Source organism: Dasypus novemcinctus, chromosome 17 (genome assembly GCF_030445035.2).
Source record: "Dasypus novemcinctus isolate mDasNov1 chromosome 17, mDasNov1.1.hap2, whole genome shotgun sequence".
NCBI classification, from domain to species: Eukaryota; Metazoa; Chordata; class Mammalia; order Cingulata; family Dasypodidae; genus Dasypus; species Dasypus novemcinctus.
Window position 1 is genome coordinate 8,503,341 of NC_080689.1, and position 64,722 is coordinate 8,568,062.

A 64,722-nucleotide genomic window follows, 5' to 3' on the forward strand; every position below is an offset into this window, starting at 1 on the left:
GGAGAGATGGAGAGAGATATTTGGTTGGCTGTCAAAAAGGGATGTTGTGGGTAAAGGATTTTAAAAGGGAGTTTTTAGAGTATTTGACCAAATGCTACTCAATGGCTCTTCTTCCTCCCTCCCTCCCTCTTCTTCCTCTTTCCCTTCCTTCTTCCCCTCTTTGTTTTTTCTTTTTTCTTTTCTGTTTCACTGTGATTCCTCCTTGTTTCCTCATTTCATCTGATCCTAGTTACTTATTTCTACTCAGGCTTCTCCACTCTGTGATGGACTCTTAAGGACAGGAACACTGTGTCACTTATTTTGTGTGCCCTAAACCTCATGAAAGGCCTGATGAGGTATGGCTGTTGTAGGGGAATTTTTAGCCAAAGTTCAGGGGAAACTACCTTATTCCTATAAACCTCAAAGGCAGTCGGAGGTTCCTTTTTATGTTAGTATGAAAATAATGATAATTATTCAGACTCCAAGTGGCACAGAAAAATAGATCTATAGCCTGGTGCTTTAATTTTCTGCTTAAAACAAAGTTAAAGATAAACAAATATTAACCCCCAGTATCCTCATCACCCCTTTTGAGGGGTTCCATACAACCAGCTGGGCAATAGCCCTGGGTGCATTCTCAGTCCCTCATCCTCTCTTTATATTTCAGACTCAGTAGTGATGCTCACTGACAACCTTCCTTTTCTTCTCTGGGGCATGGAGGGACAGGCTTCGTTTATTCTCTAATAGCTATTACAAAAGTATGAATGCAGACAATCTTCAATTTTATACATCTACATTATAGTACATATTTTTTCTAGCTTCCCACCTGAGGAATATCTGACAAGTTCCATCACCTTAGGTCACCCATGATTTAAAGTACCCAACACACGGGGGCATGTGGAGCCCACTTAGATAGGACCTGCCCTCTCAAAGCTTCCCGTGTGACTTGCATTTGATCAGTGGTTCCTATTTCTCCGTTTCCCATTTCTTGATTTACAGAAATGAAAAGGATTCTCAAGGTAGAGCTCTGAACGACAACATCCTCTACTCCTGCAGCAGAACTGATTTGCTGAAGTGGTGAAAGGACAGAGGGAGAACAATGCTTTGTTTGGGCTGGATATTTCTCTGGCTTGTCTCAGGAGAGAAAATTATAGGATTCAATATTTCAGGTAGGGGTTTTCACTTTTCATGTTGAACTGGGTCTTGTGGTCAAAGTTTGAAGTGTCAGGTCATCTGATATGGCAGCAGTATAACATACTAACACACAGCATTTCCTTCCTGCTGTGAAAAAGGTAGTGGGGAGAGAAATTATTGGGGTGAATAGCTTTCAGCTGATACCAAGGACTGATGGCCATTCTGGTTATCATAGCTGGAAGCAGCTGGAGAAGAACTAACAGTGGGTCAGTCATCTTCAGAAGGACATCTCTGGTGGCACTGTCAATGCTGTAGACACCTGTAAGTTGGTTGGTACATGATCTCCTTTCATCCTACTGAATGGAAGAAGAAAGAAGGACATACCAGACAGCCTTACTGCTTGTTAAACTGAGTACTCTTTTAGAGATGTTAGTTTCATGTTCTAATGTATTTCTTTGTTGCTTGGTTTTTTTGTGGTTTTCAGATTGTGCCAGCAAAAAACACATTTGGACATACCATACAGGGAGAGAGGAGAAGTTTTTCTTGTTCTGTGATTTGCCAGAGCCATCAAAATCCCATTTCTCCCATGGAAGTCGACTTTTGGCAACACACGTACCTCCACACGTGCCGTGCAGTGGTGGTGAGGACCTCTCTGATGTTCAGTGGTACCTACAATCTCCAAACAGAGACCCACAGGGAGAAATTGCCAGCAACTATCCTCACATCATCCAGGACAAGACTGCCCTCCAGTTTACCACCATAGGGGTGAACGATACTGGGTCATATATTTGTAGACCCAGGATTAGGTAGGTTATGAATTCTTTCCCATCTGAAAACATTTCCCAATCCCATATGGTCTGGATGCAATATCTATGTTCACTGGACCTTATTAACTCTCCTAGGAATCCCCAGGATGAGGCCTGTTGTATCAAGATTGTCTTAGAGGTCAAACCCCAGAAAAATATATCCTGTGTGGGCCCCATATCACATAAACAGTACCTTCTTCTCGGTAGCATTGCTTCAATTTATTGTCCCAGTCTCAGCTGTCAGCATGGTGTGCAAAGTCAAGAGGTGACCTGGTACCGGGTAAGTCTGACTTCTCTGAAATTGATCCAAGAGGATAGTTTTTATGGTCACATGTCAGTTGTCAGAGTGGTATGCAAAGTCTGGAGGTGACCTGGGACCAGGTAAGAATGAGTTCTCTGAAATTGATCCAAAAGTATTGTTCTTATGATAACATCTCTGTAGTTAGTTTGTAGCAATGTAGGTTTGAGATTGTGAGGTCTAGATTTCCCAAGGCTGGCTCTATAGTTGTGAAAGTCTGTTTCCGTATGGAGCCACAGAGATTGATATTCCAATAATAGAACCATCCTTTTGACCAATATGCCAGTTCCAGAAAATGTCTAAAGAATCAAGTGTATTACACATAAGGTAATACATAGTCTCAGTAACATCTTCTAATGAAGTTGGCCAGATTAATTCATTTAAATTGTTTTTGGAAAGCCATGAAAAACTGAGAGGAAGAGGGCAAAGAAGAAGGTAGTCGTGAAGGATCTGTGAAGGAAATAAAAGGAGGCTGGAATACTTTCCAAAGAGAGCACATCTGGGAGGAAAGTTATGGTAGATCCTAGGTGGCACTGGGTGATAGGTGTCTTTCTCAGGTGGGACAGGAGGGAGTGAGTACAGGGCTAGAGAGAAAAAGGGAAGAGGTCAAGAGAAAGCAAGTTTCATAACAACATTTCCACCACATACGATCAAGCTTTCATAACCAAACACCTCACATTTTCATCATATTTTGTAGTTTTTCTAAGTGCCACATTATGTCATTATTGTTTAAACATCTCCAAAGTAGCCCTGTGTCAGTTGACCCCTGGCTGGTAGAATCTGGAAATAGTTTAAATTGCCTCCTACAATTGCAGTAACTTTTTTTTTTTTAAGAATTGGTGAACTTTTTTTTAAAGTTTTTAGAAATTTATTTCTCTTCCCTTCCCCCGCCATTTGTCTGCTTTCTGTGTCCATTCACTGCATGTTATTCTGTGTCACGTGTATTGTCAGTGGCACCTGGAATCTGTGTCTCTTTTCATTGCGTCACCTTGCTGTGTCAGCTCTGTGTGTGTGTGTGTTGCCACTCCTGAACAGGCTGTACTTTTTTTGCGCCGGGTGGCTCTCCTTGTGCGGCGCACTCCTTGTGCATGGGGCTTCCCTATGCAGGGGACACCCCTGCGTGGCAGCGTACTCCTTGCGCATATCAGCACTGCGCGTGGGCCAGCTCATCACGTGGATCAGGAGGCCCAGGGTTTGAACCTTGGACCTCCCATGTGGTAGGCGGATGCCCTATCCATTGGGCCAAATCTGCTTCTCTGCAATAACTTTTGAAATCCAATATTTTGCCTCAAAGATTCAGGCAACATTTCAAATTTGACTTCATGATATATGTGCTTGTTAATATACAACATGAGCAAGTACCAGTTGTTGCTGAATAATGGAAGTTATTCTAAAGAATTAAATCAATGGAGGAAAACTATGTCAATAGGAATAAATTTTAAATCTCTCTGCAATCCCTTATAAAATATTTTACAATATTTTACTTTATTGATTTTTCATAGATTCCTTCATCTTGTATTAGAGAGCATTGCACACAAGCTGTTGAAAAGTCTCACTTTATTTTGTCCCCATGGATTTTCTTCTTTCTTGCTGCTACCTTATCACTGAATTTGCCATCACCTTGGTGAAAATATACCAATAGAGAATTCACCTTCACCCAACTCAGCTTTTGTTAAACTTATTTTTATGACAAATCCATTCCCTACTTTCACCCACCAAACCCAGAAAAACTCCATCTTTAAATTGGTTAACATATATGATATCATTTTTCATTCTGTGAACCACCTGATGAGGAAGGTAAACCAAATACTATTAGTTCCATTTTGCTTATGAGAAATTGATGTTCAGAGAGGTTAAATGACTCATTTAAGGTCACTAGTGAATGTCAAAGGAAACACTTGGAACAAATTTCTGATTCTAAGCCTTTCCACTATACCACACTGACTCTTTAATAATAAAATGGAGTAGGACCTGAGGGTTCTATTGCGGTAAGTTGCCACTGATTAAAGTCAAATATATGGGTCATATTTCTCCAGTGCTTTTACATACTCCAAGATGGAACAGAGACCCCTGGGTTTACAACTAGCTTCGTGTGAGATACCGTTTCTCACTTGATTAGATTCTCTTAAGACTCTGTGGTGATAGATGGACAGTACTATTACCTGCATTACGGAAATAGATATACAGAGAGGGTGAGCGATGTGCTTAAGGACTTGCATTTTTATTTTAAAGTGACATTGGCCTCAATAAAAAATAAGTTTTAAGACTTGTTAAGTTCGTAATCTCTAAAATGAGATAAGTGAGAATAGCCAATGGTTCTCTTTATTATTTTCAGTTCTGTCTTAAGAATAAAACTTCCCTTGGTTCAAAAGTATCTGTGATTTGGAACAATAGAACTCTCACTATGTCTTACTAGGTCCAGGTTGGCTGTTTCTAGGGCAGTAATGCAGATTTGACCCCAGTTATTTCAGATGAAAATGCTTTTGTATTTTCATTGGTTGCATACCTGAAATAAAAGCTCTTTTCTTTCACAAGTAAGTATAACTCACATAGAAGTGACCAGCCCTCTGCATATATTACTTGTGTGAGGTAAACCCTAAAGCTTTACAACATTCACAAAAGGAAGATTTGTTTCACTTCCCGGGGCCTCAGCTACAAATGTCTGGATGTGTTTAATGGCAAAAAAGAGCTGCCCCACAAGTAGGTAGCAATGGATGTTTTTAGACTTGTGCCTTCTCACACAGATTTGGACAAGTCATGCTTCAGGTTATGTTTCATAAATTGCATGTGTGTGTGCACATGTGCTTGCAAACACACACTAACCTAGAGGCTCCAGACCTCATGGAAGTAGTGTCTCACTAAAGGTGACGACATTAGGCAGGAAGTAACACCCAATGCCCCTTTCCTTTATGCTAAACCAACATGCGTGGTTGGGTGGGTCACCCTGAGTTATCTCACAACACATGAGGCTAAACCGGCTGATAGAATGAAAATAGGGTGTTACTGAATTCGAGTGAAACTTCTTGCCAGGGAGATAGCCACCAAATGAGCAGAAGGTCCAACTGAAATAAACTCATAGGCTTGGAGTCTATTGAGGATTTCCAAGTATTTTAAATAGACAAATCAAAAACCTTAGACTTGGATATCTTGATTAAAAGACTCAATAATTGAGAAGTCAGAATTAAAATAAGTTATCTCTTATTTATTCTAAGAATATTTTCTTAGAATCTCTAAAAAGGTAATGAAAAAATAGCTTTGGCATAAACAGACTCTGTTGTAAATAAATTATAATTGCATTTAATGGAATGTCATTTAATGATCTTTGCCTAAGCAAATCTTTAATATGAGGCAAAATTATAAGGGAGATCAGCAGAAGAAGGTCTTCTTGATTGACCTGGGCACAAAGATATGGGTGTCAGTGACACTGCTGTGACTTTCTGTTGGTATGACTTGTGCCTAAATAGCTTTTCCATTGGTGGTTTCAGACAATCCCACTCATATGCCACGTTCACTTGCCACAATGTAGACCTCATTGCTGGACTGTTTCTGAGTCCTGCATGCCATGGAAATTTCACACATAATGTCTGTCACTTCTCCTCTCATTTCTGCTTGGCCTAGATTTTATAGGATATGGAACCTCTTGGCGTTCTGTGAGCTCAGTGACATGGAGAACTAGTGAGCATGGCGAGATTAGCTAGACCCAAAGATTAAAGTGAACCAAATAAGGAAGAAGTAAAGATAATTCAGATTTGACTTTTGAAGCCTTTTGCCAAGGACAATGCCTTTGCCCATTCCATTGTCTTCCCTGTGAACACTTCAGCTGTCTTATAATCCTGGGCAACTTCCTAACATTTGTTGAACAGAATATTACACACGCTGTCTGAAAGCTAAGAAACAATTTCCTTCCTAGTATTGAACCGATTGTTAATGCAGTCGCAATATACAATTGTATTCTCTTTGGCACAGCCCCAGTACATGGTTGATTAATTCTGAGTTGGCATGTTAGTCTCTTTCACAAGAACTGCTAATAGGGCTGTTCTTCCTATTTTGAGCTCATTGAGTAGAATTTGTACTATGCTCAGGATTTTACAATTATTCCTGTTAAATTCTAATTTGGTGATTTTAGTTTACCATTGAACATGTCAGAGATTGGAATTCTGATTTGGAAATTCAACATTTTAGCCAACCCTGCCGGATTTAGGACTAGGATGAACATGCATGACCTATCTTCACTTAAGCTTCTGCTAAAAATACTGAACAGGTTCACACTGAGGATAGGGTTCCCAGATGTTAACTCTAGAATGATCTTTGTTGTTATGTTTCATTAATCCACACCTTGGAGAGTTTTCCCGCTCAATTAACTAAAAGGGTGACCAAGTGGCCTATCATTCAGCACAAGTTAATCTATTTGTTTAACAAGTTGATCATGAAAGTATTTTCCAAGCGACTCATTATAGGATATTCCTCTGCTGTAATCCTCTGCGCCTCAGGTCTAATCATTCTGTCATGGAAGGAAATGAGATGACCATGGTCTGATTGCTGTTAGTGAGTGCAAGTTGACTGATATAACCAACTCTTCCTCTTATGAGGGCTCACAAACCATCTGTTTAGTAATTGATTCAAAAGTTTGGGTATGGATTGACATCTAGCCCATAAATCTATAATTTCCACAATGTATTTTTCCCCTAAAAGATAAATATTAGTACCACATTCATAGGTAAATAGAATGTTGTCGGTTGATGACTGGCACAAAAGCCTCTGCTGCCACACTTAGCAGGAAGGAGCCATATGGGTCACAGAAACAGGAAAATGAAGGACATGTTCCAGGAATGGTGAGTGGTCCAGGAGGGCATGAACTAGAGTTCTTGAGTGAAGTAGTTAGAGTTAGAGCTGGAAATAAAGGATGTGGTTTGGTTATGGGGAAATTGGGATTCAGTTGATGTGTTTGAACTTTACAAGTGTGAGTCACAATCCAGTAAAATAACATGAAAACAGGAAGAAGGTAGCAGGGGCTAGTGATAATTTCAAGGAATAAAAGAAAATATTAAATGCTTTGACTGAGGGGTGTGAAAGGGATGTCTGTAATATTTTGGGTCTTTCTGGCTCAAAAGTTCTTTCTGACCAAGTAAGGGAAAGAAGACATTAAGTTCAAATAAGTATGGAAGGGAGGTGATGTGCAAATCTGGACATGCGTCCCTTATGAGGAACATTAAAATGGAGTGAAAATCTGGAGTCCGGGAGGGAGGATAGGGCTGGAAATGTACTTACTGGGGATCCTCCCAGACCTGGCAGTGAAGCCCAGGTAGCAGTGTTTCAACCTCCTTTAGATGGCTTCTTGATCTTTGAGATTAACTGAAAAGTATTTAACCTCATCTGTCCCCACCTCTTGGCCTTATTTTACTTCTGACCTACAGCCATCCTCTCTGAGCAGCTCTGCCCCTCCTCTTAGCCTCCTTGCCAACCTACAGGAAATTTTCTCTATGGCCAAAGGGACCAAACCAGACACTTGGAATGGAGGAGTCCCTAAGTCCATCAGACAGCAGGCAAAGTGAAAGAGGAAATTTTTCCATCTGAGCATGAAACACAGAGGCAGAAAAATTTAGTTTGATTTTAAGTCCTGTCACTTAAAACCTCTGTCATATGGGGCAAAACCCTTAAACTCCAGAGCCTCCATTTTCTCATCTATAAAAGGGAAGAAATAGAATTTGCCCAAACCAATTCTGAAAATTCTTTGGATGATCATATGAAATAATACATGAGAAATAATTTTGTAATCTATCTAGATAGCAAATGAATATTATTCTGTTATTTTTATTGTTTATCTCTTTTCTTTTGACCAGAATAGTGGGAGATATACTCCTCGTACCCACAGTGGAAATCGGGCTTTATTTGCCATAGAAACACTATTATTCCTGAAGGTTATGAGCTACTGGATTATTGGTTCAGGAATATTCACTCCTCTGCACATAGTTATTGAACCCCTACCAAGATCTAGTCCCGAGGGATACAAATGTGATTATGATGATTTTGATTAAATTGACAAGAGCTTCCATACTAGTTCCCAGGCATTTTTCTAAAAATGTCTGACCATGTGACTCTTACACTTTAAAAATTCTCTTTTGATTGTACATTCATTTTTTTCATTCATCATTTACAAAGATCTTAACCTTTGCTTGCTATGTTGTGGAGGCAAAAAGATCAAACACATAAAATAGGCATCTACTGTTTCACCTTGGCCTTCAGGATGAACCCCTCTTCTCTCCTCAGAATTCTTATTTCACTTGGTTCCTATATACACACTTTGCATCCAATGTTCCTGAAATGGTAGTTACTCCAGTTGATGGATTCCTACATGTTCCTTGAGTCTCTGCTTAGACTCGAGGGCTCATCCCTGCTTCCCATGAGCTGCAGTCTAACCAAGCACTCCTTGCACACTGTCCCAGCACCACGGTCTTGCTCACCACTCAGGGCACGTTTTCTCTACCTGGCTGAGAGCTCACTGAAAGAGGGAGCCACGATTATTCCTGTTAGTGTGCCTAGGACCAGACAGAGGACTTGGCACAAATGCTACTTCAACTACTACAGAGAAACTGATACTTAAAGACATAATTACTACAAAAGGGATACGTGCAAAAATGGAGGTCTATGCTAAGTGCTCTGAGAGCATGAAAAGACAGATACTGCTTGGGGAGTACCTGCAGACTTATTTCCATAAGAAGTACCTTATAAGTTGGAGGTGAAGTTTGAGCAGCAGTGTACCAAATCGGAAAAAGTGGTGGGAGACATGCACAAATGCACAGATGAGGAAATAACATGGTTATGTAGGAATGGCTAGAGGGCACAGGGCAGAAGCAGGAAATGAGATTGAGAAGCAATGGCAAGATTAGACCACAAAGAAATTTAGAGTTTATCCTAAAAGCTAAAGGGAATCATTGACTCTTAGTAAGGGTGAGACATGTATAATTGTATTTTAGTGACTATGGGTTCAGAATGAGTTAAATATTTGTTTGTCAATCTTGAGTTACTTTTTGTAATAATTATGTACCATCTGTTCAATTATTTACTGAACATATTAATTTAAATTTTACTTTTATTAGATTTAGCTTATTTAAAGAGGATATTTTGTATTATTATACAAAATGTCAGCTTCCAAAAAATATAAAAATAAATACTATATGTATATGTGTCTAAAATAAAGTCATTTAGGTGCCAGCTATTACTAAAAGTCTGAATTTTCTGGAACACCTGAGCCATTGGAAAATAGTGGGTTGAACAGAATTTTGTAGGCTGGTCAGCTTTGGTGTCCTGACCTACACAAAAAATAAAATTGTATTAGAAAATGCCTCTCATTTCAATTATGAATCTAAAAACAAAGTTTCCTGAACACAATCTCTTGACAGCTTGGGCCTTACCTCAGACTGGCCTCCCTCACTCATTCAAACGTATGAAGGTTTTCTATAAATGCAATGAATATTTAAAAAATTTCTCTGGATAAAATGTTATTTAATTTCCTTTTCTCTTGGATTAGAATGGAAAACTATTCTCTAATAAAACGAGCAACCCCATTCAATTGAATGAAATTTATATCTCTCACCAAGGCACGTATGTATGTGACTATACTCAGTCAGACAATGCAAGCTCGTGGACAGTCAGAGCTGTTGTTCAAGTGCAAACCATAGGTAAGTAATTACTCTCAGTCTGATTATACGAGTTCATAGACAGTCGTAGCTTTAATCAGTTGCAAACCATTGGTGTCCTTGAGATTTGAACCCCAATTAAAATGGTCTTCCTTCTGATTTAGTGGTTTTTTTTTTTTTTTCCATTTTAGGACAAATATTATAGACATACAAGAGTAGTCACATAGAGCCCTGAATAGAGATGAACATCACTTTCCCATCAACTCAGATTTCATCCCCAAGGAAGGCCAAGCACTAGAACATGTTCAAGTCATCATACCTTGGGTTTTCTATGCAAGGGTCCCTATCTGTTTAGGTAATACATTTAAAAATATATATAGTACACATTTCAAACACAAAAATATGCAACACCCATGTCCCTATCACCAACTTAACATGCATTATTTTTTTCATATGGTTAAAACCTCATTCTTTTTGTAGAGAAAGAGAACATTGTATGTACAGTTTGAAGTCTATGCCCCCATCCCCTCCCACTTACATACTGCCCAGGGACAGTAACAATCTTGTAGTGAGTTTATATCATTTCCATTTACGTTTTTCTGCTTTACCTACATATCCATGTATCTATTAATAAAACACAACATTGTTTTGCAATACAGAATTTTAAACACATGGTATTATATTAAAATATACCCTTAGCAGCAGTGAAAAGATTCCCATTATTACCAGTGGTGTTCTCAGTCCTTCTAAAGGGTACCAAATGGGGTTACTTTTGTTTTGTTTTGTTTTCTCCCATTTTACATTTCCCTGATTACTGATGTTGAACATTTTGTCATATGCTTATTGGTCCACTGGGTTCTTCTATGGCTTATCTGTTCTTGTCCCAGCCTTTCCCTTGGGTTGATCTTACTAGATTTATAAGTATCAGGATGACTAAATCTATATGATATAATTAATTTAAGCCTGGCCTATTGAGTCAAAACAGAGTTGGTTCATTCATGCATTTCATTATAGAACTACAGAATGGCTTACTTAGCTACTAGCAAAGTAGCTCCTCTTCTATTATTCCATGATGCAAACCGTATGGTGCACCCCAACCCAAAGTAAACACTTCTGCCTGCTTACCGGCCCTTGCACTTTCAATTAGATCTTGGCCTTTTTGGTTTATGTTAGATTTCCCAAAGGAAGAGAAGTTAGAATGTGAATGCCCCATTTGTACCATTTTCTTGCTCCAGGTGATGTGTGCTTGTACTTCTCCTAGGGTATTACTTAGATCATCACATTCTCAGCGGCAAAATCTGTTTCTCTCTCTCCCTCCATACACCTTGCAATATCTGCCTTAGCTTTTTTAATCAAGCCTGCTCTATCATTCTTCCTTTCTTTCTCATGTACTCATTCACCTTTTCATTCACTCATTACCACAGAGATATTTATTGAATGTCTAATATGTGTCAGGCACTGAACAAGGTGCCAAGGAGGTAAGAATGAGTAAACTGGGCACTTTCTCTGGCCTCCCAGAACTTATTTTGTGGGATGGGCTGGTGGAAAAAAGGCTACCGCAATACATTGTGATGAGTGGAGAAACATGGGAGTAGTGAGGCACCAAACCCAATCCTGGGTGTTTTCCCAGAGAAAGAAAAGTTTAAGCTGAGAATTAAGGGACAAAAGAAACTAGCCCAATAAAGGTGGGAAGAAAATGCTGTTACAGCCAGAGAGTGGTTGAGTTGATGCCCAGGAGATGGGAAAGAGCATGGTAGAGTCCAGGATGAAAAAAACGGACAGTTTGGCTGAAGCAGAGTGTTGATGGTGAGGGTCTGGAAGCAGAAGTAGCATCACACAATTTTAATGAGTTTGAACTTCTCCCAAGGGAAAATGGGGAGCTGTTGAGAATTTTAAGCTGTAAATGTCATGAATAGATTTATATTTGAAACACATCATTCTGTGTACTGTGTAGGAAACGGATTTTTGAGAATGAGAATGCAGACAAAGAGAAGAGTTAGGAGGCAGCTGTAGTCAATTGGGCAAGGGCTGATGGTGGCCTGAGCTAGGCAGTGGCAGTGAGGGTGGAGAGAAGTGGATGGACAGACAAAATAGTCAGGAACTACATCTGAAGGGACTTGGTAATTGGGAGTGAGAAAGAGGGGAAAAGAGGAATCAATGAGAAGCCCAAGTTTTAATGAGCAATGAGTTGCATTTTTCTGTAATGTACTAATGTAGCATATGAGTATAAGAGCTGATATAGGGGTACAGGTTCAAGTTCTAAAAAGAGGATTGCTCTGTGGAGAACAGAGTCACTGGAGATGATGAAAAATGGCTGAATTTGTGAGTCAACTGAATATGATGGTAGATTTTAAGTAGAAAATTAAAAAGAAAGAGAAGTCAAGGATGCTATGGTTTTCTGGCCTGGATAAGTTGATTGATAGCAGTGTCATTTAATGATACAGGGAAGGCTGAAGAAGAGAGGGTCTGGGGGTGAATTAAACATTTGTTTGAAAGGAACTTTAGTTTTCTAAATCACAATGATAAATTGGTATTGGGATAAACAAGTCAGGAGATGTTAGGACTAGGGATGTTAATATGATATTTAGAAGCTGAGGAACAGAATGAAATCACTTGGGGAGTATAGAGAGGGCCTAGAACTGAACTCTTGAGTGCTCCAACACATGGAAAGACTGAGAGCAGGAGGAGGTTCCCCAAAGGAGACAGAACAGGGGTGTGAGAGCACAGGGATGCTGTCCCAGAGACACAGGGAAGAGAGCATCTCAAGAAGGAGGAAGTAGTGTGCCACCTCAACGTGTTTAAGCCTGTTGGATTTGGAAAGATGGAGGTCAGAATTTGCATGGGCAAGATGGAGGTCATTGGTTACCTTGGCAAGTGAGTGCCTGTGGAAGGGTGGGGAGGAAAGAAATAGAGGAAGTGAAATTCATGATGCAGGAGGGCTCTAAATTTGGAGACCTTTAGTGGGAAAGAGGCCTAGGCAATGAATTGTACTATACAGGGAGAGTATGTAGAATGAGAACATTAGGGCAGGTATCGGAAGATCACTGATATAAAAAAGAGGTAGAGAGGAAGAGGTACCCTCAAGGCCACAGAAAAGAAGTGAATACAGAGGTGGAGGTGAGGAATAGAGTACAGTAACATGGAGCCCCAAAGAAGAGAGCTTTTCCAAGAGAGCATGGTCAAGAGTGTCCAATGCTGCCAAAAGGCCTGGACCACTGTCCATGTGGTGTAGTAGTGCTCCAGAATGTATTTGCCAGGTGCAGTGGATGTGCTACAATGATGGAAGAGGTTGTTGACGTGGGAGGGGTGGGGTGGGTGGTATATGGGGACCTCATATTTTTTGAATGTAACATGTAAAAGAAGATAAAGAAGAAAAAATAAGAAAAGAAACTAGAGAATAATCTAGGGAATGTATAACAGTGACTTTTGTGGTAGATGAAGATTGCGATTAATAGCATAAATAAAAGAATGTTCCTCTTTTACAAAGTTTTAAGAATATGGTGATATACAGGGAAATTACAGCTAATGTAATTTATGGACAATAGTTACATATACTACTGTAATATTTTGGCAGCAATGGCGAAGATGATATATCAATTCTAAGAGACAACCATAAGGGGTATAAGAGGATGTGGGAATTTTCCTTTTATAGTAATGGAAACATTCTAAAATTGACTGCAGTGATGACAGCTCAACTCTGTGATGAAAATGAGCCCAACTGAGTATACACTTTGAATGGATTATACAAAATATGGGACTGTATAACACATGGAATCTAGTGGTAGAAGATAGACTGTGGTTAACAGGGAAAATATGAGAACATTCTCTCATGAGCTATAACAAATATGTAATACCAATACAGGGTTACTAATCAGGTGGGTTGGAGGGAAAATACATCAAATATGAAATGTAGGCTGTAGTTAGAAGCAATATTTTAATGATGCTCTTTCATAGTTTATAACAAAAGTTTCAAAGTAATATGGTGGTGGGGCCTGTTATGATGATAGGCATGGCAGTTTTATAAGTTAAGAAATTTTACTATACTTACTGTTTATGTATATTCATACAGGAATGATATGCTTTAATAAAATTTTATTTAAAAAATGAGTATAGAGAACTCTTTTGAGAATTTTGCTGTGAAAGGATAATGAGTAAGGTGGAGATTTTTTCCCCCTCTTTAAGATTGAGAGACCTGCACATGTATAATTGCTGGCAAAAAGAAGCCTAGAAAGAGAAGAAAATGCATTCGGGCAGAAGTGGACTGATTGAGGGACAATGATTTTCTGGCAGGCACCCAAAACCTGAATTCAGTCATTTGGGGAGGAATGCTTTTCACATGGAAACTTGAGTCCCTAACCTTGTGGATTATGGCTGAAATTTGCTGAGGGAACTTCAAAATACTCAGATCAAAGTCAAGCACCTACAAAGCCCTTAGATTTCCCAGTGCAAATAATGATTTTATTTTCTTCTTTTAGTGGAAAACACCAATTCTGAGCCAGTTATTCTGGAGCCCATCAAGGACACACTGGAAGTAGAACTTGGTAAGCTAGGATGTATTATTGGCTTTGAATGCTACTGTTCTTCTATAAGGAAAAGAGATTTGGGCTTTCAAAGTTAAATAGAACTGGGTTTGAATTCCAACTTGGCCACTGACAAGCTCTGTGACCTTGCATCATTATTTAATTCTAAATTTCAGTGTTTTAAACTGTCAACAGACATCATAAAACTGACCTCACAGTGTTGCACTGAGAAATAATAGTAAGTGGTTTGTGCATTGGACACAAAAAATAGATTTTAGATTCTCCCTTATTCATCTCAGGAACGTGTAGTTATGTTTATTAGTTAGGTACATTGGTTATGTCTATAAAGTTACCAACTTGAGTAGCATTAACCATCATGAATAAGATATTTGGTCTGACCTTTGGTAGTAGAGTGGGGTACTACAATCCCTGCTCAAATAATTTGCATTCTTTTGGATAGAGGGGAAAAAAGATTTCTCTCTAGTCTCTTTTTACCTGGTCAATTTCAACAACACATATGTCTCCCCACGCAGCCAAATAAGAATTGCTCTATTCAGAACTGAACATGGGTTGTTTCAAGAGAATAAGTATACTTTTAAATGCCAGTAAAATATTTATAATTGTAAAAAGAAATTAAAAAATAGATATTATGGTATAAGATGATCAGGTGGCAATAGTGACATATCCTTATTATAGAAACAGAAATCACAATATGGCTACATCACAAGAAAAGAAGGAAGGAGAGAGGAAAAACCCTTATTGAGGTGTTCAGGGAAGCGGATTTGGCTCAACTGATAGAGTATCCGCCTACCACATGGGAGGTCCAGGGTTCAAACCCAGGGCCTCCTGACCTGATGAGCTGGCCCACACGCAGTGCTGATGTGAACGAGGAGTGCCATGCCATGCAGGGGTGTCCCCTGCATAAGGAAGCCCCACATGCAAGGAGTGCGCCCCACAAGGAGAGCTGCCCAGCTGGACAAAAGTGCAGTGTGCCCAGGAGTGGCGCTGCACACATGGAGAGCTGATGCAGCAAGATGACAGCAAGAAAATGACACAGATTTTCAGTGCCACTGAGAATGCAAGTGGACACAGAAGAACACACAGCAAATGGACACATAGAGAAGACAACTGGGGGCGGGGTGGAAGGGAAAATTTAAAAAAATCTTTAAGAAAAGGGTGTATGGGTGCATTTTCAAACGGAGATGCTAACCATTCATGATTAAGTATTGAGTTTCGGGCAAAGTGTATCTGGATACCTTTAATGGAGACCATGGGTAGAAAGAGGGTGGTATAACAGCAAGCTTGCCCATCTCAGCTGAATAGCTAAATAATTCCTTCTTTAAATTACATGCTGAGTAACCTCACGATTTTCATTTAATATGCAAATATCGGTTAGTAAAATGTTCTTGGTTGAAGTCTCTCATACTCCAGTGGCAGCGCTGGAGACAAGGCTGCTCGCTGAAAATTCTCCTTTGCCCCGTGTCCTCCCCTGAACCATGTCAGAGCCCTTAGTGATGTGATCATGCAATCTTCATTTTAAGAACACATAGTTACATATTTGAGAGGTAAGTATTGCCCATTGGAGACAAATGTTCCTGGTTTTATTTGTTTCTAAAAGCGGTACAGGTTGGTAGCTGGCGCTTTTTTTGGCCCTCTCTTTCCCCCCACCAACCTAACCACATCAGGGCACACAGTCTCCAGGTCGCTTCTCCTCCTGCACACGGGCACAGGTTCTCATGCATTTCCTTCCATTCTCTGTGGTATCCTTCCTTTTCAGGAAAGCCTTTAACTCTTAACTGCAGAGTGCAATTTGGCTTTGAAAAGGACTTTGCCCCTGTGGTGACATGGTACAGCCAAGATTCTAACCAGAAGCTGCAAGTCCTCAAGTCTGAGCAGAAAAGGTAAGAAAACAAGTGGGCTAGTCTCTCTGCAACCCACTCTAAGGGCTTTCACCTTCAGAACCTCTAAAATATACTCCCAGAGATGAACGAACATGCCAAGTAATGACACAACGGCTAGCACCAACCACTGGTGAAAATAAGAGTACAAAGATGGACAGTGCGTGCTAATGTTAAACGTGGAAGCCAAATGCACTTTTTGATAGTCCCCATAGAACGACATACTTAAATTGTTTTTAAAGCCTGACTTGAAGCAACAGCTTGATGTGGCTGCTTTAAAAATCAAGCTAACAAGCAGACAGACATGATGCAGGCTGCCTGAATAGACGCAGCATGTCCAATGAAGGGAGAAAAATGCTGCCCCCAAAACTCACACCATTCAGAATCTGGCAAATTCAGGGATCCAAATTTTGAGAATCATCAAGCCCCTGAGAATGTATCCAAAGAAAGAAGCACAATCATATGGATTCTGTAAGTCAATTTATAAAGATGGAATTAGATTAGTAGTTATGTAGAGCTGGGGAAGGATATAGGGACTGAGAGGTGACTGCTAAGGGGTGAGCAGTTTCTCTTTTTTGGAGTGTTTTAGTCAGCCAAAGGGGTGCTGATGCAAAATATCAGAAATAGGTTGGTTTTTATAAAGGGTATTTATTTGGGGTAGGAGCTTACAGATACCAGGTCATAAAGCATAAGTTACTTCCCTCACCAACGTCTATTTCCACATGTTGGAGCAAGATGGCTGCTGATGTCTGTGAGGGTTCAGGTTTCCTGGGTTTCTCCCTTCCTCAGGCTTCTTTTTCCTGGGCTCAGGGTTTCTCTCTTCCTGGGGCTTGCTTCTGTTTCCTCTGTGAACTTACTTCCCAGGACTCCAGCTCAAGGCTTCAGCATCAAACTCCAACCTCAAAACTCCAACATTAAAAACCCCCAACTCTGTCCTTTGCCATGACTTTTATCTGTAAGTCCCCACCCACCAAGTGGTGGGGACTAAATGCCCTACTGGCACAAGAAGTTTACTTGATTAAGTAATCCAGTATAATCTAATATGCCCAGAGGAAGAAAACAGTTTACAAACATAATCCAATATTTCTTTTTGGAATTCATCAATAATATCAAACTGCTACATGGAGTAATGAAATTATTCTACATTTTTTTGTGGTGATGAATGTACAATACTGTGATTATATGAAAAGCCATTGCTTGTATACTTTAGATCGAGTGTATGGTATATGAATATATCTCAATAAAACTGTTCTAAAAATATGGATTCTGACAATAAAATTTGTGAAGTGAGGAATAGTTGAAGTAACTTAAATTGGAAAAGAGGAGATTCAGGGTGGGATGTGTGTTTTGAAATATTTGTCAGCCATGATGATTTATGAGAAATTAGATTTAATTGTTATTCTCCAGAGCATAGAACTCAGACTAGGGGTAGAATTTACTGGGGAGAGATGATGGCTCCATAGAAAGGAGAGTTCTAGACATGTGGAGCCTCCAGGGCCTCACAAAGCTGGGCTCTGGTGCTTGAAAGGAAGGGTTTCAGTCAGGCCCACCAGGCATGTTGCTCAAAGATGCATTCCCTCATTTTTCTGAGGTTCTATCCCAAAGCATGACTCTAGGCACTAAACCTCCCTCTGGTTTTGGAAACATTTCTATGAACAAATGTAAAAATCATTTAGAAAAGTCTGCATCGCTACCAAAAAAATAAATGACTCATTTCAGAAACAGCCATAAAATTTAAGAAGATTCCTATGACAAGGAAGACATTGGACCCCATAGTAAGCTAATGTCACATTCAAGTTCACAGTAGTCAAATATGGCAAAGAGTATGCTTTGATTGCACAAGCCCTTGGGTTTGAATCTCTGTTTTCCACTCTTTATAAATGTGGCCTTTAATCTCGGTGAGCCGCCACGCCACCACTATCACACTTTGCAGGGCCTCTGTGAGAGGCAGATGCGTCATGGGTGGTGAGCGTCTCACAGCTGCAGGCACACAGGAGCAGTGAGTGGATAAGAGCTGGTATTGTAGGCCTGGCAACAGCACACAGAGCAGCAACACAGCCTAACCCAGCATCTATATCAGCTGACTCCTTCACAAGAAGACTGGCTATAGCTGGCAACTCATCTGAGTTGTGAACACCTGCCCAGACTCCCAATTTCCTGAAGGGGGCAAAATGGCCCAGACCCAGGGATCCAGTTGCCCTTTCTCCCATGGGTCCTTGGGTTTGTTTCATGCCACTGCTATGTCCTTGGCCTAGTTAGAATGACGGAGTTAGGCCACGTTGTTGGATTTCTGTGAGGTAAGGAGTGGAGGAGATTCAACAGCTCATGTCCAGGGCTTAGAAGAGTATCTATAATACACAGTAAGCCCTTAGCAGAAGCAAGTTATTTTTAATATTCTTTTTGAAATGTTATCTGTTTCTGAGGGAAATTCTTAAGGTAAGGAAGGTCAGATGATATTCACAAGTAAATGATGTCTTGGGGTAAATGTGTACAATGATGCTCAGCAGATTCAATAATTGAATCAAGAATGACCCCTCTCTCTGACCATCTCATGCTTTCCTGTATTTTCTTCTACTATTTGATTCTACAAATAGCCAAACCATTGACCACATAGGAATTCCAAGTACTGCAAATAAGTGTTAATTTGTGTTACCCAGTGGGTGTGGTGGTGGTTTGTTTTTTTTTTTTCCTTTCTTTTTTCTAGTATTAAATCTACATTAAAGGATAGAGAAATTCAGTGTGTTGCCCACTTGAAAGAAGTTACTCAGCGTGATCTTCACAGGAAGTTCATTTGCTTTGCACAGAACTCAATCGGGAATGCTACCCAGTACATCTGGCTGAAAGAAAAGAAAGGAGGTAAGCCAGGATGTGGCCTCAGAATGCCTGTCACTGCTTGTTACTTGAGACGAGTCTTCCTAAAGAATCCTAACAGCAGTAATAACAACGATAACCATGGCAGTGAAGGCTTAGAGGTGCCCGACACTCTTCTAAGCATTCTTCTGTGTCAAGGCATTCAATCCCCTCAACACGCCCATGATGTCAACACTATTATCTCTATTTTAAGGGGAAGAAATGGAAACACAGAGGAGCACTAACCTGGTCCTTTTAACTAATCCTCTCTGCATGTGGGATTCTGCTGGGAAGCCTCTCATTTGTTCTACAAATCCCTCTAGAGCATGCCCTTATGGGGCAGGAACTGGGTTTGGACCCACCTTCCTTTCCAATTTTCCCTTCCTGGCTTCTGAATCCTGAGAACATGATGGTCGGGCATGGGAAAATGGGGCAGAGAAAGAGCCAGCATGCTCACTGTTCAGAGTGTTATGTGTACATCACAGAGGGGAGCGTTTTAAAGCTTGGGTGCAAATGATATTCCAAGACCTTCTATTTTCTAGCTAAGGAATAGCTTTTACATTTCTTTAAGAAGATGCCCAGAGACAAAGTTGCCATCATTCATGCAGTTAATACAAGCAGATTTGATGTTTGTGAGGTTTAAATAAGACTGTACCTGGCCCACAGGAGATGCCCTGGAGTGGTGGTCCCCAGTAAAGGTGAGTGGTAGGTCCCGTAGAGGGGCTGAGAGGCTGCAAAGGTAAACCCAGAGGGGGCTCCTGGCCTCAGAAAGCTTCGACTAGAGCAAGATGATTATAAATGAAGAAAAATAATTTAAAATATAAAACGAGAAGGAGGCAAATGGAGTGTGTGGAAGTTTATGGGACTGGAGGGAGAGAAAACAGCTGTCATCAGATCCAGCAGTTGCCGATTCTCCTGGGTTCCCTAGAGATTGTGCAAAGATGCTTCCCTCAAGGTTTCAAATGTTCCCAGGTTCAAGAACAATGTTAGGAGGGACAGTGACTTTGTAAATAACATGGCCAGGGAGGGCCTTGGGTGCTCCACGCGCCTGCCTGCCTGTGTCCCGCCCAAATGCAGGGAGGCGGGCTCCCCGCTCACGCCGCCATGTTTCCGCAGTGGTTTTCCCGCTCCCCGCTCACGCCGCCATGTTTCCGTAGTGGTTTTCCTGTTCGTCCTGCTCGGCACCGCCCTCGCCCTGGTGGGCCTGCTGACTGCCAGCGCCCTCAGCTACATGTACTGGATCGAGGTCGTGCTGTTCTGCCGCACCTACCAGAGCAAGGACGAGACCCTCGGGGGTAAGTCGCTGCCTCGGACTTTTCCTCTCAGGGGAACTACCGGAAACGCCGTCACTACCAGTGGGCGTGGCTTCCCCAGAGTTCCCCGAGGGAAAGAATTCCCGACGCCTCCTGACTGGGCACGGGCAGATGTGCGGGGCCTGCACCTCGGGCACCAGGGCGCCTGTGGGGACCTCACCTCTCAGGAGGCCGGGCAGCCGAGGCGGAGGGAGCGTGAGGCAGGAGCGCAAGTCCTGGCTGTTCCCTCATGGAGGCGGTGGCGACCCTAAGGCTTCAAGGTCTTCCTCTCAGGCCTGGTGACCTCACACCTGGGAGGGCTGGGAGCAGGTGGAGAAACAGTTTCTTCTCATTTCAGTTACCAGAGACTGGCAGATGATGCTACTGTAGGACACACGCCTCTTCAAGATAGTCTCTTTGGTAACTGACCTAAAGCAATATGGCAGATGCCTTGAGCTCTCCATCCTTTGTTTCTCCATCCATAAAATGGGATAATAAGAGCACCAGCCACAAAGGGTGTTGGGAGAATTCGTTGAGTCGAGACCTATTAAGCATTTAGAACAGTGTTAGCACACAGTTAACACTCGGGACATCTTGACTGGCACCGTCAAGGTCTGAGTATCTGCCTCTAAGATCCAGGCAGAGAGAGGTGAAACCATTTGCCCAAAATTGGACTCCTGGGAGGTGGTAGAGCTGGGACACGGACCCAGACAGTCGGGTGTAAGAGTCACCATTAGCTTTTAGCTCAGTCAGCTCATCTGCTAAATGAAGGACTTTGAGATGGTGAAAATGATCTGAAAACTGTGAAGTTCTGCAAAATGAAAGTACTATTAGTTTTGAAGTATCAGTTATCCTAGAAGACAGGGAAGTAACATTTGTTAATGTTTGCTTCTTTAGAATGGCTGCTTCTGTTTCTTTTTTGCTCTTTTCCACCTAGTCCTGGAATTCTCTAAGATTGGAATGTTTGCCATTTTAACTAGTGATTCTGCTACTTGGAAAGGGCACAATGCCTCAGTCCAATATTTCTGTTGGATTCCAAGAATAATTATTTACCTATCATGCCCTCTCCACACTTTAGTGTTTTCCCCTCAGTCTGAACTCAGGATGATGTTGTCACATCATCAGGGAAAGAATAAGTCTTTAGACCAATTATTGAGAATATGGATTGGAAATCCTTAAATCAGGAGTGTGTTTGAACGTTAAAATTTTTTTTTTGTATTAGCCTTTTTGCATTGAACAAATTATCCAAGCAATGTCTTAATCTTTCCCTTTGTGACTTCATACTTCTTTTAGTAAAATGTCATTTAGATTAAGAATCTAGAGCTGGTATAGAAGAGCCAGTCAATTGCGGAGCATTCAAATGTGCATCCCTCCTTTTACTTTGCAAAGACAAGGTCCTAATCCAATCTGGGAGGCAGAACCTGTTTTCAAGAATGGTGATCTAGTGCCCTCTGTTGGCCAACCTGTTTGGTTTGTTTTCTTCTTTTTCGCAACAAAATGACCATTTCATATCTAAACTGCCAGCCATGGGCATTATTAGTCTTCTCCCCTCCACCTGGGCATTGAGGTGCTGCCAAGACAGGGCCCGCACTCCTTGCTGACCAGCCCTTTTGACTCTTGGAACTCCCCGTTCTTTCTTTTCTTGGCTGGCACTTCCTTCTCTAAGTCCTCTTGGCGGGTCCACCTGGATAAGTAGCCATCAAGGGCCAGCACTGTTGTTTACTATTTTGTAGCAATTCTATGGGCCAGGTTTTGTGCTACGTGCTGGAATTTCAATCAGGTGTGTCCAATTCCAAAGCCTGTGAGTTAACTTTTGAGATTTCTACCTCTTCCAGTTAGTTCTTCAGTGTGATCCAGTAATCAATGTGCATTCATAGTAATTTACTCAACAGAGGCATACAGGACCTTAAAAAATCTTGAAACAAGTATCATAAATAGAATTTCTCACTTTAAAGGGAGGGGAATGGATATTTATCTTGTGCCTTCTGTAAGCCAGATGCCAAGCATTTCATATACTTTATTGCAGGCATCCCTTAAAACAGCCTGAGGGTGTGGGGTATTCTTGTCCTCATTTACAAACAGGCATCCAAGTATAATTATATATGCCATCAACTCAATATGGTGTTTTTTTCCTCCTACAAATGCAATGTTTCGGTCTTAGCAGTGCTGCTCTCATGGGTATTATCATGCTTTAATGGAGGAAATGCCTCTTTGATGCATATCTAATGAAGCAGAAACTCTGCAGATGCTAAGAGGATGCAGAGTAACTCCAAAGTGCATGAGTTGTTGATAGAATGGCCCAGCTGTTTGATCTAACCTCAGTACAAATGAGGTGTGGCTTCAGAAAGTAGACTTATATTTTGAATAGGTGATCAATACCATGCAGCAATATGCTTTTTATTTAAATCAATTCAATGAGCGCCTCACATCTTACTTTTTATCCATTTATCTTATTTTTAATGCAAACGGACCTTACTCTAATTATAAAACAATGCAAATGGCTTACTTTTTCATTGTTTTTCTTCCTCAGATAAAAAGGAATTTGATGCTTTTGTGTCCTATGCAAAATGGAGCTCCTTTGAGAGTGAGGACACCTCATCTGTGAGTGAGGAACACTTAGCCCTGAATCTACTTCCTGAAGTGTTGGAAAACAAATATGGCTATACCTTGTGTTTGCTTGAAAGAGATGTAGCCCCAGGAGGAGGTAGGTCCTGCATGCCCAGAAAAAACATATATAGAACACAAAAAAGACAGTTATTTGCAAGATCATCCTAAATTTTTCTTCATTCTTTCTGTTGGGATATGCCTTTTATGAGAAATTTCACGAGGTTAGAAAATCTTGGGCATTAATGCTACTGCATTAAAGGATGTTCTAGAGACATGTTCCATCATCCAAATGCTCCATCATCCAAAAAATCCATCTCCAGAAAAAATCAGGCCCTAGGGAGGCATTCCAGAAGTGTCCATCACCCTCTGTTCGCAGGGGACTCTGCTGAGTGGTGGGGACCTCAGCGCTGAGCAGGCAGGCTCCTCGGGTTCTAGGCCTGGCCCTGACCCAGCCATAAGCTGTCTGGACCTCAGCCTGTACTGTTGCCCCCTCCTTCGCAGAGACCACCAGGTAGCCTGGACTGTCCCACAGCCCTTTCTTATCCCAGCCCACCTTGTTCAACGAACTTTGCTCCTGGAGGAATTAACATTTGCGGGAGACTGAACACAGGGAGAAGAACATAAGACTGAGAGTTTTGGCACTTGAATATACTTTCTATTGTTGCTTGATAAAGTTTCTTATCCTCCTTAGATAACAGTTCCCATTGCCGGTCACCTTTTGATTAGACCCCGGAGATTCAGGCTTATTGTAACTCAGTAACGATTACTAATCATTAAATTCTTTACTTTCAGTGTATGCAGAAGACATTGTAAACATTATTAAGAAGAGCAGGAGAGGAATATTCATATTGAGCCCCAGTTATATCAATGGACCTACTGTCTTTGAACTGCAAGCAGCGGTGAATCTTGCCTTGGATGACCAAACTCTGAAACTAATTCTAATCAAGTTCCGTTCCTTCAAAGAACCAGAGTCTCTACCTCATCTTGTGAAAAGAGCTCTCAAGGTTTTGCCCACAGTCACCTGGAGAGGGTTAAAATCGGTTCCTCCCAATTCCAGGTTCTGGGCCCAAATGCACTACCACATGCCTGTGAAAAAGTCTAAAGGCCTCCTGCCAAGCATCTCAGAATTATCTCAAGGGTATTTCACAGGAAAGGACTCAGTCAGACAGAAACCACTGGGAGGAGCTCCTGGCCTAGGGAATAGGGGAAATGTGCCTTCAAACAGCTTGCCCTCCAGTCCCTGACGAGTAGAGCTGCTGATGGACAGAAAACACAGCAATGATGGACTGCCTGCTAGCCCCCCTGGTGGGCACAGAATAAGCAGGCTGCCATGTAGAGCCTTTGGTTTCCTGGCCTGGTCAGAGGGAGGGTGCATTCTCTAGACACTTGCACTCACTCAGCACATAAAATGCCCTAAGTTTCTCCTAATGGTCTGAGCAGAATCAGCAGTGATGGCCACTTTTGTTTTGTGGCCATGAACTATCATTTCAACCCTACATTATACATGTGACCTTATGTACATATGAAATCAAGGAAATATTAGTGTATTAGAAACTACTGATTTAAACCCTTCCTACAGAATCTCTGTAAAGAAGACAATTCTTATTCAATGTTACCCATCAACTTTGGAAACAGGGATCAAATAGGAAAAGCAAAGACCAAAGGGAAAAGGGAGCTGGCAGGGCTGTGACAGTCTCTCCACTGTCTTTATGGGAAGTGCCACCCCCTGCCAGGCAGGTGATTGAGGGGGAAGCAGCCCCCCTTCCTTTGGCCCAGTGGGTTCCCAAGGCCAGGACACTAGACTTGGTGATCAGAGGAGGGGTGACCTTCAGCTCCTCCTTGTTCCCTCAGCTAGAGACCTTTGTACAGGGCATGAAGTATACAAACTTACCCAGAGGCACTGGAAATAGAGATCGACTGGGTCCAAAATATTAGGTAGGTGAAGAGACAATAGCCTAGCAGTTACATACAGAGTAGAAGGCATTGACAAGAGTCAGCAGTCTATAGGCAAAAGTGTGAGAAACAGGAAGTAATCATACTGGTTAAAAGACACCAAGAAGAGAGCTAGAGCAGAGCCACTTGTCCCCCCAGGGCAGGCCCTGCCTCTGCGTGCTTCCTGACCTGGTGGTCCCAGTTTAAGGCCTCTGAAGTAACAAGATAATAGGTTGGAGTGTCAAGTATTGGTTCCTGATAGGCAAGGCTAATTTCATTCTCATAAGTTTGTTTTTTCTTTAAGAAATTCAACTTGCAGTTAAAATAGTGTTCTAGTCATATACGGATATGAGACCTTCACACTCTGTCTCCTGTAATGGAGTGAATAAGCCATCATTTGAGCAATAAAGAAAAGAACTTCTGAGTTCACTCATTTAAATTGTGTTACCTCCAGGGGAGTGAATGTGATCTGTTTGAAGAGGCTAAAAATCAATGTCATCTGTTCACTGCTTGGTGCCTGTGTGAAATGTTCCTCTGCTCTTTTTTTCGCGGAGGAACCCACATCATAAAAACCTCTGTGGCTTTGGCACCAACCAACAGCCTTGTTGGAAATTTCAGTGATGAAGTTAAAGATGAGTTGTAGGGTATAAATTATTCCTTGAGGAAGTTTCTTGTGGGAAGGCTCATTGCAGGGCCTCAGCAGGGAAGAATCCCCACTGCTGTTGGTTGTGCTATGGTGATGGCTAGGGCTCCTGCTTTTCTTGCCAGCTTCTCTCTGAGATCCGAAACTCTGAAATCTTTCTTTGGTTAGTTTATCCCTCTCTAGGCATTCTAAGGTAGATAATGCTATAACTGAGCTAGTGAGAGTTCCAGCCTTTTGTCTTTATCTTTGTAGAAATAAGTACCTCTAATCGTTGTAGAACACTCTTTTTCTGAGTAGGTAGATAGACTTAAAACACCACATAAGAATATAGAACAAGGGTTATTTGCATTTCTTACATATAAATCAATCAAAACATGGACAACAAAAACAAATTCCTTACAGATAGGAACCTGATTATAATTGAGCACTTGGACCCAATTATAAAAGAATAGTATTTTTGCCATGACACCTTCTAATAATGTGACCATATATCCCAGTTCCTGGTTTATACCTGTTGTACAACTGTAACTATAATTTTAATAATGCTCCCTTTCACACTGAAAAGTGTCCTGGTTTGACTGATAGTTATTCTGCCTTTAATACATGCTATGGAGTACCCTTTATCAGCCCTGTCTCTCAACTATCATACATTTCCTAGTATTTTGGGAGTGTTAATACCTATATTATGGCGAGTTGTTAAAAAAACTGAGTCCAGAGCACATTTATACGTAAGATGGAGTAGACAAACACATCACCCTCCCCTTCTGGACAAAGCTACTATCGAATCTGGGTAAGGGAGGCGGATGTGGCTCAAGCGATTGGGCTCTCGTCTACCATATAGGAGGGTTTGATGACCAGGGCCTCCTGGTGAAGGCAAACTGACTCATGTGGAGTGCTGGCCCACGCAGAGGGCTGGCCTGTGTGGAGTATGTGCAGGAGTGCTGGCCCACGTGAAGAGCTGGTGCAACAAGATGACACAACAAAAAGAGACACAGAGGAGAGATAATAATAGACACAGCAGACCAGGGAGCTGAGATGGCGCAAGAGAATAATCACCTCTCTCCCACTCCAGAAGGTTCCAGGATCAGTTCCTGGAGCTGCCTAGTGAGAAGACAAGTAGACACAGAAGAACATACAGTGAATGGACACAGAGAGCAGACAATGGCGTGGGGGGGGATTTTTTAAAATCTTAAAAAAAAATTGGGTAAAATGCATAGAAAATCTATTTGAGGTTTCTGAAAAGTAAATAGAACCAGGTAGATTGGGGGCTGCATTTGTCAGGGTTCTCTAGGGAAACAAAAATGACAGGATATATCTGTAAAATTGCCCAAAACAAGGCAAAAAAAAAAAAAAAGCTTGAAAATAACTGGAGAGAAATGATGCATGACTTAGAGGCAAATAATGATTCAAACAACTTATCAGTCTCAGGAAGAGTGAAGCCAGGAAGGAATGAGAAAGACATTTTATAACCAGTTGAAAGAAAAGAAATGTCAACCTAGAATTCTATTTCCAGTGAAAAAATCCTCTGTGAATGGAGATAAAATAAAGTATTCTCAAGTGAAGGAACACTAAGAATGTCCATTGCCAGCAGACTTCCTTTAAAGGAACTGCTAAAGAATGCACAAGGGAAATTATGCAAGAAGAAACATGGAAATTCAGGAATGTAAGAAGAGCAGCAGAAATGGTGACTACATGAGTAAATATAATGGATGGTTATTTTCTGCTTAATTCCTTAAAGTATGTTTGATGTGTAGAGCAAAGAATTAAAACATTGTCTGGTGGGATTTTAAGTGTAGTTGGATGTACTATACAAGACAGCTACACTATAAAGTGAGGCCTATAGAGGACCTGTTTGCTGGAGAGGTATCCACATACCACTTAAAGTGGTAAAATATTGATTCTAAGTAGCAGGTAGAAAACACAAGTATGATATATTGCTACCCTTGGGTAATTACTAAAACAAACAAATACAGGTTGTATTTGGATAAATTTATGGAATAAATATGGATAAAATGGAATAATAAACAAGATCTAAAAGAATCCAGAAGAAGGAAGGACAGGAAAAACAGAGGAACAAATAACTGAGGAAATAAAAAGATCCAAATAATAAAATGGTAGCTATAAATTCAAGCATAAAATTAATTACATTAAATGTAAATTGTCTAATCACACTGTTCAATTAAAAGACAGGTTCCTAAATATTTTAAATGGCTAACTGTATGCTCTCTAAAATAATAGACTTCAAATTTAATGATAACAGTAGGTTAAAAACAAAAGACTATTTTACTTCTTCTACCTTTCCAATCTGAATGCCTTGTAGTTCTTCCTCTTGCCTGATTGCTCTGGCTAGAACTTCCAGTACAATATTGAATAACAGTGTTGTCAGTGGCATCCTTGTCTTGTTCCTGATCTAAGGTGAAAAGCTTTCAATCTTTCACCACTGAGTATGATATTTGCTGCACGCTTTTTTGTAACTGCCTTTAGTTGTGTTGAGAAAGTTCCCTTCTAGTCCTAGTTTTCTGAGTGCTTTTAACAAGAAACGGTGTTGGATTTTGTCAAATTTCTTTTGTCCATCAATTGAGAGAATTGTGTGGATTTTTTCTTCATTCTATATATGAGGTTTATTACATAGATTGATTTTCTTGTGTTGAACCATCCTTGCATACCTGAAATAAATCCCACTTGATCATGACATATAATCATTTTATTATGCTGTTGGATTCTGTTTGCCAGTATTTAGTTAAGAATTTTTACATCTATATTAATCAGAGGAAATTGCTCTGTAATTTTCTTGTGCTATCTTTATCTAACTCTGGTATCAGGATAATGCCAGCCTCATACAATGAGAAAGGAAGTAATCCTTCCCCTATTTTTTGGAAGAGTTTGGGAAAGATTGGTGTTAAATCTTCTTTAAATGTTTGATAGAATTAAGCAGTGAGACCATCCAGGCCTGGACATTCCTTTGTTGAGAGGTTTTTGATTACTGATTCAATCTCTTTCCTCTTGCATCAGATTAGGTCATATATCTGTTTTCAAGGAATTTGTCCATTTCATCCATGTTTTCTAATTTGTTTGCATATACTTGTTCATAGTACCCTCTCATAATCCTTTTTTAAAAATAATATTTTATTGTCTTTTTTTAAAGATACAAAGATCACACAAAATGTTACATTAAAAAATATGAGGCTTCCATATGTCCCACTCCACCCCTCCCCAATCCTCCCATATCAACAACCTCTTTTATCAGTGTGGCACATTCACTGCATTTGACGAATACATTTTGGAGCACTGCTACACAGCATGTATTATAGTTTACACTGCAATTTACACTCTCCCCCAGTCCATTTGTGGGTAATGGCAGGATAGATAATGTCCTGCATCTGTCCCTGTAATATCATTCAGGACAACTCCAAGTCCCAAAAATACCTCCATACCACACCTCTTCTTCCCTCTCCCTGCCTTCAGCAACTCCCATGGCCACTGTCTCCACATCAGTGATACAGTTTCTTCCATTACTAGAGTCACAATAATGCTATAGTAGAATACCAGTAAGTCCACTATGATCCATATTTTATTCCTCAATCCTGAGGACCTTGGGTTGGTGATGTCCACTCCACCTCTAAATCGAGAGGAAGCTTTGATTCCACATGGCTGATAGATGCTATTCTGCTTGCAGGTGCAGACTTTCTCAGTTCCCTGGTGTGGTGGTTGGCCATCCTCACCTCCCTGTTAGCTGACCTGGGTAAGTCCAATGAACCAGAGAGTAGGTATTGCAACTCTGGTGAGGCTCATGGCCCAGTTGGCACATGGAAAGTCCAGAGATTCAAGTCTCCAGAGCATACACCAGCCTCAGCACCAACCACAGGTTCAGTAAAAGTGACAGAAGAGACGTGTAGAGAGGTCACATCTGAGTCCAACTCATCACACTCAGGAGAACAAATTCCAAAGTAGGGCCCACTGATAAGGTGCTGAACTCCAGAGTCATCTGCCATGACTGTAGGACCTGGGTGTCTCTGTAGCCTTCAGGAGCACTGCTACCTGGGGTTATATCTACTTTGGCTGTCTCTGGAATCCTACTGAGATGTGTGTAAGCACAACCCCGCTGATGACCTCCTGATTCATTTTGACATCTCTTAGCCATATAAACTCATTTGTCTTTACCATTTTTCCCTTTTATTCAAGGCCTTTTTCTAGTTGCTTCACCAGCTGATGCTTGGTGGTAATACCTTGGTGCCAGGGAGGCTCATCCCTGGGAGTCATGTCCCATGCTGGGGTGGAAGGTAATGCATTTACATGCTGAGTTTGGCTTAGAGAGTGGCCACATTTGAGCAACATGGAGGATCTCAGGAGGTAACTCTTAGGCACCCTGCAGCTCTAGGCCTAGTTGAAATTTCAAACACAAAGGCTCTCATAAGTATCAAGTCATAAGTATCAAGGGCCCATCTTTGGACCATCCTTCTTCACTGGTCTTTGCCCTTGCCCTTGGGGGATTGTTGCTGTTCCATTGGGGAATGCAGCAGAGCTCCCAGGATGGGAACTCAGTACTCCCTCAGTTGTTGTGTATAACTCTACCTACTATGACAATACCCAACAAACATCTGAACATATCTATATACCCTATATGCATGCCCTGGAGAACTCCCTCCCATCCATGCATCCCCCATCAATGACACCCCACACCAATGCTCCTCTCCTGCCATAGGTGAACCCCTCTGTGACCCAAAACTTCTTCAAAAATAAAGCCTAATATATTGCCTAATTCATTTAGTAGGAAAATGAAATAGTAACAACAGGTTTAAAGATTAGAAATAGAATACATAATAATTTAGAAAAACTAAAATAAATTATTAAAAAATGAAAAATATCATAAAACTTTTTTTGACATTTTGCCTTTTATCACTGTAATAGGTGTTGTCGTGTATATACAATGGCAAAGCAATCTCTTCCTTTTCTTCCTCAGTGTCTACATCCCTTTTTAATTTTTTAATTTTTTTATCATGTCTTCAAAAAATTTTTAAGTTACAGTAAAGTCACATATAGAATATAGAGGACTCCCATATACCCAGTATCAAACTCTTTACCCCCTTCCCCAGCAATGATCTTTTAAGTGTGGATGCTACATTTGCTACAACTGATGTACAGATATTGAAACATAGCTACTAACAATCAGTAATAGTGTCACCACTTTCATTCATGATTTTAATTATTTTGTGTCAGTCTGGCTAAAGGTTTGTATACTTTATTGATCATTTCAATAAAAGTTTGGATTTCTTGATTTTCTCTATTGTTTTCTATTCTCTCTTTCATTTACCTCTACTCTAATCTTTGTTATTTCCTTCGTTTTACTAACTATGGGTTTAGTTTGCTCTTCTTGTCCTACTTTATATGTGAAGTTAAGTTATTGAATTGTGAGTTTTCTTCTTTTTTAATGTAAACATTTAAAGCTATAAATTTCTCTATAAGCCCTGCCTTTGCTGCATTCCCATAAGTTTTGTAGGTTATGTTTTATTAGCCCTGCCTTTGCTGCATCCCATGAGTTTGGTAGGTTATGTTTTATTTTCATTGATCTCAGATAGTTTCTAATTTGTCTTGTGATTTCTCCTTTGAGCTATTGGCTGTTTAATTGTTTTTGCTTACATATTTGAGTTGTTTACATATTTGTAAATGTTTCAGTTTTCCTTCTGTTATTGACCTCTAGCTTTATACCATTGTGGTACAAGAAGACACGTTTCATGACTTCAATATATATATATATTTTTAAAGATTTATTTATTTATTTAATTTCGCCCCCTCCCCTGGTTGTCTGTTCTTGGTGTCTATTTGCTGCGTCTTGTTTCTTTGTCTGCTTCTGTTGTCGTCAGCGGCACGGGAAGTGTGGGCGGTGCCATTCCTGGGCAGGCTGCACTTTCTTTTCACGCTGGGCGGCTTTCCTCACGGGTGCACTCCTTGCGCGTGGGGCTCCCCCACGCGGGGGACACCCTTGCGTGGCAAGGCACTCCTTGCGTGCATCAGCACTGCGCATGGCCACCTCCACTTCAATATTTTAAACTTATTAATATTTGATTTCTGTCTTAACATATTGTCTAACCTGGAAAATGTTCCTTGTACACTTGATATTGATAAGAATGTGTATTCTGCTTTTGGGTGGAATGTACTGTGTATGTCCATTAGGTCAAATTGATTTACAGTGTTGTTCAAGTCCTCTATTTCCTTACTGATCCATTGATACAGATGTTCTATCAATTATTGAAAGGCGTGCATTGACGTTTCCAACAATTATAGAAATAACCACTTTTCCCTTCAATTCTGTCAATTTTTTGCTTCATATCCTTCAGGACTTCATGGTGAGGTGCATATATTTTTATGATCATTTTATCTGCTTGATGGATTGATATTCACAGATGACATGACTCTATATTTTGAAAATCCCAAAGAATCCATGAGAAAGCTACTAAAACTAATAAAGTGAACAGAGTGGCAAGATACATTTGGGTCAGTTGGGTTTCTGTACATCTGTAATGAACAATCTGAAATGAAAGGAAGAAAATAATTATATTAGCAATAACATCTAAAAGAATAAAATACCTAGGAATAAATTTAGCCAAGGAGGTGGAAGACTTGTACATTGAAATCTACAAAACTCTGATGAGAGGAATTAAAGAAGACCTAAATAATGAAAAGACATACTGTATCCGTAGGTTGCAAGACTTTATATTGTTTAGATGTTCATACTGCCTAAAGTGACCTACAAATTCAATTCAATCCCTATCAAAATTCCAGCAGCCATTTTTGCATAAATGGAAAAGCTGATTCTCAAATTCATGTGGAATTGCAAGGAGAGCCTCAAACACCCAAAACAATCTTGAAAAAGGATAACAAAATTGGAGGATTCACCCTTCTGTATTTCTAAACTTACTACAAAGTTACAGTAATTAAAACAGTGGACACTGGCATAAGGATAGAAATATAAACCATGGAATAGAATTGGAAGTCCAGAGATATATCCATCTATATATTATACCATCTATATATTATAGGGTTTAATGTCCAGAACATATAATGAATTCCTACAACTCAACAACAAAGAGACAACTTAATTTAAAAAAAAAAAATGAGCCAAGGATTTTAATAGACATTTCTTCAAATAATGTATTCAAATAGATGGCCAATAAGCACATAAAAAAGATGTTCAACATCATTAGCCATTAGAGAAATGCAAACTAAATCTACCATGAGATACCATTTCACACCCACTAAATGACTATAATTTTAAAAAAAACAACTGAAAATAACAAAGGTTAGCGAGGATGTGGAGAAATAGGAATCCTCATAATTGTTGATGGCAACATAAAATGGTGCAGCTGTTGTGGAAAACTGTTTGGCAGTTCCTCAGAAAGTTAAACATAGAATTATCATATGACCTGCAAGCCCACTTCTAGGTATGTACCAAAAAAAAAAAAATTGAAGGCAGGAACTCAGAGAGATATTTGTGTATAAATGTTCATTGCAGCATTATTCACAATAGCTCAAGTGTCCAAAAGAGAATTCTCCAGACCCAGATGCTTTCACTAGCTATTTCTAGCAAATATTTTAAAAAGATACTACACTAATTCTACAAAATCTCTTTCAGAAAAAGAATCAGGAATATTTCCCAAGTTATTTTATGAAGCCATCATTTCCCTAATACCAATTCAAATAAAAACAGTTTAAGAAAGACAACTACAGATCAATATTTCTCATGAATGTTGACGCAAAAATAGTCAAGAAATTATTACAAATTGAACTCAGCAGTATAGAAAGATAATAAATAATACACTTTGACCAAATGGGGTTTATCATGAGAATGCAAGGTTGGTTTAATATTAAAAATCAATTCCAGTAATCCTTCATGTTAACAGTCTAAATAAGGGAAACCACATAATCATATCAACTGATTCCAAAAAAAGCATTTGACCAAATTCATAATCTGTTTATCATAAAAACTTTCAGTAAACTAGGAATAGAAGGAAATTTTCTCCTCCTGATAAAAGACTCAGCAAAAAAATTACAGATAAAATCATAGTTAATGTATGTGTTCCCATAAGTTTGGGAACAAAGCAATGATATCCTCTACACAAATCCTAATCAGTTTTGTACTAAAAGTCTTAACCAGGAAAATAAGGCAAGGAATAGAAGTAAAATGCTTGCACACTAGAAAAGAAGAAATAAAACTCTCCTTATTCCTGAAACAATATTTTCTATGTAGAAAATCTAAGAAAGCTATGAAAAATCCTCTTAGAACTAATAAGTGAGTTTAGCAAGTTTTCAGGATACAGTTTAACACAGAAAATTCTAATGTGTATCTATTTTCTAACAATGAATAATTGAAAACCAAAATTAATAATATTATTTAAAATAGCTCAAAAACAAAAGATAAATACTGAGGTATAAATCAACAGAACATGTGGATTTTCTGTATGCTGAAAACTAAAAAATGTTTATGAAAGAATTCAAAGAATAAATAAATACATAGAGAGGCATATCATGTTCAATGATTGGAAGACTCAACATAAAATGTCAATTCTCCCCAAATGATCAATATGTTTAACACAGGTCCAAAAATATTTCAGAAGGATTTGTTTGTAGCTATATGCAAGTTTATTCTAAAATTTATGTGGAAAGGCAAATGAACTAGAATAATCAAAGCAATTTTTAAAAAGAAAAAGCTGGAAGAGCCACAATACTCAATTTTATGAATCAATATAAAGCCAGAGAAATCAAGACAGTGTGTATTGGTAAGGCAATAAATCGGTGGGATAGGATAGAGTCCAAAAATAGATCCACACATGTGACCTGATGATTTTGGACAAAGCTGCAGAGGCAATTCAATGAATAAAAGATAGAGTTTTAAACAAATGGCATTGGATCAGTCAGAAATCTGTATGGGATAGGATGAACCTCATACCTTAGACAGAAGTTAACTCAAAAAGGAGCATGGGTCTACATGTAAAACCTGAATTTACAAAACTTTTAGAAGAAAACAGGAGGAAAAATTTGTGACCTGGAGTTAGACAAAGAGTTCTTAGATATGGCATCAAAAATTATGATCCGTAAGAGAAAAGGCTGATAAATTGGATTTCATCAAAATTTTAAAAATTGTTATACAAAAACCGTTATACAAAAACCGTTAAAAGGTTGAAAAGAAAACAAGCTGTAAACAGGTAGAAAATATTTTAAAATCACATATCCAACAAAGGACTTGTATCTAGAATATATGAAAATCTCTCTAAATTCAATAATAATGATTTTTAAAAACTACCCAATTGAAAAAGGAGCAAAAAACTTGAATATATACTTCACCAAAGAGAATATGCAGATGACAAAGAAGCTTATGAGAAGATGTGCACTATCCATTAGAAAAATGCAAATTAAAACTATGAGATTAAAAACAATATAACTGTTAGAATGGCAGAGAAAAGAAAAAGAAAAAAGAAAGAAACCTGACCATTCTCAATGCTGGTGGGAATGTAGAACAACTGTAAGTCTCATATAGTGGTTGTGGGAAAGCAGAATGTTGCAACCATCCTACAAAACAGCTTATCAGTTGCTTATAAAGTAAAACATCCATTTACTGTATGTCCCAGCATTCCCATCCTAGGTATTTATCCCAGAGTAATGAAATGTATGTTTACACAAAAGCGCATACATAAATGTTGATAGCATATTCATAATTGTTAATATCTGGAAAAAACTCAATGTCCTTTAAACAGTATGTATCTATCTGGTTCAAATCAGGAAACAGAAACCACACAGCAGTTCAAATGGGAATTTTGACATGAGGAATTCCTCAACTGCAATAAGAGAGTGTCTTCATTTCCTAGGACAATGTACTATAAACTGGATGGCTTAACAAACAGAAATTCTTTTCTCCCAGTTCTGGAGTCTAGACTTCTGAGCTCCGGGTGTGAGCAAGGCCATGGTCCATCTGAAACTGGGACAGGAGACTCTCCTTGGCCTCTACTGGCTTCTGGTGTGCCTTGGCTTGTGGCAGTGTTTCAACCTTGGTGTAGCAATTTGATATTATTAATGAACTCCAAAAGGAAATATTGGATTATATTTGCAAACTGGTCTTTCCCTCTGGGCATATGAAATTATATTGGATTCATAGGTTTATTTGATTAAGTAATCTTGTAAACCTCTTGTGCCAGTGAGGTGTTGAGTCCCCACCCTTTGGTGGGTGAGGACTAACAGATAAAAGGCATGGTAAAGGACAGAGTTAAAGGCTTTTAATGTTGGAGTTTTGATGTTGGGATTTGATGCTGAAGCCTTAAGCTGGAGCCCCAGGGAGAGAGACAGAGCTGTTTGCCTGATAGTCTGCAGTTGACCTTATGGGGAAAACAGAGATGCTGAGCCCAGAGGAACCCAGGAAGCCTGAACCCTTGTAGATGTTGGCAGCCATCTTGTTCCAACACGTGAAAATAGACTTTGGTGAGGGAAGTAACTTAGGCTTCATGGCCTGGTATCTGTAAGCTCCTACCCCAAATAAATACCCTTTATAAAAACCAACCAATTTCTGGTATTTTGCATCAGCACCCCTTTGACTAATATACCTGGCTTCCACTTTCTCAAGGCACCCTCTTGCCTGACTGCTGTGTGCCTTCCTCTCTTCTCTCTCCTCTTCTAATAAGGACACTAGTTGTCTTGGATTAGAGGCCTGCTCTGCACCAGTAGCACCTCATCTTAATGAATCACATCTTCAAAGAACTTATTTCAAATAAGGTCTCAGAGGACCTGGGGTAGGACTTGAACATGCCTTTTTGGGGGACACGCTTCAACCCATAGCAGAGTGACCCTAAATGTTACTAGAACTCCAAAGGGTGCCTTAGAGCAGAAGGAGAGTGAAAAGAAAAACTGGAAATGAAAAGACAAACTCTCTATGCCTGGTGTTGGAGGAGGTATGGTGCAGCCTACTGACTGGTGAAGAAGTTCTCTCAGTTGCCTTGGCCAGGGCTAGTCCACAATTGCCAGTTAAGCAGGAATCAGATCCCTGGGGCACAGGCAAACAATGACTGGACATGCAGAGGGCATCAGGGCACCCCTGTGGGCAAGAGGGTCTGTGGCAGGTAACAGGGCCTTGGTCTGCCCATGAGCTGCAGCTGTGGGCAGAAGACAGGGATGCCTGTCAGGAGGCTGTGGGAAACTAGTCACCTGGCTCAGGGCATGGCCATGAGGTGGCCGAGGGCCTGTGGCTCTGGATGTGGCTGGGACAGAGTGCCTACATGTGTCTTCACACACCTACATTGCTGACTGGGGGTACCGAAGGAAGAAAAAAGGCACAAAATGCAGCAGTCAGAACTGGAAGAACCTCCTACAATTGCTCTCCAAGTCTCTCTACTGACAGATGTCACCATTGTGCTTCCTGTAAAGGATAAATGCTGCAAAAATCAAGACCACTATGACAGAGCAGATAGGGATAAATTGATAACAAGCTTAATCAGTAAATTGTGCTTTCAAACAATGGAATGCTTTTCAGCAATAAAAAAGAACTCACTACTAAAACACAAAAACTTGGATGCATCTCAAGACATGTTGAGTGAAAAAAGCCAATCTAAAAAAAAATCACATTTTTCCATTTATGTGATGTTTTCCAAAAGATAAAACTGACAGAGAGCATATCTGTGGTTTCCAGGGAATATGGGTAGGGGAAGGGTATGACTGCAAATGAAGAGGACAAGCGAACTTTTGGGTGATGGAACTATTCTGTAGCCTAATTATGTTGGTAGTTATATGAATCTATACATGTTAAAATTCAAAGAACTGTATACCAAAAAGCCATTTCTATTGTATGTTAATTTTAAAATGAAATTTTAAAGAATAAAGGTCAATCTCATATGAAAACTTCAATTTCTAATTCAGGTCAAAGATTCTCCTCTTACCTCAGTTTAGGCCAGCAGTGGGGCAGGAGAGTGTAGTCTACTTGTTTTCTCTCCTTCACTGCCACAGAAATGAAGATACTTCTTTTCTCTCCTTGTTCTGCCCCCTCCTGTCTACTGCTGCCTTTTCTTTAATTGAGTTGAGGGGGAGGAAGGATAAGAGGAGAAAGAGGTAAAAGATCTTTTTACTCAGATGATGCTCTTTGTAGTTTTTGATTGCGAAACACCCTTTCTTCTGCTTGGTGCCAAACTTTGTGTATCTTCTGTTTCTAGGCATTCTTGTGGGTTGTTTGGAAACACACATACCCCACCTGGCCCTCCACTCTTCCTGGATGCAGGTGAAGCATTCTCCAGCTCCCCTCATCTCCTGTTTCATGCAGTGTAACTCCTAATAGTGGATTCTTTCAATGTACCTGGCAAATCTTCCCTTGTATTCACCTGGCTCGTGGGAAATTGGATGACATTTTACCCAACTGCTGCTCTCCTGCTCCCCTTGCTCTCCTCGCTCTCACTGTAGTTGTTCCAGGAGTTCCTACTATTAATGATATCTTGCTGAAGGTCAGGCACAAATATGGTCTTTTCATTCCAAAAGAAAAATGTCAAACTCTCCCAAGAATCTTTTTATTCTTCTCCATCCCAACCCTAATCCCAGTGGCTGCTTTGGGAATGATAAATCTTCAGCTCACTAGCCAGAGGATGAGATGGTAGTCTTCCCTGCTGGTTGAAAGCACCATCTCTGTGGGCTGCTCTTTTGGAGCTCTCCCACTGGTGGGAAGGCTGAAGCTTCTTGTATATAGGCTGCTAGGGCTAAGGATTGCTGCCTTGCAGCATATCCTGCAGAGGTTTACTAATAACTGGTCTGAATGCAAAGAAGAAGAAGGAGAAGAAGGAGGAGGAGGAGAAGGAGAAGGAGAAAGAAGAGGAAGGAGGAAGAGGAAGAAGGTAGAAGGTAGAAGTAGTAGGACTTCCCAACACATACAGGGCTGTAATGTGAGTGAAAAATAAACTTACTGCTTTAAGCCACTGAAGTTTCAGGATTATTTGTTATTGCAGCAGAGTCTAAACTGTCCTTACTAATCTAATAGAAAAGACTTTTCTGTTCTCCTCCTTAATATCTCAGTTTGGGGTTTCATTTTATAGTTTCTTCTGAAATGGCTGTGCTTTACATAGTTCAATCAAACATATTTATATTGATTCAATTCTCTTTTGATGGGAAGAGTCACAAATTGCCCCTATGTGTTTCTGCCTCATCCTGTTTATATGCTTTCTCCCTTTTCCCTTCTTATTCTGGACTGTTCTACCTTTATCCCTTTTTGCAATTACCTAACAATATTTGTTTTGGTTTCTTCATACAACGTGATGTGTGTTTACATTGAGGTACTTGAAAGAGGATGGTAAGCAAATCTTGTTCATCTTGATATCCCCTTTATTAGACCAGGGTCTGTGACATAGTAGTTCAGTCAATAATTGTTGAACTGAACCGAGCATTGGGGCTCTCCTTTATAAATGCCCCAGAAGTGAAGGTACTAACCAAGAAATATACCAGCCTCTCAGATTTTCACAATAGCTGTTTCCAGTTTATTCTAACAAAAGCTCTTTCAAAAATTTTTTTCCATTTTCTTCCTCTTAAAATTAATTAAATTCTTTTATTCAGTGTATGTGGAATATAGACATTTTCTCAAAGGGACAAGAATACACTAGAATCACATCACTTAATATATTTCTCAGTAAAATGGAATTTGGTGTGAGAGTATGGATGTGAGTACCCCATTGTAAATGGGTTACTAATTGGTGTGAAAAAAATCACACATATCTACCCCGCATCCCCAAATTCATTCCCCAGTGTTATAGTTAAATTCATATGTCAGCTTGGCCAGATTATGGTGTCCAGTTGTCTGGTCAAGAAAACACTGGCCTGGTTGTTATTGAGGACATTTTGTGGACTTAAAGTATCTATAAGTTGATTGCATCTATGGTTGATTATGTTTACAATCAACTGAATAGATTGCTTTCAACAATGAGAGATATCTCATTTAATCAAATAAAGGGTTTAAAAGGAGAAGTATTGATTTCAACAATCAGTAGGGAGAATTTCCATCTCTACTTCAGCCAGCCAGCTTCTCCTGGGAAATTCATGGAAAAACTTCTCTGGAGCTCCCAGCTTATAGTCTGCCTACAGAACTTAGCTTTGCCTATCCCCACAGTGATGTAAGCCAATTCCTATTAAAAAATACAATATTTACATAATATTTGTACTGTTGGTTTGTTTCCCTGGAGAATCCTGTCTAATAGAGATTTTGGTACCAGGAGTGATTCTTGAGAAACACAATCTTAAGGATGAGATTTCTGAGTTTGTTCTGGGGCTTTTGAAATTGGTTCTCTAACCTGATCAGATTCAAAGGCACTAATGACTTTATTTTCAACAACCAAGATGGCACTAATAGTCCATGGCTTGAGTTGGCCATGGAGTTATGCAAAATATCACCACTGGATATGGCTCTGGGTAAGTGTTTTTGACACTTTATCACTGTTTTATGGAATTAAAAAGTATAATGATGTTGGCTGTTTTTTCCTTAATGCTCTAGGTACAGTTTCAAAAGAAAGGTTAAACTCAAGCCTTCAAATTGCCAACTTTAAGTGCTGCATGAAGGAGGTGAACTTTTCAATTTGTGCCTTGAAAGAAAATCTTATTTCGTATAACTGCAGACTTGAGATTTAGGAAATCCAGACCCAGAGGCTCATTGGGCAAGTGGCTGAATTAAAACATAACATGAATTCCCAACTTTGCCCGGTGTCTGCTTATTAAAGTGAAGGGATTGAGAAGGAATAGAATACTAAAAATTGGAATGGGAACATATTGGTTTATAATAATAAGGGGTGGGAACATTGAAATATTAAATTCTGCTAAGTCTTTGCTAGATAAACCAGCCATGAGAAATCAGCCACCCAATCTCCAGTTTGCCCTGTGGAATCAGCCATCCAATAGCCACCTGAAGAGATTAACCCTGAAATGCCTGATAAAACTGTGACCACCTCCCCTGAGGAAACAGTCCTCAGACCTCTGTCTGAAGAGATTAATCCTGTTTTACCAGATGAAACTGCAATGGATTTCCCTAAGGTAGTTAGCTTGCAAGATGCTTCAATTTCTTTTCATGATACATTTCCATCACCCATCTTTTCTTCTAGACCTGTAGCTAGACTGAAGTTCCAACAGATCCCAAAAGGTGAAGTACAAAGTGTGACCTATAAGGAGGTGTGCTACACTCCAGAAGAACTGCATGAGTTTTCCAATTTATTTGTCAGCAATTACGGGAATATGTGTGGGAATGGATATTAAGGGTGTGGAATGAAGGTGGCAAGAACATAAAGTTGTATCAAGCTGAATTTATTGATATGGGTCAATGTTGAAGCTCAAGGGGTTAGAAAGGACTCTAAAAGTTTGATTGGGTAGTTGGCTGAAGCATGGACCCAGAGGTGACCTTCATTGACTGAAGTCAAAATGACAGAACTACCTTCCTATAATGATCATGAGGGGATCCAAATGCTTAGAGAAATTGGAACGTTGGAGTGGATTTATCATGTAAGACCTGCTCACCCACTCTAGGAATGTCCAGAGGACATATCTTTCACTATGACTGAGGAATAAATTTGTAAGACTAACTCTATCCTCCCCGAAAAGCTCTGTGGTTGCTCTTCTCTGTAGGTCAGATATCACTGTAGGAACTGCTGTCACTGAATTTGGATGCTTAAACACAATGGGGGTGATTGGATCCAGGTTGGCAGAGGCCAAGTCTCAGCACTTAATAGAAAAAGCCTGGGTGTGTATGGCTATCATAATGGGACAGCAGATTCAAAGCAGTAATCGAAATAGTCTGTCTTGCGTAGGCTTATGGCATTGGCTGGTAGATCATGGCATGCCTAGATGGGCAGTCTATTAGATTCTTACTTTATCATTATAAGCAGAAGCATCCTAGGTCAAATAAACAAAAGACTAACTTGAATTACAAAAATAGAGTCATGCCCCACTTATCAATTCCAGGCTTAAGACAGTTTATAGACCCAGAGCTCCTTGAATGAGGGAAGGCTGGGTCCCCTTGGAAAAGGACCCTGCTATACTGTCAAATATATATACTGTTACTCTTCCTTCCAGTCTTCCCCAAAGAGACCTACAAACTTTTACTGGGGTAAATAGGCACTGGAGAAAAGAAAATGATCAGATATTTGGGGACTGACACCAGCTTAGAAGTGACATTAGTTCCAGGAGACCCGAAACATCATGGTAGTCTACTAATCAGAGTAGGAGTTTATGGAGATCAGGTAACCAATTGAGTTTTAGCTCATGTACATCTCATAGGGGTCCAGTGGGTACCTGGATCCATTATGTTGTTGTTTTCCCAGTTCCAGAATGCAAAATTGGAATAGACATACTCAGCAAGTGGCAGAACACTCACATTGGTTCCCTTATTGAAGAGTGAGGGCTATTAGGGTAGGAAAGGCCAAGTGAAACTGCCTCTACCTTGCAAAATAGTAAATCAAAAGCAATATTGCATCTCTGGAAGGACTGCAGAGATTAGTGCCACCATCGAGGATTTGAAGGATAAAGGGGTTGTGATTCCCACCTCATCCCCATTCAACTCTCCTATTTAGCCTGTGAAGAGAAAAGATGGATCTTGGAGGATGACAGTGGATTATCATAAACTTAACCTGGTGGTGGCTCCAATTGCAGCTGCTGTTTCAGATGTATTATCATTGCTTTAGCAAATCAACATATCCCCTGGCACCTGGTATCCAACGATTGATCTGGAAAATGCTTTTTACTTAATTTTTGTTAGTAAAGACTACCAGAAACAGTTTCATCTAAGTTGGCAAGACCAGCAATATACCTTCACTGTCCTGCCTCAGATATATCAACACTCTAGCCCTATGTCATAATCTGGTTTGAAGGGAACTTGATTGTCTCTTCCTCTCACAAGAAATCACACTGGTCCATTATAATGATGCTATCATGTTGATTGGTCCTAGTGAGCAAGAAGCAGCAACTACTTAGATTTATTGGTAAGGCATTTGTATATCAGAGGGTGGGAGAAAATCCAACAATGATTCAGGGGTCCTTTCACCTCAGGGACATTTCTAGGTGTCCAGTGGTGTGGAGCATGTTGAGATATTCCTTCTAAAGGGAAGGATAAACTGTTGCATCTGGCTCTTTCTAAAACCAAAAATGAGGCACAACGCCTCTTTGGATTTTGGAGATAACATGTTCCTCATTGTGTGTGCTACCCTGACCCATTCACAGAGTAATGTGAAAAACTGCTAGTTTTGAGTGGGAGTCGGAACAAGAGGAGGCTCTGTGACAGGCCCAGGCTACTGTGCAAGCTGTGCTGCCATTTGGGCCATTTATAATATAGCAGACCCAATGATCCTGGAGGTGTCAACTGTAAATGGAGATGCTGTCTGGAGCCTTTGGCAGGCCTCTAAGGAGAGTCACAGGGCAGATCCTTAGGATTTTGGAGCAAAACCTTGCCAACCACTACAGATAACTACTCTCCTTTTAAGAAACAACAAATTAAAATCAACTTTTTTGGTACATATTAATAGAGTATACAATCCATCTGTGGCAGTTTGATATTATTTATCAATTACAAAAATAGATGTTGATTATGTTTGTAAACTGTTCTGTTTCTCTGCATGTGACACTTTTTGAGTGTATTAGATTCAGCTGAAATGTCTGATTCAATTATGTTAAGATTAGGGTTTGATTCAACCATGTCATTAAAGTTAGACTCAAAAAAAAAAAAAAGTTAGACTCAGTGTTGATTCCCCTCCCTACCCCGCCATGGGGGGAGAACACTCACACAGGAAAGACTCACAGTGAGAACTTGGTTTTTTGTTTTATTTCTGCTTCTATCAATTTATTCAAATGAAATAATCTGAAATACACTTGAAGATTTCCGTACAGGCATATTCTAGTAGTTATTTATTGTGTGAGTTAGGAATGCATTTGGCTGCATGTAACAGAAACCTGACAGAGGCTTAAATAAACAAAGTGTAGAAGCCCAGAAGTCAGCACCCAAGACTGGTGTATCAGCTCCATGAGGCATGCCATTAGGGATCCACCCAATGGTGCTCCTTGAGTCTTTCCACTCTATCACCCAGAGCAATTGGCTGTTCATTTATTTCATTTTCATTTGTCATCTTCTTTTTTGAGCTTCTGTTAAATCTGAATATTTTTCATCTGAGGGTCGCTTGACTGGTTTTTGATGCAGGATTCTTCCATTGGCTGCAGCTGGTTCTTCATTTGCTTTGGCAGCCTTTATCTCTGCTTTCATTTTCATGACTTCTTCAGCTGATGGGTCTCCCTTTTTTAAAACTACCACTTGGGGCTGTTCATTTTCTTTGTCACTGTGACCACCATCTTCGTCTGGAAGCTGAGGCTGGATTTTCTTGGTCTCAACAGTGGGCCCGTCCCTGTAGCCAACCCTTTCCTAGAAGCGAGCCAGGAACGCCGGCTCGGCAGGCCACAGGTACAACACCTGGTTCTGCTTGTTCTTCCCGGCTCTGAGGGGAGAACAGCGCCTGGCACTGCCCTTCCGGGACAGAGACCCGAGAGCTTGGTTTTGATACTGGAGCTCCAGGGAGAGTTGAGCCATTTGCCTGATAGTTTATAGCTGACCTTGTGGAGAGACCTGAGTAGCTGAACGTGCAAAGAGAAGAGCCCTGGGAAGAGACAAGCCTTATTTCGGCCTTCAGCTGAGATTGGAAGAAGCTGAACCCATGGAGATTAAGAGGGAAGAGTAAGGCTGAACCCTCGCAGACATCACCCACCATCTTGGGTCAACATGTGGCAAGAGACTTTTGGTAAGAAAGTATTTCTTATGGTACCTTGAGTTGGATTCTTTAGGGCCTTGTGACTGTAAGCTTCTACACCAAATAAATACCTTTTATAAAAGCCAACATATTTCTGGTATTTTGCAACAGCACCCTTTTGGCTGACTAATATACCAACCAAATGGTACAATCCATCCCAAGTGTACAATTAATGGTAGCTGGTATGATCACAATCTTGTGCATTCATCACTAAAATCAGTTTTAAAGCATTTTCATTACTCCAATAATAATAATAATAAAAAACAAAAAGCAGGCAAACCAAAATCTCTTCCCCTTAATAATTACCTCTCAATCTCTCTGTGATTAATACATAGTTGCTATTCTGTTTCCATCTTTCTAATTTATTTGTATTTGTATTTTGTATAGATGGAGTCAAACAATATATATCGCCTTTTGTCTAGTTTCTTTCACTTAGTATATTTCCTTTTTTTTTCACCCTTAGTGGAAGATTATTAACATATTACCATATACTATTGTCCATATTTTGCTTTGTATTTTTGCCTAATATTAACATCTTACAACATTAACGTACATTTGTCCAGTTTCAAAGACAGTCTTATAATGCAATATTACCCATATCCATATTTCACATGAGGTTTTTCTATACTATACAGTCCCATGTTACATTTTGTAGCTTTCCTTTTAGTAATTTATGACCTTAGATTTTCACTTTCAACCACTGTCTTACCCATATATTAGCACTGCTATTAATAGTTACAAACACTGTGATATGCTTTCACCATCTCTATTCATTTTCAAAGATATGCGAACAACCTTTTTACAGTTCTGCACAGCTTAACCGTCAGCTTTCCATTCTCTAACATCGTTCTATATTCTGGTGACCTATGTTAGTTATTAACTCCATGAGTTTACACAATATATTTAGTTAATAATAGCATAATCAATCAGACTTTGTCCTTTTTGTCTCATTTGCCTCATTCAACAGAATGTCTTCCAGGTTCATCCATGTTGTCATATGTTTCACGACTTCATTTCTTCTTACAGCTGCATAATATTCTATCATGTGTATACATTACAATTTGTTTATCTATTCATCGGTTGATGGACAACTGGGTTGTTTTGGCAATTGTGAATGACACCACTATGAACATTGGTGTGCAGATGTTTGTTCATGTCTCTGCTCTCAGTTCTTCAGGTATATACCCAGTAACGGTATTGCTGGGTCCCTTGGCAAGTCTATAGTCAACTTTCTTAGGAACTGCCAAATAGTCCTCCACAGTGGCTGTACCATTCCTACCAGCAGTGAATAAGCATTCCTATCTCTCCTCTCTGTATTAGTCAGGATTCTCTAGGGAAACAGAATCAACAAGAGATATCTATCAATAGTATGCAATTTTATAAGAGTCTCTCACACAGCTGTGGGGATGCACAAGTCCAGGTTTCACAGGCAGGCTGCACCCAGAGGCTCCAATGAAAGTCTAATGTAGGTTCTTGATGACTTCTGGGAGATGCTGGCTGTTCAAAGATGAGCTGGGAAATTCTCACTCAATGCTGGAATCACTTACCCTTTTAAGGCATTCGACTGATTGGATAAAGTGTCACTCATTGCTGATGGCAATCTCCCTGACTGATATTAATTATAACTAGTTATCTATGACTTACCACTGCAATAAAGTCAGTGGTGACTAAAGTCCATAAATACCCTTGTATTACAGTTAGCCCAGTGCTTGCTTGACCAAACAACTGGGCACAATTACTTGGAAAGTTGGCACAATAGCCTAACCATCACACTCTCCAACATTTGCAGTTCTCCATCTTTTTAATAGTGGCCATACTAATAGTTGTGAAATGATATCACATTGTAGCTTTGATTTGCATTACCCTAATTGCTTAGTGATGTGGAATTTTTTCTCTCTTTTTTTTTTTTTGCCATTCGTATTTCTTCTTCGGACAAATGTCTATTCAAGTCTTTTGCCCATTTTTTAATCTGGTTGTTTGTCTTTTTATTGTTGAGTTGTAGCATCTTTTTATATATCATGGATATTAAACCCTTGGATATGTGAGTTCCAAATATTTTCTCCCATTTATTTGGTTGCATTTTCACCCTTTTAACAAAGTCTTTTGAGGTAGAAAAGTGTTTAATTTTGAGAAGGTCCCATTTACCTATTTTTATTGTTATTGTTCCTCATGCTTCAGGTGTAATGTCTAAGAAACCATCACCCACAAGATCTTTTTTTTTTTAAGATTTATTTTTTATTTATTTCTCTCCCTTCCCCCCCCCCCACTTGTCTGTTCTTTGTGTCCATTTGCTGTGTGTTCTTCTGTGACCATTTCTATCCTTATCAGTGGCACCGGGAATCTGTGTTTCTTTCTATTGCGTCATCTTGCTGTGTCAGCTCTGTGTGTGTGTGGCACCATTCTTGGGCAGGCTGCACTTTCTTTCATGCTGGGTGGCTCTCCTTATGGGGCACACTTCTTTCGCGTGGGGCTCTGCTATGTGGGGGACACCCCTGTGTGGCAGGGCACTCCTTGTGCGCATCAGCACTGCGCATGGGCCAGCTCCACACGGGTCAAGGAGGCCTCCCATGTGGTAGGCAGATGCCCTATCCATTGGGCCAAGTCTGCTTCCCCACCACAAGATCTTGAAGATGATCTTGAGAAACAGCTTTTAGCCTGCTAGTGGACCTTAGTAGAGACCAAACACTTAATCATGGTCCACCAACTTACCATGAGTCGTGATTTGCCCATAATGAACTGGGTAGTGTCTGACTCACCAAGTCACAAAGTTGGGAATGCACGGCAGCATTCCATCATAAAATGGAAGTGATATATATAAGATAGGGCTCACGTGGGCCTGATTATGGGAAAGACAGCACCTTAGAGTAAACGCTAAGTTAGAGCATATACAGCATTCTGGAAGAACTTTGCTCTAGCTCTGCAGGTGTAGGAATTGAGGAGTGGAGATGGGAGTGGTACCACTAATTGTTGACCCTTGTAACCCACTAGGAAAAGTTTTGCTTCCCATCCCTGCATCTTTAAGCTCTGCTAGTCTACAGGTCTTAGTTCCAAAAGGAGTATTTCTACCAGGAGGCACAAGAACGACTCCATTGAACTGTAAGGTACAACTTCTACCAGACCACCTTGGGCTCCTCATGCTTCTGAATCTATAGGCAAAGAAGGAAATTATTATACCATTTGGGGTGATTGATCTTGACTATCAAGGGGAACTAGGACTGCAACAATAAAATGGAGGTAAAGAAAAGTTTGCTTGGAATACAGGTGATCCCTAGGGTGTCTCTTAGTTCTACCAGGCCCTGTGGTTAAAGTCAGTGGAAAACTACAAAAACCCAACCCAGGAAGAAATAACAATAGCCCAGAAACTTCAGGAATGAAACCTTGGGTTACTCCACCAGGTGCTTGTGAGGGTAAATGAAATATGGAATGGGTAGTGGAAAAAGGCAGTTATAAATAGGAGCCTGATAACATGATTAGTTACTGAAACAAGGATGTAATGGTTATGAATATTTCTTCCTTTTTTGTGAGTATTTTTATATATCTATTTAAAGCAAATATCTTAATTTTCTTTCCTATCTTACCCCCTTAACATACGACATAAGTTGTATTAGATTCATATCATTTAAGTTAAAGGTTTAAGAGTGAATATTACGCAATGACTTGCACTTTATTCTGCAGAAAATTGGTGTTTCCAGCTATATATAGGGCAGTTGAGTATTAATGGGTGAAAATATGACTGTTATTATTTTTATTTAGAGATTAAGTACGGTTTAAGGAGATAGGTATGGCTGCCAAGCTAACAAGGAGTGCACTGTGATAGTTAAGTTCATGTGTTAATTTGGCCAGGTTATGGTGCCCAGTTTTCAGGTCAAGCAAGCACTAGCCTGATTGTTACTATGATGATATTTCATGGACTTAAAGCATCAGTAAGTTAATTGCATTTACGGCTGATTACATCTATAATCAATTGAGGAGATTGCCTTCAACAATAAGAGAAGTCTCATCTGATCAGCTGAAGGCATTAAAAGGAGAGCGGCTGAGAAGCAGATGTGGCTTAAGAGACTGGGCTCCTCACTACCACATGGGAGATCCCTGGTTGAGTTTCTGGCGCCTCCTAAAGAAGATAGCAAACTGGTATGAAGGGAAGGCACAGCAAGCAGATGCAACAAGATAACACAGCAAGAGACACAACAGAGCAGGGAACAGAGGTTTTCGGTGCCCTGTAAAAAAGACAAGGAAGACAGTGAGCTGACGTGACAGGTAGGTGTGGCAAGCTGACTTGGTAAGATGATGCAACAAGAGACACAAGAAGAAAAACATAATGAGAGACACAACAAAGCAGGGAATGGAGGTGGCTCAAGTGATTAGATGCCTCCCTCCCACATTGGGTGTCATGGATTCCATTCCTGGTGTCTCCTAAAGAAACAAGGAAGATGAATAGACACAGCAAGTGCAAACAATGAGAGGGTAGTGAGAAATAGATAAATAAAAATAAATCTTTAAAAAAAAAAGAAGAGGTGATGATTTCTGCAGTACATAGGGAGAATATCCATCTCTACGTCATCCATCTTCTCCTGAGTAATTCATGGAAAACCTTCATCAGAGTTCCCAGTTTATAGACAGCTTGCTCTATGGAATTTGGACTTGCCCATCCCCACAGTTATGTGAGTCAATTCCTATTAAAAATCTCATAATATTTATATTATATATATATATATACACACACACACACATACTCACAAACACACACAGACATACACACATATATATCTCCTAATACACCCTACAACACACATTGGAAAAGCATTCTCTCACTCACACACTGAACTCAATGGACTGGAATTGGCTGCCTTAGGAGAAGCACAGGCAGCATGTGTTAGGGCTGATCTCCTTGGACTTTTGAATCACAGCAGCTAGTGGTTATTTTCATGAATGAGGTTTCTTCCAGAGTTGGTAAAACATTCACCTCAACTTTTGTTTTAGGGTCTTGCGAACACTGGATCCTTTTGGTTCTTGAACCAAATGTAGCATCAATTAGACAAGATTTCTGAGTAAGGAGAAGGCAGAGCCAGTGTCCGGCCTCTGAATTTCACCTCTGCCTCTGCTTCTACTTCCAGTGCTCACAGAGAATATCTTGGCCATAATTAAATGCCCTCTTAGTTGAAATGTTTCTTAATGACTTTGGGCCTGACCATGAGCACAAATTCATTTGTCTACAATAAGATACGGAACATGCTCAAGGTGGTACAATCATCAAAAAGCTACCCCATTAGTAAAGAATTTCCCTTATACCCAAGCATTTGTGAAATATCCCAGGGACAGATCCTGCCTGCTGGCTAGCAAGAGCCTGTTATTCTCCCACTTCCTGCCTCACAAATGTATGACCACATATATTGTACATATATTGTACCATGTATTGTTCTCAATGTCTCCAATTAACATTGTTTTTTCCTTTCAGGAATCTGCTCTCATCTCTATGTCACATTGAAGATTAAGAAGACAACTTTTCATACAGAGGGCAAGATTGTCAACTCAGTTGTGAAATTTCAGGCCAGAAGACAGAGAAATATTTGAGGGCAGGGTGGCATTTCCAGGCCACTTTGAAGAGATGGCCATATTTATCTGGGCCCCAACTTTCTTGAAACTATAAGAGTGCTTGCTGTCCTGTGTTTCTACTTCCACTGGGCTGTTCTGCTGTAGGATGTTTTCTTCAGCTCTGTGGCAAGGCATTCTGGGATAAGTTACTAGTTTCAGTGATTTAATCTAAAAGGGACTGTGGAGAATCTGTTCAGTGCCTTATCAAAATCCTTATTTTTGGAAAGTGGACTTGGACCAATGGATAGGGCATCTGCCTACCACATGGGAGGACCGTGGTTCAAACCCCAGGCCTCCTTGACCCGTGTGGAGCTGGCCCATGTGCAGCGCTGATGCGCGCAAGGAGTGCCGTGCCACGCAGGGGTGTCCCCTGCATAGGGAGCCCCACGCGCAAGGAGTGTGCCCTGTAAGGAGAGCCACCCAGCGCGAAAGAAAGTGCAGCCTGCCCAGAAATGGTGCCTCACACACACGGAGAGCTGACACAACAAGATGACGCAACGAAAAGAAACACAGATTCCCAGTTCCGCTGTTAAGGATAGAAGCAGTCACAGAAGAACACACAGCGAATGGACACAGAGAACAGACAACTGGGGGAGGGGGGAGGGGAGAGATAAAAACAAACAAACCTTATTTTGGTACAGCCGAGAGTCGTGAAAGTTATATGAGCTAAGGGGCACAGAACTCTATCTCTGAAGTTACAAGCAACCTGTGAATGCCTCCTCCTTCATCAGGGATACTGACAAAAAGACTCTTCTGTCTTAGACAGAACCTAAGGAAACTCGGGCTCTGCCAGTTGAGAAAGAGTGAACAAGTTCTTCTCCTAGAAACAGTGTCACAGAAAGTCAGGAGCTAGGCTAAAGCAAAACTCTCCAGAAAGGTTTTCAAAGTCATATATAGAGATTTGGTGTTAGAGACAATATGAAGTAGGAGAAGCCTTGAAATGGGAATAGATTTATTTTGATTGTGTTATGGGCAAAGAGAGGCTTGAGAATTGGTCCATAAAATTGTGAAAAATAAAGGTCAACCGACTTTCTCCACACCCGTTCATTTTCTTGAAGTCTGAGGAGAGGAGAAGGCTGGAAATCCGCTCTGGCTGACCACACCTCCTCATGTCTTGCGAGCCCATGCCTATGCTTTGATTGATCTAAATTGCTTGAAAAACAACCAGGGATTTTTATTGGTTAACAAAAGCCACCTCTTCCCAACTCTAGCACATTATCGCACCTTAATGGGAAACAGTGTCCCTCGAAATTCAATGTCATAATCACACTTAGGGAATAGGAATTTTGTTGGGGGAAAAAAAGAAAAGGAGGAATAGTTTCGGAAAAAGAAGAGGGAGAAAAGTCTTGCTAGGCATTCTTAGTACAAGCCATGGTGGTGGTGAATAGAATGTGGTCGGGAAGGGGATTGGATTCTGGAAGAGAGGGGAAGAGTAAGGAATGTATGATTGCTATTTCACCCACCTAAGTCTGGTCTCAACTAGACTTGTGACTCCTTTTTATAACTGCGGTAACTGGTAATAGGTAGAGTGAAAGATACTGAGTTCCTGTCTACGTGGATGTCTTAATTTAACTAACCAATACATTGCTTTATGGTACATTGTGTGCAAACAGCTGCACATAACTCCATATGGGGTTTATAATAATTTTGAAGTAAATTATTTCATTTAGCATCTACTCTATACTAAGCATTTCCCCATTATATGTTGTGTTATGTAAACTTCAAATTGCCACCATCATCATCATAGATAAGGCAGCTGAGACTTGGAAAGTTTTAAGACATGCCCATGATCATATAGCTTCAGTTTTCTCCCTTCTACAAAATACCTAACCTCTTAGGGGAGCAGCAGCACTAGAATTGTAAGAACGTAGCATTAACCCTGTTTTGGTGTGAATGTCTGCCCTATTCCAAAACTCCCATTCATGCCTACTCCACCCATCCACACTCCACCATGGCGCCTATCTTCTCCTCCCCACGTGGAGGGTTTTTCAGGGGTTGATTACACCCTTCACCAGCCTCCATTTCTTTCTGAGCCATGGAAGATTGACTCTGAGGAGCAGAGTGAGAGATGAGCCTTTATGTCCTGAAAGCAAGGTCAACTCTCTTGATTTCATTCCAGCTCAGGACACAGGCTTTCAATTTAGGGGTATGATGTGCCAGAATTTCATCCAAGGCCATCCCAGCTTAATTGCTAGCTATGGGCTTGGAAAGCAAATCATCTTTCTGGACAGCATTGATCCAATTCTCTATCACTGCTGGTTTTGTTTTTTCTTTTTTCTTCCTAAAAAAAGAATGGAAATTTGAGTCCTAAAAAGTAAGAATTGCTCAGGAGCAAGCTACAGTTACTTCAGTCCCAGAAGTGCTGCACAATTCCTTCTGTTAAAATCGATTACTACCACACATGATGAGAAAGAAAAAAAGAAGTGCTAATTATTTCATTTATGTTTTCAAAGACAGATGAAACTGTCTTCATTTGCAGGGACAGAATATGGTGTCAGCTTTGCTCTCATTTCTTTTGGAGCATCTTTAAGACAAAAGTACCTCTGGGTAGCTGAGGGTAAAAAGAAAAGGAAAAAACACAAAACTTTGCTTTCAGTTGTGCGCAGCTGAAGCCCTGTGTGACAGGACAGTTCCTTGCAGAGTGCACCACCTTCAATTAGTCCAGTGAGGGTAGACCATACATGGTCACTTAAATTATAAGGGATCCACTGGGGAGAGGAACTCAGATGGTTCTTCCCCACTACTGGGCTCTATGTGTGGATGGGTTTCCAAGAGAAGATGACAACGACCACAAAGGATTCTTGGGAACTAGCATCAAAGAGGGGTCAGAGCAGGCCAAGTTTCCACTGTCAATACAATTATCTGGATAATCAGATCAAAATCTTCAGGTAATTCAATAGTTTGCTGCAGACTCTAACGTTCCAGAAAAATTGCTTTATTTCTCTGCTTTGGAAGTAAAAGATCTTTTTTCGCCCTTCTTTCAAATCTTTTTTTCTATGTATGTGGCAGTTTGAGATTATTTCTGTGAATCCCCCTAAATGAGAAAGATTCTGTTTGTAAACTGGCCTGTTCCTCTGGGTGTGATACCCTTTGATTCAAAAGTTTTAAGTTTACTTAATAAAATCTATTTATGGCCTTTGATTCCACCACATCAATAGGGTGTGACTCAGAGTTGAGTCCCCGCACTCTTGGTGGACTAGTATAAATGAACATTCAGACAAGGAGACAGACAGAAGAGGAGAGAACTTGGTCCTGCCATGTGACGGAAAGGAGGAAGCTCAAACAACTAAAGCCCTGGAAGAGAGATGAGCCATTTGCCTAATAGTTTGCAGCTGAAGAGAAAAGAAGAGCAGAGAAGTTCTGGGAGACCAGGCAGAGATCACCTACCATCTTGCTTCAACATGCGGCAACTGACTTTGGTGAGGAAGGAAACTTGAGTTGACTCTTCAGGCCCTTGTAACTGTAAGTTTTTACCCCAAATAAAAATCCTTTATAAAAGCAAACAAATGTCTGGTACTTTGCATTGGCACTCCTTTGGCTGACTAATACAATATATAGCTATACACAAGTAAGTTTCCAGCAACCTATAATGCCCAGATGCCTCTACCAGCCAATCTTTTCCAAGAAATTAACTGGAAATTATCATTTGGATCTTATTACTTTGTATGTAAACACAGAAAAAAGAATTTAGTTTCAACTCAACTATGAGAATCTAACTATAAGTTTCCTCTTACCAAGTGCCCTGTCTCTCCCTAAATGTCTGAGCCTTCTTGGTTCAAGTCAGAAAGACCTTAACAACACAAAATTTGTTCTTTAAACAATCGCATTACCCTCCCAAGACAATGTTGTCATTTTTTTCTTTTGTTATCCTCAAGGCAAAAAACATATTCTTCACATTTTTTGAATGAATGAAATCCTTCTTGTCACCATTTCATCCTCCCTCCCCCTCTAAAAATACATTTACTTAGAGCTTCCTATGTGCCAGGCACTCTTTTAACTGCTTTTAAATACTAAGTCCTTTAATCCTCAGAATACTCTTATGACTATTATTACCTCCACAGTAGAGATGAGGAAACTGGAACACAGGGAGCTTAAGTAACTTGCCTAGGTCCCACAGCCTGTAAATGTTAGAGCTAGAATTTAAACCCAGGTTTTCTATCTTTGTGGCCCTCCAGGAGGCGGGATCATGAAGAAGTTATCTCAAGATGCGTTTTTAGAGCAAGACTTCTTCCTGTTATTTAATTTCAATCCTGGAAAATGAGTTTGCTGTGATGCTTTTAAGAATGACTTTTCATGTTTTTCCTCAAACATAAAAACAGAAACTGAAAAAAGTGAGCTGGTGGGAAAATCATTCCATTTAAACATGGATTTCAACACCTGTTTATCAAATGTAGCCCTCTTTGAGCCAGGCACTATTTTAGGCACTGAAGATTCAAAGGTAAGCATTACAGCCCCTGATTTTAAGGAGTTCACATGTGGTGGTAGGAAACACATTAACATAGTGGGATGAGCAAAAAACCCTAAAGGAACTCCTCTTCCAGAGTGGAAGGAATGAGATGCTTCTGCATAAAGCCCTAAAGGAGCAAAATGTGTTTTTCAGATTAAAGTTGTGATGGAAGATGTAATTGAGCCATTCTAGTCAAAGACAGCTGCATTCACAATGGTTCAGATGTGAAAAGAGAGGGTAAATCTTCCAGAATTGTAAGTAGTTTTTAACTAAGTGGAGCATGATATATGGGTGGAAATGAGAAGAAATGAGTCTGGAGATATAATTAGGGGTTAGAAACTACATGCCACTTACACTATGCTAAGGATTGTGGGCTTTGTCATGAAGACTGTTAAGTATCACTTAAGTGGTGGGATGAATTGATCAGAAAGGCTTTTTTTTTTTTACCAGACCCAGTTTATGTGCCACAGATTATCCCCACTGTAAGATTTGCTTGGCCCTGTGTACTTAGGCCTTAACCGCTTGTTCATTGGCGAGACCTGGCTTCTATAACCTTTGCTTGATCAGCTGGTCCCATGTTAGATTGATTTCTTGGGACAGTGCCCTTGAGCCAGTGTGTAAGTAGCTAATTCTGGAAAACTAGCTTCTAACACAGTAGATGGATAGTCATCTTGGGAAGCTGGAACATCCCAGTTTCTCCATATGCACTGATGTCAGATGGCTCAACCAGGGATGATGAGCTGCATGCTGTCCCATGCAAGGCCCTGCAACTCAGCCTCTAGTGTTAGCCTGCAGGCTTCCGCGTGGTAGGGGGCTTCCAATTTGATGTCATCAGTTTCCCCAACTCTCCAGCTCTGGCACTATTTTACATAGTAGGATATATGGCAGCATCTCCAATGTCTCTTGCTCCAGCTGTGCTAACAGGTCCCATAGGCTCAAGCCCTGCATGGTATCAGGTTGACAGGACTCAAGAAAGATGTAGCTCCTCCCATTCCTAACACATCCAAGGTAAGATGAAGCACCGGAGGGCAAGGTATTTGTGACGGTTTGATATTATTTATGAATCCCTTCAAAAAAGAAAGATTATGCTTGTAAACTGGCCTGTTTCTCTGGCCAGATACTCTCTGAATGCATTAGATTCAGCTGACATGTCTTGATTAAATTACCTCTTAAGATTAGGGCTTAGATTCAACCAGGTCAGAAGAGCATGGCTTAGCCCTTGGTGGGCTGATATAAATGGACACTTATTCAAGAAGACATACAGGAAGAGAGAGATCTACATACACACGGAAGAAGAAAGAACTTTCATCCTGCAGCCCCAGGAAGTGAGATGAGCCATTCACCTGACCTTGTGAAGAGAACAGAGCAGCTAATACAGAATTTGGTACTGGGAGCGGGGTCATGCTTTTGTAATTACTGAAAATGCTGGAATGGTTTTATAAATGGGTAAGGAGTATTTCTTTGGAGGGATTGTGGGATGCTTGATAGAAAAGGCCTAGATTGCTTTGAAGAGACTGTTGGTAGGAATATGGAGCCTAAAGTTATTGCTGATAAGGCCTTAGGAGGAAATGATGAAACTATTTTTGGAAACTGGAAGAAAGGTGATCTGTGTTTCAAAGTTGCAGAGAACTTAGCAAGATTCACTCCTGATGTTATATGGAAGGCAAAATTTGAAAGTTATGAGCTTGGACATTTAGCTAAGGAGATTTCCAAACTAAATGTGGAAAACGCAGCCTGGCTTCTCCTTGCAGCTTATAGCAAAATGTTAGAAGAAAGAGTTAAGCTAATAACTGGATGGTTGGGCACAAAGAAACAAGACTGATTCTGGAAGTTTCAAGCCTCTGGAAATCAACCGTGAATGTTTAGTGTCACATTTGAGGATTAATTAAACTTGTAACTTGTAAGTCAGGATTGAAAATGCAATTATCCAGGAAGGACTTGTGGAAAGCCTTACTGCCTGATGCTTTAGACCCCTGCTTCCTGCATACTAAACCGACAAGCTTTTTGTGAGATCTGCATGTACAAAACCACACTCAGCCTAGGCTAAAGGGACAGAGAAGGGAGAGACGGAAGGGAAAACAGCTCTAAGAGGAAAACAATGGAAACTGAGGTCTGGAATTAAGGCATCTCCTTGGGCTGAGAGAGGAACTCCACCCATGTATATGGAGAGGGTGAGTTTGCCCCAGCATTTGAAGAGGGTAGATGCTCCAGCATGCTGTTCAGGGCAAATTTTGCCTCCCCATGCTACAAAGAGGGTTGAGCACATTCCCCAAGGGCTGGGTAGAGTGAGGTCACCACCCCAGAGCTCTGAGAGGGGTTGACCTGTTCCCCATGGATTAGGGAAGGTCAGTTTGCTATAACACTGTCTGAGAAGGTTAGGTCTGTATGCCAGAGACTAGGGAGAGTGTTGTCACCACCTCACTGTACTAAGAAGGTTGAGACTGTGCCCCAGAGATTGGGGAACGTGTGGACATCACTCCAATGCTCTTGGAGGGTGAGGTCTGGAGCTCAGTTGCCACCCAGATGCTTGATGAGGGTGGAACCAAGAAAATGGCCATTAGACAAGTCTGTGGAAAGGGTGAGTCCCCATGAGGCCCCAAGGAGAAGAAACCATCATCTTAAGAATGACTCTCAGACTTTGAAATTATGCCCTACAGGTTTAAGGAACTGTTGGAAACCAGTGATGTATATTTCCCTCCCAAAATCTCCTTGTGGTAATGCAAAGGTTTATCCTATGTCTGTCCCTTTGTATAGTGGAACCAGATAAATTGTTTTGTAACTTTCGCATGTCTACAGCCAGAGAGGACTTTGCCCCAAGACAAACTGTCTGTCTATAAAACTGATGTGATTTTGTACTTAACATTTCTAACTGGAAAGGATTTAAGTCTTTAAAAAAATATTGTAATGTCTTTTTTGAGATTCAGAGGGTGGAGTTCAGCAGTTTGATATTATTTATGATTCCCACAAAAGAGAAAGATTATGTTTGTAAACCGGCCTTTTCCTCTAGGTGTGATACCCTTTGAGTGCATTAGATTCAGCTGACATGTCTTGAATAGGGTTTTAATTAATCAGAAGCACATGACTCAGATTATGTCCTTGCCCCCTTGGTGGGCTGATATAAATGGACACTCATTCAAGAAGACACACAGGAAGAGAGAGAGCTCCATATACACAGAAGAGGAAAGAACTTGTTCATTTCAGTCCTGCCATGTGATAGAAAGAAGACTCAAACAGCTAAAGCCCCAGGGAGAGCTGAGTCATTCACCTGATAGCTTGCAGCTAAGCAGCTGAGCAGCTGAGAAAGCCTGGAAAGAAATAAGCCCTCTGCCAGACATATAGAAAACCCTGAGAGACAAGCCCTATGCCAGCCAACAGCTGAGATGGGAAGAAGTTGGACCCATGACCCTTAAGTGGAAGAAGGAAGGAGAGACCAGCCAGAGATCACCCACCAATTTGCTTCAATGCATTATAACTGACCTTGGTGAGAAAGCAGCTGTAAATTGTACTCTTTAGGACCTTGTAACTGTGAGCTTTTACCACAAATAAATACCCTTTATAAAAACCAACAAATTTCTGGTACTTTGCATCAGAGGCCCAGAGGAACCTGCTGATTCATCTTGAAATACAGGTGGTTTTCTTTACATTTATCCTACTTGTAGTTCTTTGAATTTCTTGGATATGTAGATTAATGTTACTCATCAAATTTGGGGAATTTCTGGTGTTATTTCTTTGAATAATTTGTCTTCTTTCTTTCTCTCTTCTTCTTCTAGAACTCCCATTATACATATGTTGGTGTACTTAATGGTGTCCCACATTTTTTTGAAGTCTATTCATTTTTCTTCATTCTCTTTACAATCTGTTCTCCAGAGATCTTTTATTGATCTTTCTTTATGTTTGTTGATTCTTTCTTTTGCCAGCTTACATCTACTGTTGAGTCCATCTAGTGAATTTTCCATTTCAGTTACTGTACATTTTACCTCCAGGATTTCCACTTGATTTTTTTTTTTTTTTTTTTATCTTTCTTTTTTTTTTTTTTTTTAATTTTTTTATTTTTTATTGACTTTGTAATAATATTACATTAAAAATATATATGTGAGGTCCCATTCAACCCCACCCCCCCACCCCCCCTCTCCCCCCCCCCCAACAACACTCGTTCCCATCATCATGACACATCCATTGGATTTGGTAAGTACATCTTTGGGCACCTCTGCACCTCATATACATTGGTTCACATCATGGCCCATACTCTCCTCTATTCCATCATGTAGGCCCTGTGAGGATTTACAATGTCCGGTGATTACCTCTGAAGCACCATCCAGGGCAGCTCCATGTCCCGAAGACGCCTCCACCTCTCATCTCTTCCTGCCTTTCCCCATACCCTTTGTCCATTATGTCCACTTTTCCCAATCCAATGCCACCTCTTCTATGTGGACACTGGATTGGTTGTGTCCATTGCACCTTTATGTCAAGAGGAGGCTCAGATTCCACCTGGATGCTGGATGCAATCCTCCCATTTTCAGTTGTAATCACTCTAGGCTCCATGGTGTGGTGGTTGTCCTTCTTCACCTCCATCTTAGCTGAGTGTGGTAAGTCCAATAAATCAGATTGTAGGTGCTGGAGTCTGTTGAGGCTCAGGATCTGGCTATCACATTGTCAGTCCAGAGATTCAAATCCCCTAAATATATCTTAAACCCCAACATTAACTGCACCTCCAGCACATTAGCATGAAAGTCTTATGAAGGGAGATCCCATCTGAGTCCAGATTCATCACACATACACACCATTTCCAAAGAGGGGCCATCTGCCCTGGTAGTTAACCCCATCGGCCATGACCATAACTCCCATGGGTCTCTTTAGCCCTCAAAGGAACCAATATCTGGGGGTTGTATCTGCTTTATCTGTCTCTCTGACTCTGCTCAGTTGTGCATGAGGGCAAACCTTCTGCCAGCCTCCAGACTCTTTTTTAGAAACTCGTAGCCATATAAACTCATTTCTCCTTTCCATTTCCCCCTTACTTTAGGTCAAACAGCATTTTAAAGTCATGGTATTTTATGTAGACATGGATATTCTGCTGATCCGCATTGAACCTTCCGTATAAGGTCATTTTCCAGTTGCATCATCAGTTGGTAGTTGATAGTGGTCCCTCGTTGCCAGGGAGGCTCATCCCCGGGTGTCATGTCCCACGCTGGGGGGAAGGCATTGCATTTACATGCTGAGTTTGGCTTCGAGACTGGCCACATTTGAGTAACATGAAGGCTGACAGAAGGAAATTCCCAGGCACAAAGTTGCTCTAGGCCTTGTTATTATTTTGGGTTTATCAGCTCACAAGCATAGTCATTAGTATCAGGGGCTCACTGTTGAACCCTCACTCCCTCCCGGTCCCCACCACTGTACCTGGGAGACTGTCGCTGCTCCCCTAGGGACCACGACAGAGCACCACTGGCCAGGAACCCAGTACCCCCCCTACTGTGGTTTTTAATTGTTGCCACTGTGAGTATATCCAAACATTACCATGCACCCTGGAGATATGTTCTGTACAGCTCCCTGTCAGTCATATATCACCTGTCATTGGTATCCCATACCAGTATCCCTCCATTGCCATTGTTGAAACACTCTGTGATCCAGAACTCCCCGAAATTTGAAGCCCAATATAATGTCATGGTCCCTTACTAGGGAATGGCATATAGCGATGAGTTTAAAGGATAGATAAAGAACTTGGATAAAGTTAGATAAAGAACTTAGATAAAGAATGTTGACTTGAAAAAATTCCACATCCTATTTTTTTCTTTTTTTTTTTTTCCCCCCCCCCCCCCCCCCTAATTATTCAGCTTTTCTTCACAGGAGTCCTAGACCACAGCAATGTATATATATAATATACAGCACTCCCACACATCCACCAGAAAACCTTTTCCCTTCCACAGTGATACTCTTACGCCCTATTCATATCATATTTACTTAAAGTGATGTACAGAGTCTGAGACATTAGCTTTCTAACAAGGTGACATCTGTGTTTACATTATGGTGCATACTTTAGGATACACAGTTCTTTACATTTTTAGTTATCCTATGTTTTACATTATGGTTTACATTATCAGTCTGTCATCTCCTATATGTTATGGTGTAATATTACAAGTTTTATATCCATCCTTGTGTACTCTCAGGAAACTCCTCTCTTACCCCCCATTTACTTTGGTTCCACACATTTAACGTCCATTTTCCCTTCCACCTTGGTGCCCTCAGTGATAGCCAACCTCCGTTTCCTGAGGAGCCACTTCCAGAGATAGATGGAATAGTGTTCAGGGCCTAACTTGCTCAACTGCCCCAATGCCCTGGGAGCCACCCTTTCTCTCGAGGGATACAGTTCCCTCTATTGGATGGCATTAGTCCTCCCCAGGATGTGGGTCCACCCCCACTCTCACTACTTGGGTTTCTACCCCATGGTGTCACCCACTCTGGCAGAATGAGCATTTAGACATTCCCCAGGAGCCCGTCCTGCATCAGACCCTCCCCTCCGAGCATTCTAAACAGGTAACCCTCTTTATTATATTTTGATATGATTTTCTCGGCATTTTACTCTCCACCAACACCTGACCCTCTCCTGGTTCGTATGCTACCCCTCCCTCCCCCCACTTTTGGGCAACGTTACCCACCCGTCCCTCCCCAGCCACCCTCAAACCCGCAAAGCCCCAAGCAAAGGCAACCCCTTGCCCCCCTTTTATCTCTTCTTTGTGTTCATACTTACCACCATCTCGTCTTAAATTCCACCCCTGCAGACATCGGCTCATATCCTTCCTCCACCCTCCGATTTCCTGCAAGCCTATCGTTCAGTCTCTTGCTATCTAGGGCAGCTTGTTTATTTCATATCATTGAGGTCATGTAGTATTTGTCCTTCAATGTCTGGGTTGCTTCACTCAACATAAGGTTCTCAAGATTCATCCATGTTATCACATGTGTTTGTAGTGTGTTTGTTCTTACAGCCGAGTAGTATTCCATTGTGTGTATATACCACATTTTATTGATCCACTCGTCTGTTGATGGGCATTTGGGTTGATTCCAACTTTTGGCAATAGTGAACAATGCTGCTATGAACATTGGTGTACATATATTGGTTTGTGTTCTTGTTTTCAGTTCTGCTGGGTATATTCCCAGCAGTGGTATTGCTGGGTCATATGGCAAATCTATGGCTAGTTTTTTGAGAAACCGCCATACTGTTCTCCAGAATGGTTGGATCCTTCTGCATTCCCACCAGCAGTGGATGAGTGTTCCCCTTCCTTCACATCCTCTCCAGCACTTGTATTCTTCTGTTTTTTTCATAGCTGCCAATCTTATGGGTGTAAGATGGTATCTCATTGTGGTTTTGATTTGCATTTCCCTGATAGCTAGAGATTTGGAACATTTTTTCATGTGCTTTCTTGCCATTTGTATTTCTTCTTCGGAGAAGTGTCTGTTTAAGTCTTTTTCCCATTTTTTAAATGGATTGTTTATCTTTTTATTTTCAAGATGTAGGAGTTCTTTATATATGCAAGTTATAAGTTTCTTATCAGATATATGATTGCCAAATATTTTCTCCCACTGTGTGGGCTCCCTTTTTACTTTCTTGACAAACTCCTTTGAGGTGCAGAAGGCTTTAATTTTGAGGAAGTCCCATTTATCTATTAGTTCTTTTGCTGCTCGTGCTTTTGGTGAGATATTCATAAATCCATTACCTATTACAAGGTCCTGTAGATGTTTCCCTACACTGCTTTCTAAGGTTTTTATGGTCTTGGCTCTTATATTTAGGTCTTTGATCCATCTTGAGTTGATCTTTGTATAAGGTGTGAGATGGTAATCCTCTTTCATTCTTCTACATATGGCTATCCAGTTCTCCAGACACCATTTGTTGAATAGGCCACTCTCTCCCAGTTGAGAGGGTTTGGTGGCTTTATCGAATATTATGTGGTTGTATATGTGAGGTTCTATATCAGAGCTTTCAATTCGATTCCATTGGTCTATATGTCTCTCCTTATGCCAATACCATGCTGTTTTCACCACCGTAGCTTTATAGTATGTTTTGAAGTCAGGTAGTGTGATTCCTCCAATTTCGTTTTTCTTTTTCGGTATGTCTTTGGCTATTCGGGGTCTCTTTCCTTTCCAAATAAATTTCATAGTTAGTTTTTCTAGTTCCTTAAAGAAGGCTGCATTGATTTTTATTGGGATTGCATTGAATGTGTAGATCAATTTTGGTAGGATAGACATCTTAATAATGTTCAGTCTTCCTATCCATGAACAAGGAATAGTCTTCCATTTATTTAGGTCTTCTTTGATTTCCTTGAACAATCTTGTATAGTTCTCAGTGTATAAGTTCTTTACCTCTTTAGTTAAATTTATTCCTAAGTATTTGATTTTTTTATTTACTATTGTGAATGGTATTTGTTTCTTGATTTCCTCCTGATCTTGCTCATTATTGGTGTACAGAAATGCTACTGATTTTTGCGCATTGATCTTATAACCTGCGACTTTACTAAACTCATTTATGAGTTCTAGAATCTTCGTTGTAGATCTCTCAGGGTTTTCTATGTATAGGATCATGTCATCTGCAAATAATGAAATTTTGACTTCTTCCTTTCCAATTTGAATGCCTTTTATTTCTGGTTCTTGCCTCAGTGCTCGAGCAAGTACTTCTAAGACAATGTTAAATAGGAGCGGCGACAGTGGGCATCCTTGTCTTGTTCCTGAGTTTAGAGGGAAGGAGTCTAGGATTTCTCCATTGTAAACAATATTGGCTTTAGGTTTTTCATATATACTCTTTATCATGTTCAAAAAATTTCCTTGTATTCCAATCATTTGGAGTGTTTTTATCAAGAAAGGGTGCTGTATTTTGTCAAATGCTTTTTCTGCATCAATAGATATAATCATGTGATTTTTTTCCTTCAATCTGTTTATATGGTGTATTACGTTGATTGATTTTCTTATGTTGAACCATCCTTGCATACCTGGGATGAATCCCACTTGGTCGTGGTGTATAATTCATTTAATGTGTTGTTGAATACGATTAGCAAGTATTTTGTTAAGTATTTTTGCGTCTAGGTTCATTAGAGAAATTGGTCTGTAATTTTCCTTTCTTGTGATGTCTTTGTTTGGCTTTGGTACTAGGGTAATGTTGGCATCATAGAAGGAGTTGGGTAATGTTCTTTCTGTTTCGATGGTTTGGAATAGTTTCAGCAGGATTGGTGTCAGTTCTTTCCGGAATGTTTTATAGAATTCACCTGTGAAGCCATCTGGCCCTGGGCTCTTCTTGGTTGGGAGATTTTTAATAACTGATTCTATCTCTCTGCTTGTGATTGGTTTGTTAAGATCATCAATTTCTTCTTTTGTCAATATGGGCTGTTTATGTGTTTCTAGGAATTTGTCCATTTCCTCTAGATTGTCATTTTTGTTGGAATATAGTTTTTCAAAATATCCTCTTATGATAGTCTTTATTTCTGTGGGGTCAGTGGTGATATCGCCTTTCTCATTTCTTATTTTGTGTATTTGCATCTTCTCTCTTTTTTTCTTTGTTAGTGTTGCTAAAGGTTTGTCAATTTTGTTAATCTTCTCAAAAAACCAGCTCTTGGTCTTGTTTATCTGTTCAAGTGCTTTCTTATTTTCTATTTCATTTAGTTCTGCTCTTATCTTTGTTATTTCCTTCCTTCTTCTTCCTGTTGGGTTACTTTGTTGTTGTTTTTCTAATTCCTTCAAATGTGCAGTTAGTTCTTCAATTTTTGCTCTTTCTTCTTTTTTGATATATGAATTTATGGCTATAAACTTCCCTCTCAGTACTGCTTTTGCTGCATCCCATAAATTTTGGTATGTTGTGTTATCATTATCATTTGTTTCAAGGTAGTCATTGATTTCTTTTGAGATTTCCTCTTTGACCCACTGTTTTTCTAAGAGTGTGTTGTTTAATTTCCAAATCGTGGTGTGAAATCTGGGCTTCTTTCCCTTGCAAATCTCCAGCTTGACTCCACTGTGGTCAGAGATAATGTTTTGTATGATTTCAATCTTTCTGAATTCGTTCAGCCTTTCTTTGTGGCCTAGCATATGATCTATCTTGGAGAATGATCCATGTGCGCTTGAGAAAAATGTATATCCTGCTGTGTTTGGGTGTAGCGATCTATATATGTCTATTAGATCGAGCTCCTCTAATATACTATTCAGATGTTTTGTTTCTTTGGTGATTCTCTTTTGAGATGTTCTGTCCAGAGTTGATAGTGGTGTATTAAAATCCCCCACTATAATTGTAGATGTATCTATTCTTTCACTTAGTTTTTCCAGCGTTTGCCTGACGTATTTAGA

The 64,722-nt window shown here is 40.3% G+C and overlaps 1 protein-coding gene across 1 annotated transcript; it reads left to right on the forward strand.

The window, feature by feature from the left end:
- The first annotated feature begins 978 nt into the window (after nt 1-978).
- Nucleotides 979-30,868, forward strand: IL18RAP (interleukin 18 receptor accessory protein). The gene is given in 11 exon segments (XM_012525890.3): nt 979-1,145; nt 1,595-1,916; nt 2,013-2,196; nt 9,743-9,893; nt 14,327-14,392; nt 16,149-16,272; nt 18,974-19,125; nt 20,277-20,414; nt 22,942-23,115; nt 23,811-24,128; nt 24,131-30,868. Coding segments are annotated over 11 exon segments (1,791 nt in total). The 5' UTR covers nt 979-1,075; the 3' UTR covers nt 24,223-30,868.
- Nucleotides 30,869-64,722: the final 33,854 nt, after the last annotated feature.